At 48.3% G+C, this 72,089-nt stretch overlaps 1 protein-coding gene and 1 non-coding gene across 2 annotated transcripts; both read left to right on the forward strand.

The window, feature by feature from the left end:
* The first annotated feature begins 5,489 nt into the window (after positions 1 to 5,489).
* On the forward strand, positions 5,490 to 57,729 carry CALCRL (calcitonin receptor like receptor). Its single transcript, XM_089662607.1, has 10 exons — positions 5,490 to 5,598; positions 15,817 to 15,929; positions 21,773 to 21,864; positions 25,708 to 25,834; positions 29,589 to 29,742; positions 39,723 to 39,783; positions 39,875 to 39,941; positions 49,301 to 49,519; positions 52,742 to 52,783; positions 56,725 to 57,729. Exons 1-10 carry the CDS (start codon positions 5,541 to 5,543, stop codon positions 56,944 to 56,946), a joined length of 1,155 nt encoding a protein of 384 aa, XP_089518733.1. The 5' UTR covers positions 5,490 to 5,540; the 3' UTR covers positions 56,947 to 57,729.
* On the forward strand, positions 41,958 to 42,050 carry LOC149435492 (Z30 small nucleolar RNA). Its single transcript, XR_016308474.1, has one exon. It is a non-coding gene; the product is annotated as a Z30 small nucleolar RNA (small nucleolar RNA).
* Positions 57,730 to 72,089: the final 14,360 nt, after the last annotated feature.

Consider the following 72,089-nt stretch of genomic DNA (forward strand, 5'->3'; position numbering starts at 1 on the left):
GAGACTGCTAGACATCCCTGCTATTAAAGGCCCCTCCACAAATCAGAGCTCCCTCTACCGGCTGCTGGGGCCCGGGGCCGTCCGGCACACACCAAAGGGCCACAGGCTGGGCTCCAGGACACCACTCACTGCACTGTGTATTCTGCTGGTGAAGGATGGGAGTCCAGCCTGGAGTCCCCCGGAGAGGCCGGCATGGTCAGTTTGTATTACAGAGCAGGAAGTGGCGCTCTCCTCCACCCGCGCAGATGTTTCCTGTGTTTCATATGCAGAGACAGTGGGGGGGGGAGTGATGGGACGAGGCAGGGGCCACATCAGGGGTTCCATATATACAGGGGGCCACACCAGGGGTTCCATATATACAGGGGGCCACACAACTGCCCCCCCTCCTCTTCCTATATCTGGATGTACACTGTAAGAAGAACACAAGGGGCGCACACAGAGCTCAGGAACTGAGACCCCCCCCCCCCCAGGATCAGGAACTGTCATCATGTACAGTGACCCCCCCCAGGATCAGGAACTGTCATCATGTACAGTGACCCCCCCCCCCAGGATCAGGAACTGTCATCATGTACAGTGACCCCCCCAGGATCAGGAACTGTCATCATGTACAGTGACCCCCCCTCCAGGATCAGGAACTGTCATCATGTACAGTGACCCCCCCCCAGGATCAGGAACCGTCATCATGTACAGTGACACCCCCCCCCCCAGGATCAGGAACTGTCATCATGTACAGTGTCGTCCCCCCCTCCCCTCCCCCCCCAGGATCAGGAACTGTCATCATGTACAGTGACCCCCCCCAGGATCAGGAACTGTCATCATGTACAGTGTCGTCCTCCCCCGCTCCAGGATCAGTGACCCCCCGTCATCATGTGCAGAGGAGACTGAGGAAATGCTTCCTCCTCATGCTACAAAGTTACAATGTACAGTCTGATCACTGGGGAGGGGAGGGGACTGAGGAAATGACTCCTCCTTCTTCTACAAAGTTACAATGTACAGTCTGATCACTGGGGGAGGGGAGACTGAGGAAACGACCCCTCCCCCTTCTACAAAGTTACATTGTATAGTCTGATCATTGGGGGAGGGGAACTATGGAAATGTACTGCTTTTCCTGAGTATTATGTGAAAGAACACATCCCTGGCATCCCTTTAGATATGCATGCTGCTCCCTCTGCTAGCCACTGGGTGGTGTAGACTATAGCTGTGCAATCTGCAGACCAGTGGCTTGATTACACTGTTAGAGAGAAAAATGGAGCAAACAATCAGCAGATTGCACAGCTAAAACCTGGTACCACGCCGAAGAGGTGCAAGCACACACAAGAGATGTTGGTGGGGCGATCTCCCCCGCTATGTGCTATTGTATTTTGACAAGGGGGACTCCCCTGTCCCCCCACACCCACCCCATCCCTCCCACCAGCGGATTAAACAAAAAAAAAAACAGACAAATTGCCATACCAACAGAAGAGATGTTGGCGCAGTGATCTCTCCCCCCGTGATACAGAATACACTGATCAGAGCTCACAGCCATTGGCTGCAAGAGCTTATCAGATGCGGGATTTCCAGCTTATCCCTTCAACCAGCTTCTGCTGGACAGACTGATGTACACACGGGGAACGTCGCTCAACTCAGCATCTGCAGCACCCAGTGGCCAGCAGTGAGGAGCATGCATGTCTAAAAGGATGCTGGGAATGTGTTCTTCCAAAATTGCGCAAGAGGAATTCTTCCCACTGACCCCCAATGTAAGGGACATTCTTCCCCACTGATCACCAATGTAAGGGACATTCTTCCCACTGATCACCAATGTAAGGGACATTCTTCCCACTGATCCCCAATGTAAGGGACATTCTTCCCACCGACCCCCAATGTAAGGGACATTCTTCCCACTGACCCCCAATGTAAGGGACATTCTTCCCACTGACCCCCAATGTAAGGGACATTCTTCCCACCGACCCCCAATGTAAAGGACATTCTTCCCACTGACCACCAATGTAAGGGACATTCTTCCCACCGACCCCCAATGTAAAGGACATTCTTCCCACTGACCACCAATGTAAGGGACATTCTTCCACCGACCCCCAATGTAAGGGACATTCTTCCCACTGACCACCAATGTAAGGGACATTCTTCCCACCGACCCCCAATGTAAGGGACATTCTTCCCACTGACCCCCAATGTAAGGGACATTCTTCCCACTGATCCCCAATATAAGGGACATTCTTCCCACTGACCCCCAATGTAAGGGACATTCTTCCCACTGACCACCAATGTAAGGGACATTCTTCCCACTGACCCCAATGTAAGGGACATTCTTCCCACTGACCACCAATGTAAGGGACATTCTTCCCACTGACCACCAATGTAAGGGACATTCTTCCGACTGACCACCAATGTAAGGGACATTCTTCCCACTGACCCCCAATGTAAGGGACATTCTTCCCACTGACCCCCAATGTAAGGGACATTCTTCCCACTGACCACCAATGTAAGGGACATTCTTCCCACTGACCCCCATGTAAGGGACATTCTTCCCACTGATCACCAACGTAAGGGACATTCTTCCCACTGATCCCCAATGTAAGGGACATTCTTCCGACTGACCACCAACGTAAGGGACATTCTTCCCACTGACCCCCAATGTAAGGGACATTCTTCCCACTGATCACCAACGTAAGGGACATTCTTCCCACTGATCCCCAATGTAAGGGGACATTCTTCCGACTGACCACCAACGTAAGGACATTCTTCCCACTGACCCCAATGTAAGGGACATTCTTCCCACTGATCTCCCATGTAAGGGACATTCTTCCCACTGACCCCCAATGTAAGGGACATTCTTCCCACTGACCCCCAATGTAAGGGACATTCTTCCCACTGATCCCCAATGTAAGGGACATTCTTCCCACTGACCCCCCAATGTAAGGGACATTCTTCCCACTGACCCCCCATGTAAGGGACATTCTTCTCACTGACCCCCCATGTAAGAGGCTCTCTGTTATCTGGTCATTATTTCTAGTTTCATGTAGCGATTATGACTGATGAACATGTTGTTGTGTAGAGCAGCTCCGGGTATGAAGTCCTCCATGAATGCCTCTTCTTATGTCTCAGCTTCCTTCTGATGTTCTGTGATTTGTCGGTACAATTAGTTCCATAAGATCTGAAAGGTATATAAATATATTTAAAGGGTTCTTCCACGTTGGAGGGTGTTCAGTATATCAGCTGGGCTTGCCGTGTGACTGGGGGGGAAGATCGCTCCGAGGGGGGTTAAGCAGCTCGATGTTCCCGCTCGGCGCTGTGGAAGACGTATAATTGGTATTTTTCATGCGAGGCTGACAAGGCTCTGATTATATTCCGGCTCCGTCTTCCGCTGTTTGTCACGTATGGCTTGGGAAAAGCCTGCTAATAAGCATGTGTCATGTGGCAGCTGCACGGCTACGACTGGTGGGACGTGTTGTGGTGATGGGGCTCGGAGAACACTGACAAGTATGTTGTCCCCAATGAGGAGGTTGAGATGACAGAGTACCAATGTCAGCTGTGATGCGAGGTGCCTGGCAGATCCGAACAGACATAGTCATGCCTAACGTGAGGGCGGCTATGTCATTGTAATGCTGAAGGATGTCCAGAATGGGCCACCATAGCCTCCTGAAGATGTCCAGAATGGACCACCATAGCCTCCTGAAGATGTCCAGAATGGGCCACCATAGCCTTCTGAAGATGTCCAGAATGGGCCACCGTAGTCTCCTGAAGATGTCCAGAATGGGCCACCGTAGCCTCCTGAAGATGTCCAGAATGGGCCACCGTAGCCTCCTGAAGATGTCCAGAATGGGCCACCGTAGCCTCTTGAAGATGTCCACAATAGGCCACCTTAGCCTCCTGAAGATGTCCACAATGGGCCACCGTAGCCGCCTGAAGATGTCCTAAATACGTCCGTTCTTACCCAGAGACACCACCAGGTTACTCATCCAGTCACCGGTTCTCTCGACTATTGCAACCTTGTCCTTATTGGCCAACCTATCCCCACTTCAGTCTATCATGGATGCCGCCAGTAGACTTATCCACCTTACCATCCACTTAGTGTCCTCCACCCCTCTCTGCTGATCCCTCCACTGGCCTCCACTCAGTGTCCTCCACCCCTCTCTGCCTAACCTTCCACTGGCCTCCACTCAATGTTCACTACTTCTCTCTGCCAATCCCTCCACTGGCCTTTACTCAGTACCCTCCATTCTCTCTGCTGATCCTTTCACTGGCCTCTACTCAGTGTCCTCCACTCCTCTCTGCTGATCCCTCCACTGGCTTCCACTCAGTGTTCATCACCTCTCTCTGCTGATCCCTCCACTGACCTCCACTTAGTGTCTTCCACCCCTCTCTGCTGATCCCTCCACTGGCCTCTACTCAGTGCTCCAGACCTCTCTCTGCCGATACCTCCACTGGCCTCCACTCAGTGTCTTCCACCCCTCTCTGCCAATCCCTCCACTGGCCTCCACTCAGTGTTCACTCTTTGCTGATCCCTCCACTGGCTTCCACTCAGTGTCCACTACCTGCCGATCCCACCACTGGCTTCTGAATGCCCAACAAATAAAACTCAATATACCAACGACATACAGTACAAGGTCATCTACAACTCTGCCCCGAGCTACATCACCCGCCTTGTCTCAAAATATCACCCAAATCTTCGACCCTCCCATGACCTCCTACTCTCTAGCTCCCTCTTCACCTCCTCCGATGCTCACCTCCAGGACTTCTCCAGAGCTCCTCCCATTCTCTGGAACTCTTTACCCTAATTTTCATCCTAAGACCTACTGCCTTCTGGCTCCTTCACCACCTACTCCCATACTCACCTCCAGAAATTTTCAAGAGCCTCTCCTATCCACTGGAACTCCCTACCCCTAATTTCAGGCCCAAGACCTCCTGCTCTCTAGCTCCCTCATCAGCTTCTCCCACGCTTATCTGCCAGGACTATTTTAGAGCCCCTGCCAGCCTTCGGAACTCCTTACTCCAATTTCTGCCACAAGACCTCCTGCTCCGTAGCACTCTGACCACCTCCCCCCATGCTCACCTCCAGGTCTTCTGTAGAGCCTTTCCCTTATTTTGGAAACCCTTACCTCAATTTTGTGTCCCAAGACCCTTTGCTTCCTCATCATCTCCTCCCATGATCATATGCTGGACTTCCCCAAAGTCTATCCTTTCCTCTGGAACTCCCTAACCCCCATCTGTCCAACTATCTCTTACTCTTGATCCCTGAAAACTCATCTCTTCAGGGAAGCGTACAACACCTCCACCCAACAACTGTACCTTTACTTTCTCCATCAGTTGATTCCCCCCCACAGTCATTAGCTTTTGTATCACATTTTAGATTGTAAGCTCTCAGGAGCAGGGCTGTCCTAACCCTCGTGTGTTGAACTGTAATGTATCCGTCCCGACTCTCCTTCCATTGTTAAACGCTGTTCAAACTGTATGTAATAATGGCAACAATTGTTATATTTCCACCTGCAGGTCGGTATTGTAACAGGACGTGGGACGGCTGGCTATGTTGGGGCGACACGCGTATGGGAGAAATCTCCGAGCAGCGCTGTCCAGACTACTTCCAGGACTTTGACCCCACTGGTAAGTACTAGGACTGAAATCAACAATATTAACCACATGCCGCCCAGCCCATGTATAAATATGGCGGCAGGGCGGCACGGGCAGGCAAAACCACGTTTTAAAATGTGTGTTTTGTAAACAGGTAGGGGGCGCGCGAGAGGCGCGCCGCCGCCCTACCTGTTCCGCCGATCACAGCCGCGGATGTCAGTCGCCGGGTCACAGCCAGTCCGTACCGGCTATCTCCCGGCGATCGGTGGCAATCAGTGACAGAGAGCAGAGCTGCAGTAGCTGTGCTTTCTGTCACTTCCCTGACAGCTCGAGGACAAGCTGATCGGGACAGAAGAGTTTCTCTCTCCCGATCAGCGTGTCTCCATCCAGTACACACCCCCGCCCCGCCCCCTAGTAAAACACTCCCCTCACACAGATAACCCTTTCCTGAAAAATAAAGTTAACCCCTTCCTCCCCAGTGCCATTAGTACAGTGTCAGTGTTTTTTTTTGCACTGATCACTGTATTGGTGTCAATGGGGATGTCAGTGACCCCAAGTCAGTACCCCCCAATGTCAGAATGTCCGCCGCAGTCCCGCCATAAGTCGCTGATCGCCGCCATAAGTCGCTGATCGCCGCCATTATTAGTATAAAAAAAACCTAAAAATCCCAGTATCTTTCCCGCCATTTGTAAACGCTATAACTTTCACGTAAACCAATTAATTTACACGTATTGGGTTTTTTTTTTACGCAAAGACATGTCGCAGAATGCATTTTGGCAGAAATTTATGACTAAATTTGATTTTACATTTTTTTTTTACTGGACATGTTTTATAGCAAAAAGTCCAAAATATTGTTTTTTTTCCTCAAAATTGTCAGCCTTTTTTTTTAAAGCACAAAAAATAAAAACCGCACAGGCGACCAAATACCACCAAAAGAAAGCTCAGTTTCTGGGGAAAAAAAGGATGTAAATGTCATTTATGTACCGCATTGCATGACCGCGCAATTGTCCGTTAAACTAGCACAGCGCTGTATAGCAGAAAAATGGTGTAAATTGCAGTATCTCTCCCATAGTTTGTAGACGCTATAACTTCACACAAAGCAATCAATATACACTTATTGGGATTTGTTTTACCAAAAACATGGAGCAGAATACATTTTGGCCTAAATTTATAACCAACTTTGAGTTTACTATATATTTTTTATAGCTGAAAGTAAAAAATATAATTTTTCTTCAAAATTTTTGCCCTTTTTTTGTTTATAACGTGAAAAATAAAAAGCGCACAGATGATCAAATTACACCGAAAGAAAGCTCTATTTGTGTGAAAAAAAGGACGTAAATTTCGTTTGGGTGCAGCGTTGCATGACCGCGCAATTATCAGTTGAATTTGTGCAGCGCCGAGTAGCAAAAAGAGGCGTGGTCATTAAGGGGGGTAAATCCTCAGGAGGGCGAGGGGTTAAATGGAAGCTATGTATCGGCTTCCCATGTTTAGTCGTTATAATTGATACTTTCTTAAATCGATCTTTTACATTTTTTTCTTTCACTATTTTTTAAGTAAAAACCCATATCTAAACCCACGGCTCCACTCCAGATTTTCTGGGGACCCCAGCCCCTCTCCACTCTCGGGCAGAAGTAAAAAAATAGAAGCCACGCTCCAAAGCTTAGCTCTTCTTTCTGAGTTTAAATTGTCAAAAAAAAAAGACTGCATACATTGATGTCTCCGCCTGAATCGTGGTCGGGCTTGAGTAAGTATTGGGAGGGGGAGGTGCATACTGAAGGTTTTTTGACCTTCATGCATAGAATGCGTGAAGAACAAAGAAAGGCACGAGCACCCAACGGGCTACCTCTACAAAAATAATTTTGACTCATAAAATTGATTCAGTCAATAAATGAGAGATTTGTAGAGGTAGCCTATTGGGTGTTCATGTAGAGAAGAGAGGCGGCAGCGCCACTGTAAGTGTAGACGGTTACAATCAGGCAGATTTCATGGTAAAATTGCACTCACATAGGTAGGTAACAGGTAGGTGTGTCAAGTGATGGAGGTCCAGTGGGAGCATCAGGTCCTATGTCCGCGCTCTGGGTGTTTTCCCGCCGCTCCGGTGGTGTCCAGGGCTCGGGGAGTAGCAGAGGGGCGCAGGGAGGCTCACAGAGATGATGTCACCGCATGGACCGGGTTTCCAAGATGGCGCGCGTTCGGAGCATGCTCACTCCTTCGTCAGGCCGAGTGCAATTTTACCATGAAATCTGCCGGATTGTAACCGTCTACACTTAGAGTGGCGCTGGCGTCTCTTCTCTACCTGCATTAGGAGGATCTACAAGCTCTCGGAGCCGGCTGCCTCCTCGGACAAGTCCATACAACTACAAGCCCCCCACTACAGATGGACTTGGACACCACCTCCACATGGACCCTCTACTAACCCCCATTGCTGATGGCCCATCCCCAAACGCACGCAGGGTAGATGTGTCTTACCGCTCCCTCCCCCCACTCACCTATTGGGTATTCACACTTTTTCTTTCTTTGTTGTCTATGCGGGTTTTTGGTTACACCCTTCCCAATCATTATGGCGGCACCTCTCTGATGCAGGGACTGACTGACAAGTCATGCGGCCCCCGGGGATCATGGGGCTAAAGTGTCCGAACTGGAAGGGGGTGAAAGTGTCCGGACTGGAAGGGGGTGAAAGTGTCCGGACTGGAAGGGGGTGAAAGTGTCCGGACTGGAAGGGGGGGAAGCGTCCGGACTGAAAGGGGGGGAAAGCGTCCGGACTGGAAGGGGGGAAAGCGTCCGGACTGGAAGGGGGGAAAGCGTCCAGACTGGAAGGGGGGGAAAGCGTCCGGACTGGAAGGGGGGAAAGCGTCCGGACTGGAAGGGGGGAAAGCGTCCGGACTGGAAGGGGGGTAAGCGTCCGGACTGGAAGGGGGTGAAAGTGTCCGGACTGGAAGGGGGGAAAGTGTCCGGACTGGAAGGGGGTGAAAGTGTCCGGACTGGAAGGGGGTGAAAGTGTCCGGACTGGAAGGGGGGGAAAGTGTCCGGACTGAAAGGGGGGGAAAGCGTCTGGACTGAAAGGGGGGAAAGCGTCCGGACTGGAAGGGGGGAAAGCATCCGGACTGGAAGGGGGGAAAGCGTCCAGACTGGAAGGGGGGAAAGCGTCCGGACTGGAAGGGGGGAAAGCGTCCGGACTGGAAGGGGGGTAAGTGTCCGGACTGGAAGGGGGTGAAAGTGTCCGGACTGGAAGGGGGGAAAGTGTCCGGACTGGAAGGGGGGGAAGTGTCCGGACTGGAAGGGGGTGAAAGCGTCCGGACTGGAAGGGGGGGAAAGCGTCCGGACTGGAAGGGGGGGAAAGCGTCCGGACTGGAAGGGGGGGAAAGCGTCCAGACTGGAAGGGGGGGAAAGTGTCCGGACTGGAAGGGGGGGAAGCGTCCGGACTGGAAGGGGGGGAAAGCGTCCGGACTGGAAGGGGGGGGAAAGCGTCTGGACTGGAAGGGGGGGAAAGCGTCCGGACTGGAAGGGGGGAAAAGCGTCCGGACTGGAAGGGGGGGAAAGCGTCCGGACTGGAAGGGGGGGAAAGCGTCCGGACTGGAAGGGGGGGAAAGCGTCAGACTGGAAGGGGGGGAAAGTGTCCGGACTGGAAGGGGGGAAGCGTCCGGACTGGAAGGGGGGGAAAGCGTCCGGACTGGAAGGGGGGGGAAAGCGTCTGGACTGGAAGGGGGGAAAGTGTCCGGACTGGAAGGGGGGAAAGTGTCCGGACTGGAAGGGGGGGAAAGCGTCCGGACTGGAAGGGGGGAAAGCGTCCGGACTGGAAGGGGGGAAAGCGTCCGGACTGAAAGGGGGGGAAAGTGTCCGGACTGGAAGGGGGGAAAGCGTCCAGACTGGAAGGGGGGAAAGCGTCCGGACTGAAAGGGGGGGAAAGTGTCCAGACTGGAAGGGGGGTGAAAGTGTCCGGACTGAAGGGGGGGAAGTGTCCGGACTGGAAGTGGGTGAAAGTGTCCGGACTGGAAGGAGGGGGAAGTGTCCGGACTGGAAGGGGGGAAGTGTCCGGACTGGAAGTGGTCAAGCAATGTTAAAGTCATCACTGAATATACAGGCTCATAGGAGAAATGTAAAAATTGCACCATGGTGGGGGGGGGGTGTACAGGGGGGGAGGATCTGAACTGGGTTTAGAAAAGATGCGCCCATGTGGTAAACAACAAAACCTCTACCTGTGGTTTTCCTCCCACACTCCGCGGGGGGGGGGGGGTTGGGTTGTGGTCACCGCTGGGCACGCTCTGCTTCATCCTCCTTACTGATATGGGGAAGTGAAAGTGACCACAAATCCCTCAACAATGAACCCCCCCCCCCCCTTACGTGTTGTATGCAAACTATACGCTGCGATCTAAGCATTGATGCAAACACCATGAGAACACGAACGACGAGTGAAGCAAAAAGAGCAACAACAAGAGTACACAGTAATTACATGCCACGGCAGGAAAGTGCAAAGTCCTTTACCCCCGGTTCACGTCTCCGCGATTTTCGCATCCATTTGAATGGACTCCCGTGCCCCGCAGGGAAGAAGTCCCGGCACTTCTTCGGAGAACGCAGCTAAGGTTCCCAGTACGGTTGCGTTTTCCAGTGCGGCCGGTGCGCCATTAGAATTAATAACACCCGCCCGCCGGTCCGCATTCCTCTGTGCAGATTTTTGTGCGGATCCTCAGCGGCACCACCCGCACAGATGTGAACCGAGCCTTAAGGCCCAACTCCGGGCCCACTAAATGTATTTTATATTTTTTTTTTCTTTTTTCTGGACGCCTTGATCACACTATGGGGTCCAATTATACAACATTGCGCAAATGTTAGAAACGTGTGAAAGATGAACAGAGTTTCACTGTATGTTTTCTAATAGATCAATTCCGTATCATCATCTCCATCTAGTGGACAGGAATGTGGTATTGTTTTCTGAAATAATTCGGTGAGAATATAGACCACGGTTTTTTTTTCGCTACGTGGCCGAGTTTAGTACAGGCGCACCTCGGTTTACGAATGCCTCGGTGAATGTGATCATGTAAAATCCATTGAAAATAGCGCCTCGGTTTACAAATTTTTTTCGCAATACAAAGTGTATGTCGTGCCGGTTTTTGAATGTAATTACCGGCTTTTTTTTTTCTTCACTATAACTCACAGAATTAGCTGTCACTTTCCCTGGAGATAAAGGATACTTTGTTTCTTTTATCTCTAGAAACAAACTAAAAGGAAATATTGTTTATTTTATCTCGGGATAGAAAGTAAAAGGAAAATTTTGTTTCTTTTAGCTGGGGGGAAAGTGACAGCTGACTCTCTGAGCTATAGTGAAGGGAAATAAAAGCCAGTAATTACATTGAAAAACCAGCACTGACCTATAGTGACAGCGACTTTTTTTTTTTACTTTTTTCTGACCTCCGGAATGGATTAATTGGTTTTCAGTGCATTCCTATGGGAAACTGCGTTTCGGTTTACGAATTTTTCGCAATACGAAACTTAAAATATACACATTTTTTTTCCTCTACGTGGCCAAGTTTAACTTGTTGCCGACCGCAGATAGCCGAATGACGGCTGCATATGACGTCCCCCCAGAACGCGCTCTCCTGCACGCCCCAGGGGGCGCGCACCCGGCGATCTCCGTGATCGCTGTGTCCTACGGACACAGCTGATCACGTGATGTGGTAAAAGGCCGATCACAGCGCCCTTTTACCACCTGATCAGCGGTGTCCAATGACACGCTGATCACAGGGAAATGCAAGTGCCGGTTCTCGGCTGCACTTTCCTCACGCTGTCAGATCGTGAGGAAAGTACTGCCGAGAACCGGCAGTTGTCAGAGCGGGGATCGGCACCGATCATCAGGGCACTGATGATCAGTGCCCTGATGATCGGTGCCCAGCAGTGCCACCCGCAAGTTCCGCCCACCTGTGCCCAGCAGTGCGCCCACTAGCTCCGCCCACCTGTGCCCAGCAGATCACCCACCTGTGCCCAGCAGTGCACCCACCTGTGCCACTCTGCAATGTCACACACCTGTGCCTAGAAGTGCCACCTACCTGTGCCCAGCAGTGCCACCCACCTGTGCCCACCAGTGCCACCCACCTGTGCCCACCCACCAGTGCTGCCCACCAGTGCCACCCACCAGTGCAGCCCAGCAGTGCTGCCAGTCAGTGCCACCAGTCAGTGCCCAGCGGTTGTGCCAGTCAGTGCCGCCAGTCAGTGCCCAGCAGTGATGCCAGTCAGTTCCGTCTATCAGTACCCATCATCAGTGCCGCCTATCAGTGCTGCATATTAGTGCCGCCTATCCGTGACACCTCATTAGTGCCGCCTATCCGTGACACCTCATTAGTGCCGCCTATCCGTGACACCTCATTAGTACTGCCTATCAGTGCCCTTTAGTGCTGCCTATCAGTGCCCATCAGTGCCGCCTATCAGTGCCCATCAGTGCTGCCTCATCAACGCACATCAGTGAAGGAGAAAAATTACCTGTTTAAAAAATTTTATAATAGAAACAAAGAAACTTTTTTTTTTTTTTTCAAATTTTTGGCAACTTTTTATTTATAGCGCATTTATAAATATCACCAAAAGAAAGCTCTATTTGTGAGAAAAAAATGATCAAAATTTCATATGGGTACAATGTTGCATGACCGCGCAATTGTCAATCAAAGTGCGGCAGCGCTGAAAGCTGAAAATTGGCCTGGTAAATAAGGGGGTATAAGTGCCCGGTAGGCGAGGGGTTAATACAGATGTACCTCGGTTTATGGACGCCTCGGTTAATGTAATTTTTGGTTTACGTATGAAAATCGATTGAAAATAACGCCTCGGTTCATGAGTTTTTTACAAAAAATTTTTTGCAATACGAAGTGTATGTCAGTGCCTTCACTATCGCTCACAGAATTAGCCGTCACTTTTCCCGGAGCTAAAGGAAACTTTGTTTCTTTTATCTTAGGAAACAAACTAAAAAGGAAACATTGTTTCTTTTATCTCAGGGAATAAAACTAAAAGGAAACATTGTTTCTTTTATCTTGGGAAACAAACTAAAAAGGAAACATTGTTTCTTTTATCTCAGGGAATTAAACTAAAAAGAAACATTGTTTCTTTAATCTCGGGGAAATAAACTAAAAAGGAAACATTGTTTCTTTTATCTCGGGAAACAAACTAAAAGGAAACATTGTTTCTTTTATCTCAGGGAAACAACCTAAAAGGAAACATTGTTTCTTTTATCCCAGGAAACAAACTAAAAGGAAACATTGTTTCTTTAATCTCAGGGAAATAAACTAAAAGGAAACATTGATTCTTTTATCCTGGGAAACAAACTAAAAGGAAACATTGTTTCTTTTATCCCGGGAAACAAACTAAAAGGAAACATTGTTTCTTTTATCCCAGGAAACAAACTAAAAGGAAACATTGTTTCTTTTATCCCAGGAAACAAACTAAAAGGAAGTATTGTTTCTTTTTAGCTGGGGGGGGGAAATGACAGTTGATTCTCTGAGCTATAGTGAAGGGGATAAAAATCTGGTAACTACATTTAAAAATCGGCACTGATTTATAGTGACAGAGACTTTTTTTTTACTTTTTTCTGACCTCCGGAATGGATGAATTGGTTTTCATTGCATTCCTATGGAAAACCGCATTTCGGTTTTACGAATTTTTCACAATACGAAACGCATTAAATTCATAAACCGAGGTACACCTGTATGTGTCGTGTACAAAAATATCCATTTGTTGGTGGCGTTACGGATCGACTCGTTTTGTGAGCAACTCGCTTTGTCAGGATCCACGCCTTTTGTACATGCAGACCATGTTGTCCCTCATAAAAAACAATTCCCACATAGAGACAAGCCTGAGCAAAAATACACCTGATTCAGCAAAAGAGTTCTTCCCCTGCCACAAAGAGGGGTCTAGTGCCACGAAGAGGGGCCTAGTACCACGAAGAGGGGTCTAGTGTCCAGCACCATGCATAGCCTGCTACATCAACATGTGGTAACACCTCCATGTCGACAGTCCATCCCCATGTATTGCCAGAGTACTAAAAAAATAAAAAGTACCACTGGTCCAGTCCCAGTAAGAAGTCCACGTATCACATTCAGGGGTCAGTATTAGAATAATAAAAAGTACCACTGGTCCAGTCCCAGCAAGAGGTCCACGTATCATGGTCAGGGGTCAGTATTAAAATAATAAAAAAGTACCACTGGTCCAGTCCCAGTAAGAAGTCCACGTATCATGGTCAGGGGTCAGTATTAAAATAATAAAAAAGTACCACTGGTCCAGTTCCAGTAAGAAGTCCACGTATCACGGTCAGGGGTCAGTATTAGAATAATAAAAAGTACCACTGGTCCAGTCCCAGTAAGAAGTCCACGTATCACGGTCAGGGGTCAGTATTAGAATAATAAAAAGTACCACTGGTCCAGTCCCAGTAAGAAGTCCACGTATCACGGTCAGGGGTCAGTATTGGAATAATAAAAAGTACCACTGGTCCAGTCCCAGTAAGAAGTCCACGTATCATGGTCAGGGGTCAGTATTGGAATAATAAAAAGTACCACTGGTCCAGTCCCAGTAAGAAGTCCACGTATCACGGTCAGGGGTCAGTATTGGAATAATAAAAAAGTACCACTGGTCCAGTTCCAGTAAGAAGTCCACGTATCACGGTCAGGGGTCAGTATTAAAATAATAAAAAGTACCACTGGTCCAGTCCCAGTAAGAGGTCCACGTATCATGGTCAGGGGTCAGTATTAGAATAATAAAAAGTACCACTGGTCCAGTCCCAGTAAGAGGTCCACGTATCATGGTCAGGGGTCAGTATTGGAATAATAAAAAGTACCACTGGTCCAGTCCCAGTAAGAAGTCCACGTATCATGGTCAGGGGTCAGTATTGGAATAATAAAAAGTACCACTGGTCCAGTCCCAGTAAGAAGTCCACGTATCATGGTCAGGGGTCAGTATTGGAATAATAAAAAGTACCACTGGTCCAGTCCCAGTAAGAAGTCCACGTATCACGGTCAGGGGTCAGTATTGGAATAATAAAAAAGTACCACTGGTCCAGTTCCAGTAAGAAGTCCACGTATCACGGTCAGGGGTCAGTATTAAAATAATAAAAAGTACCACTGGTCCAGTCCCAGTAAGAGGTCCACGTATCATGGTCAGGGGTCAGTATTGGAATAATAAAAAGTACCACTGGTCCAGTCCCAGTAAGAGGTCCACGTATCATGGTCAGGGGTCAGTATTGGAATAATAAAAAGTACCACTGGTCCAGTCCCAGTAAGAGGTCCACGTATCATGGTCAGGGGTCAGTATTGGAATAATAAAAAGTACCACTGGTCCAGTCCCAGTAAGAAGTCCACGTATCATGGTCAGGGGGTCAGGCTCAGAGACCAGTAGCTATAACAGAGAGAGGCTTCCACCAACCAGCAGGATAGGTATACAAGCTGGGCACCCTGGCGGATGACACGGGCTCACCGGAGGTGTGGGGTCTAAGCACTAACCAGTATTCACAAAAGCTCCTGATGGTGGGGATGGGTTTTGCTGCGTGTTAGTATCAGGTCATGCTCCTCAGGATCGCCCCACCAGGAGGTGAGCAAGCCAGGATCCAGTAGCAGGTATAGCAGGTGGGGTGTCAAGCAGAAGAATAGTCAGTAAATAGGCTAAATGTAATGGGTTGCAGGTTGGGATCAAGCAGAAGCATGGTTGAGGATCAAGCCAAAGGTCAGTAACAAGTGGTTCCAGGTTGGGATCAAGCAGAAGTGTAGTCGAGAAACAAGCCCAAGGTCGGTAACGAGTGGTAGTGAAGATACGGACGGCAGCAAGAGTTAAAGGATCGAGATATTGACTGGAGAGAGCACAATAATATAGCAAGCAGGAAGTGCAAAGGCGTGGCTTAAATAGGAGGTTTATGGGAGGATCAAAGAATTGAAGGTTCACCAGAAATCAGGTTTAAGATTAGAGTCTCCAAGGAATTGTCCAGGAGGCTGTCCAGCATGTCCAGGTGGCTCAGCAAGAACAGATACCACCAGACACCGCAGAGGTCGTAGGTTCAGATCTGGGTCCTGGCACCATGGCTTGCTCTAGGCAGTACATTGGTTATAAAAACACCGACCCCATATACAGTCTGTGGAGGGATTGTATCAGTGCAGCGCGGCCACTTACTGCTTCTTCTTTTTCCTCTTCAGCCCAACGATGGCAGACATTTGTGAAAAGCTGAATGAATGTCACTTTGTTCTTTGTTGTGACATTGTTTCCTTTCTGACATGTAACGTTTATTTCTCCAAGAGAAAGTCACCAAGGAATGCGATGACAAAGGCAACTGGTTCCGGCACCCCGAGAGTAACAGGACGTGGAGCAATTACACCCGATGTAACAAACACACCCACGTCAAGGTGAAGGTAAGGAGACAAGGATCCAACGGGGCGAGCAGAACGAGGGGCGGGCAGGACGGGGGCGGGCAGGACGGGGGGCGGGCAGGACGGGGGGCAAGCAGAACGGGGGGCGGGCAGGACGGGGGGCAAGCAGAACGGGGGTCGGGCAGGACGGGGGGCGGGCAGAACGGGGGGCGGGCAGGACGGGGGGCGAGCAGCTGGACCATGGAGTCCCCCCAGCTGCTCTTAGGAGGAGTATTAGGAAAAGCGCCAACACATCCGTTTTATCATTTGTTTTTTATCCCTTTTTTTAACCATTTTTTAATCCGTTTACATCCGTTTTTTCATCCTTTTTTCTATCTGTTTTTTTCATCTGTTTTTTCATCAGTTTTTTTTATCCTTTTTTTAACCATTCTTCAATTTGTTTACGTCCATTTTTTCATCTGTTTCTTTCATCCGTTTTTTCATCCGTTTTTTCATCCGTTTTTTCATCTGTTTTTTTCATCTGTTTTTAATCCTTTTTTTAACCATTTTTTAATCTGTTTACATCCATTTTTTCATCTGTTTTTTCATCCGTTTTTTCATCTGTTTTTTCGTCTGTTTACATCAGTTTTTTCATGTTTACATCTGTTTTTTCACCGTTTTTTCATCAGTTTTTTCATCTGTTTTCATCCGTTTACATCCATTTTTTCATCGTTTTTTTCATCCGTTTACATCTGTTTTTTTTAATCTGTTTACATCCGTTTTTCATCTGTTTACATGTTTTTTTTAATCTGTTTACATCCGTTTTTTCATCTGTTTTTCATCTGTTTGTCATCCATTTACATCCGTTTTTTTCATCTGTTTACATCTGTTTTTTCTTACGTCTACATCTGTTTTTTCATCTGTTTTTCATCTCTTTTTCATCCATTTACATCTGTTTTTTCATCTGTTTTTTCATCCGTTTACATCAGTTTTTTCATGTTTACATCCGTTTTTCATGCGTTTACATCCATTTTTTCATCTGTTTTTTAATCTGTTTACATCCGGTTTTTCATCTGTTTACATCCATTTTTTCATCTGTTTTTCATCTGTTTTTCATCTGTTTTTCATCCGGTTTTCATCCGTTTACATCTGTTTTTTCATCCCTTTTTTTTACCATTTTTTAATCCATTTACATCCGTTTTTTCATCCTTTTTTCTATCTGTTTTTTTTCATCTGTTTTTTCATCAGTTTTTTTTATCCTTTTTTTAACCATTCTTTAATTTGTTTACGTCCATTTTTTCATCTGTTTCTTTCATCCGTTTTTTCATCCGTTTTTTCATCTGTGTACATCTGTTTTTTTCATCTGTTTTTAATCCTTTTTTTAACCATTTTTTAATCTGTTTACATCCATTTTTTCATCTGTATTTTCATCCGTTTTTTCATCTGTTTTTTCGTCCGTTTACATCAGTTTTTTCATGTTTACATCTGTTTTTTCACCGTTTTTTCATCAGTTTTTTCATCTGTTTTCATCCGTTTACATCCATTTTTTCATCTTTTTTTTTCATCCGTTTACATCTGTTTTTTTTTAATCTGTTTACATCCGTTTTTCATCTGTTTACATGTTTTTTTTAATCTGTTTACATCCGTTTTTTCATCTGTTTTTCATCTGTTTTTCGTCCATTTACATCCGTTTTTTTTCATCTGTTTACATCTGTTTTTTCTTACGTCTACATCTGTTTTTTCATCTGTTTTTTCATCTCTTTTTCATCCATTTACATCTGTTTTTTCATCCGTTTACATCCGTTTTTTTCATGTTTACATCCGTTTTTTCATGCGTTTACATCCATTTTTTCATCTGTTTTTTAATCTGTTTTTCATCCGGTTTTCATCCGTTTACATCTGTTTTTTCATCCCTTTTTTTTACCATTTTTTAATCCATTTACATCCGTTTTTTCATCCTTTTTTCTATCTGTTTTTTTCATCTGTTTTTTCATCAGTTTTTTTTATCCTTTTTTTAACCATTCTTTAATTTGTTTACGTCCATTTTTTCATCTGTTTCTTTCATCCGTTTTTTCATCTGTGTACATCTGTTTTTTTCATCTGTTTTTAATCCTTTTTTTAACCATTTTTTAATCTGTTTACATCCATTTTTTCATCTGTTTTTTCATCCATTTTTTCATCTGTTTTTTCATCCGTTTACATCAGTTTTTTCATGTTTACATCTGTTTTTTCACCGTTTTTTCATCAGTTTTTTCATCTGTTTTCATCCGTTTACATCCATTTTTTCATCTGTTTTTTTCATCCATTTACATCTGTTTTTTTAATCTGTTTACATCCGTTTTTCATCTGTTTACATGTTTTTTTTAATCTGTTTACATCCGTTTTTTCATCTGTTTTTCATCCATTTACATCCGTTTTTTTCATCTGTTTACATCTGTTTTTTCTTACGTCTACATCTGTTTTTTCATCTCTTTTTCATCCATTTACATCTGTTTTTTCATCTGTTTTTTCATCCGTTTACATCAGTTTTTTCATGTTTACATCCGTTTTTCATGCGTTTACATCCATTTTTTCATCTGTTTTTTAATCTGTTTACATCCGTTTTTTCATCTGTTTACATCTGGTTTTTCATCTGTTTACATCCTTTTTTTCATCTGTTTTTCATCTGTTTTTCATCCGGTTTTCATCCGTTTACATCTGTTTTTTCTTACGTTTACATCTGTTTTTTCATCTCTTTTTACATCTCTTTTTCATCCATTTACATCCGTTTTTTCATTCATTTTTATCCATTTACATTGCTTTACATCCGTTTTCATCCGTCTACATCCGTTCTTGATCCATCTACATCCGTTTTTCATCCGTTTACAATGTTCACGGAGGCGGACATTATGGATGTAAAAAGATGTTAATAGAAATACATGGGGGTCTGTTATTCATCCGTAAACGGACAGATGAAAAACGGACCTCCGGAACGTCCGGGTGAAGGAGGCCTTCTAGATGTGCCGCTCCTGTAGGGAGCACAGAAGTGGAGGAATCTATAGACAGGAGATGTGTTCCCTATGGAGGGTTGTAGTCATTGCAATATATCGGTCATGGTGTGTGCGATCGCTCGTGCTTTGGGGGTTATTTACTAAAACTGAACGGTGTAAAATCTGTGCAGCTCCACATAGGAACCAACCAGCTTCCAGGTTTTATTGTCAAAGCTTCATGGAACAAGCTGAAGGTAGAAGCTGATTGGCTCCCATGTACAGCTGCACCAGATCCTGAGTACTCCAGTTTTAGTCATCTCCCCCAATGTGTTCTCTGCAGTATGTCAGACGCATGGCTGACCATCCACCAAGGGTAACCAAGTACTTCCTACAGACACATCTCGGGGATTTGTCTTCTTTTACTTTCTCTGGTATTGAAAGAGTTAACATGTCAGAGAGTGGAGGTGACCTGTCAGAGAGCGGAGGGGTCTGTCAGAGAGCGGAGGGGCCTGTCAGACAGTGGAGGTGACCTGTCAGAGAGTGGAGGTGACCTGTCAGAGAGTGGAGGTGACCTGTCAGAGAGTGGAGGTGACCTGTCAGAGAGTGGAGGGGCCTGTCAGAGAGTGGAGGGGCCTGTCAGAGAGTGAAGGGGCCTGTCAGAGAGTGGAGGTGACCTGTCAGAGAGCGGAGGTGACCTGTCAGAGAGCGAAGGGTCCTGTCAGAGAGCGAAGGGTCCTGTCAGAGAGCGAAGGGTCCTGTCAGAGAGCGGAGGGGCCTGTCAGAGAGCGGAGGGGCCTGTCAGAGAGGGAAGGGGCCTGTCAGAGAGCGAAGGGGCCTGTCCGAGAGCGGAGGGGCCTGTCAGAGAGCGGAGGGGCCTGTCAGAGAGCGGAGGTGACCTGTCAGAGAGCGGAGGGGCCTGTCAGAGAGCGGAGGGGCCTGTCAGAGAGGGGAGGGGCCTGTCAGACAGTGGAGGGGCCTGTCAGAGAGCGGAGGGGACATGTCAGAGAGCGGAGGGGCCTGTCAGAGAGCGGAGGGGCCTGTCAGAGAGTGGAGGTGACCTGACAGAGAGTGGAGAGGCCTGTCAGAGAGCAGATGTGACCTATCAGAGAGCGGAGGGGCCTGTCAGAGAGCGGAGGGGACATGTCAGAGAGTGGAGGTGACCTGTCAGAGAGTGGAGGGGTCTGTCAGAGAGTGGAGGTGACCTGTCAGAGAGTGGAGGGGCCTGTCAGAGAGTGGAGGGGCCTGTCAGAGAGTGGAGGGGCCTGTCAGAGAGTGGAGGTGACCTGTCAGAGAGTGGAGGGACCTGTCGGAGTGGAGGTAACATGTCAGAGAGTGGAGGGGCCTGTCAGAGAGTGGAGGTGACCTGACAGAGAGTGGAGAGGCCTGTCAGAGAGCAGATGTGACCTATCAGAGAGCGGAGGGGCCTGTCAGAGAGTGGAGGGGCCTGTCAGAGAGTGGAGGGGCCTGTCAGAGAGTGGAGGGGCCTGTCAGAGAGTGGAGGTGACCTGTCAGAGAGTGGAGGGACCTGTCGGAGTGGAGGTAACATGTCAGAGAGTGGAGGGGCCTGTCAGAGAGTGGAGGTGACCTGACAGAGAGTGGAGAGGCCTGTCAGAGAGCAGATGTGACCTATCAGAGAGCGGAGGGGCCTGTCAGAGAGCGGAGGGGCCTGTCAGAGAGTGGAGGGGCCTGTCAGAGAGCTGAGGGGCCTGTCAGAGAGCGGAGGTGACCTGTCAGAGAGCGGAGGGACCTGTCAGAGAGTGGAGGTGACCTGTCAGGGAGTGGATGGGCCTGTCAGAGAGTGGAGGGGCCTGTCAGAGAGTGGAGGGGTCTGTCAGAGAGTGGAGGGGCCTGTCAGAGAGCGGAGAGGCCTGTCAGAGAGTGGAGGGGCCTGTCAGAGAGTGGAGGGGTCTGTCAGAGAGTGGAGGTGACCTGTCAGAGAGCGTAGGTGACCTGTCAGAGAGCGTAGGTGACCTGTAAGAGAGCGGAGGGGCCTGTCAGAGAGTGGAGGGGCCTGTCAGAGAGTGGAGGGGTCTGTCAGAGAGTGGAGGTGACCTGTCAGAGAGCGTAGGTGACCTGTAAGAGAGCGGAGGGGCCTGTCAGAGAGTGGAGGGGCCTGTCAGAGAGTGGAGGTGACCTGTCAGAGAGCGGAGGGGCCTGTCAGAGAGTGGAGGGGTCTGTCAGAGAGTGGAGGGGCCTGTCAGAGAGTGGAGGGGCCTGTCAGAGAGCGGAGGGGCCTGTCAGAGAGTGGAGGGGTCTGTCAGAGAGTGGAGGGGCCTGTCAGAGAGCGGAGAGGCCTGTCAGAGAGCGGAGGGGTCTGTCAGAGAGTGGAGGTGACCTGTCAGAGAGTGGAGGGGTCTGTCAGAGAGCGGAGGTGACCTGTCAGAGAGCGTAGGTGACCTGTCAGGGAGTGGAGGTGACCTGTCAGGGAGTGGAGGGGACCTGTCAGGGAGTGGAGGGGCCTGTCAGAGAGTGGAGGGGCCTGTCAGAGAGTGGAGGGGCCTGTCAGAGAGTGGAGGGGTCTGTCAGAGAGTGGAGGGGCCTGTCAGAGAGCGGAGAGGCCTGTCAGAGAGCGGAGGGGTCTGTCAGAGAGTGGAGGTGACCTGTCAGAGAGTGGAGGGGTCTGTCAGAGAGCGGAGGTGACCTGTCAGAGAGCGGAGGGGTCTGTCAGAGAGCGGAGGGGTCTGTCAGAGAGTGGAGGTGACCTGTCAGAGAGCGGAGGGGTCTGTCAGAGAGTGGAGGTGACCTGTCAGAGAGCGGAGGGGTCTGTCAGAGAGCGGAGGGGCCTGTCAGAGAGCGGAGGGGCCTGTCAGAGAGCGGAGGGGTCTGTCAGAGAGCGGAGGGGCAGGAAGATTTGAGGTTTTCTTGCCGCTTGTATCAGCTTTGGTCTTTAGGCTCCTGAACGATCGTGTGATTTTCTTTTTCTCTATTATTTTATAGACGGCTCTTAATTTGTATTATCTGACTATCATTGGACAAGGATTGTCGATTGCCTCGTTATTAATATCACTGGGAATCTTTTTTTATTTCAAGTAAGTCGTTTTTTGTTTTCCTTTTAAGATAATATATTTGCAGAAACAGTACAAAATGTAAACCTGCCCCAGGGAGCTGGGTGGCCAATAATTGCCTTTCTGACCCCTAAGAAAGCCTTTCTCAGCTTTTTGGTAACATTGGATTGTTGATGTCTCGCAGCTTCATGGTTGAAATTTCCCCGCCTCCTCCCAACTTTCTTGCCTTCTGGTTGGCTGCCACATGTGTTGGGTGAGCTCACTAGCCAATGATAAGGAGGGGGGGGGAGAAGGAGCCAGGAAGCTGGGTGGCCAATTATTGCCTTTCTGGCCCGTAGGAAAGCCTTTCTCAGCTTTTTTGGTAACATTGGATTGTTGATGTCTCACAGCTTCATGGTCGAAATTTTCATGCCTCCTTCCAACTTTCTCGCCTTCTGGTTGGCTGCCACATGTGGTGGGTGAGCTCACTAGCCAATAAGAAAAGGTGAGGGGGAGGAAGGAACCAGGAAACTGGGTGGCCAATAATTGCCTTTCTGACCCCTTTCTCAGCTTTTTTGTAACATTGGATTGTTGATGTCTCGCAGCTTCATGGTCAAAATTTCATGCCTCCGCCAAACTTTCTTGGTTGGCTGCCACATGTGGTGGGTGGGTTCACTAGCCAATGACAAGGGGTGGGGGGGAAGGAGCCAGGAAGCTGGGTGGCCAATAATTGCCTTTCTGACCCCTAAGAAAGCCTTTCTCAGCTTTTTTGTAACATTGGATTGCTGACGTCTCTCAGCTACATGGTCGAAATTTTCATGCCTCCTCCAAACTTTCTTGTCTTCTGGTTGGCTGCCACATGTGGTGGGTGGGTTCACTAGCCAATGACAAGGGGTGGGGGGGGGGGGGGAAGGAGCCAGGAAGCTGGGTTGCCAATAATTGCCATTCTGACCCCTAAGAAAGCCTTTCTCAGCTTTTTTGTAGCACAGAGGACCCTCTGTAATAATTTTCGGTTCTCAGGGACCCCTGCTAATACATTCCCTCTCTACAGCTCAGGGAGCATTGGCATGAACAAATAAAGAACGGGAGATATTTAAATTATTTGACACCCAGGGCTGCTCTTCATTACAGAATAATAAATGTAGGAAACAAATAATAATAATGGGCAAAAAAGAAATGCCGCAAACGGTAGGATCCCCTCACATTGGTGGTTTGTGGAAAATTGACCCTTTACATTGCTGTCCAGTGAAACGCTTTCTTACATTGGTGGTCAATGACGAGGCTCCCTTACTTAAGGGGTTAGTGGAAAAGGTTCAGATTGGTAGTCAGTTGGAGAAGAGCCCCCCTTACATTGGTGATCATTGGGAGAGGGGCCCTATGCATTGGTGGTCAATGAAGGGCTACCCTTCTTTAAGGATCAGTGGGGAAGGTCCCTTTTAGATTGTTGATCACTGGGGGAAAGAGCCCTTATATTGATAATTATTGGGAAAGGGATCCCCTTACATTGGTGGTCCACCACCCACATTGGTGGTCAATGAAGACCTCCCTTGCTTTAGGGGTCAGTGGGGAAGGGCCATTTAGATTAGTGGTCAGTAGGAGAAGTCACCTACACTGGTGTACATTGGGAGAGGGATCCCCTTACATTAGTGGTCAATGAAGAGCGATCTTATTTTAGGGGTCAATGAAGAAGGGACCCCTTAGATTGATGGTCAGTTCAAGAAGAACCCCTTACATTGGTGGTCAATAGGAGAGGGCCTCCATCTCATTAATGGTCAATGAGGAGCTATCCTACTTTAGGGGTCAATGGAGAAAGGTCCCCTTAGATTGGTGGTCCGTGGGAGAAGGGCCCCTTAAATTGGTGATCATTGGAAGAGGGGCTCCCTTACACTGGTGAATGAAGAGCTTCCTTACTTTAGGGGTCAGTGGATAAGGGCCCCCTTACATTGGTAGTCAATGAAAACTACCTTACTTTAGGAGTCAGTGGAAAAGGGCCCCCTTAAGTTGGTTGTCACTAGGAGAAGAACCCCCTTACATTGGTGATCATTGGGAGAGCCCCATTTACACTGGTTGTCAATGAAGAACACACTTTAGAGGTCAGTGGAAGAAGCCCCCCTTAGATTGTTGGTCAGAGGTAGAAGATCTCCCTTACATTGGTGATCATTGAGAGAGGGTCCCCGTACATTGTTGGTCAATGAAGAGCACCCTTAAGGGGTCAGTGGAGGAGGGCCCCCTTAGATTGTTGGTCAGTGGTAGAAGGACTCCCTTACATTGGTGATCATTGGGACGGGGGCTGTCTTATATTGGTGAATGAAGAAATACCTTACTTTAGAGATCAGTGGATAAGGGCCCCCTTGCATTGGTGGTCAATGAAAAGTTACCTTACTTTAGGGGTCAGTGAAGAAAGGCCCCCTTAGATTGGTGGTCAATGAGAGAAGGGCCCCTTAAATTGGTGATCATTGTAAGAGGGGCTCTCTTACATTGGTGAATGAAGAACTACCTTATTTTAGGAGCCAGTGGATAAGGGCCCCCTTACATTAGTGGTCAGTGAAAAGCTACCTTACTTTAGGGGTTAGTGGTGAAGCACCCCATTCAGTTGGCGTTCAGTAGGAGACAAACCCCCTTACATTGATGATCACTGGGAGAGGCCCCCCCCTTACATTGGTGGTCAATAAACAGCACCCTTTGGAGGTCAGTGGAGGATGGTCTTCTTAGATTGTTGGTCAGTGGTTGAAAGACTCCCTTACATTTGTAATCACTGGGAGAGGGCCCCCCCCCTTACATTGGTGGTCAATGAAGAACACCGTTTAGAGGTCAGTGGAGGAAGCCCCCCTTAGACTATTGGTCAATGGTAGAAGGACTCCCTTACATTGGTGATCATTGGGAGAGGGCCCCCTTAAATTGGTGGTCAATGAAGAACACCATTTAGAGGTCTGTGCAGGAAGCCCCCCTTAGACTGTTGGTCAATGGTAGAAGGAATACCTTACATTGGTGATCATTGGGAGAGCGCCCCCTTACATTGGTGGTCAATGAAGAACACCGTTTAGAGGTGAGTGGAGGAAGCCCCCCTTAGACTGTTGGTCAATGGTAGAAGGACTCCCTTACATTGGTGATCATTGGGAGAGCGCCCCCTTACATTGGTGGTCAATGAAGAACACCGTTTAGAGGTCTGTGCAGGAAGCCCTCCTTAGATTGTTGGTCAATGGTAGAAGGACACCCTTACATTGGTGATCATTGGAAGAGGGCCCCCTTACATTGGTGGTCAATGAAGAACACCATTTAGAGGTCTGTGCAGGAAGCCCCCCTTAGATTGTTGGTCAATGGTAGAAGGACTCCCTTACATTGGTGATCATTGGGAGAGGGCCCCCTTACATTGGTGGTCAATGAAGAACACCATTTAAAGGTCTGTGCAGGAAGCCCCCCTTAGATTGTTGGTCAATGGTAGAAGGACTCCCTTACATTGGTGATCATTGGGAGAGGGCCCCCTTACATTGGTGGTCAATGAAGAACACCATTTAGAGGTGAGTGGAGGAAGCCCCCCTTAGACTGTTGGTCAATGGTAGAAGGACTCCCTTACATTGGTGATCATTGGGAGAGGGCCCCCCTACATTGGTGGTCAATGAAGAACACCATTTAGAGGTCAGTGGAGGAAGCCCCCCTTAGATTGTTGGTCAATGGTAGAAGGACTCCCTTACATTGGTGATCATTGGGAGAGGGCCCTTAAGGGGTCAGTGGAGGAGGGCCCCCTTGGATTGTTGGTCAGTAGTAGGAGGACTCCCTTACACTGGTGACCATTAGGAGAGGAAGCCTGGGCCATCACCGTAGATGTAGATGAGGTATGCCATCTGATGTCTCCTTCACAATATTTGCAATTTGCTCTTCTTTCTCCAGAAATTTAAGCTGCCAGAGGATCACCCTTCACAAAAATCTTTTTATGTCCTTCGTGTGCAATTCCATCGTCACCATTATTTCGCTGACAGCTGTGGCCAACAACCAGACTTTAGTTGCCACCAACCCGGTAGGTCGGATCATTCTTATTCATCTATCCGATAATTCGAAGTAAAGTTCCATATTCTGTTGTTTTCCATGACGAGTGTATTATAGAAAGACTGCTACTCCGGGCATGAACTCGTTTCACCTCTTCAGACTGGGCGTACCGGCCACGTCCAAACAACCAAACAGGTTAAAACCAAAATGAATGAATTAAAACCAGGGAGATGATGTCCTAGAATGGCCAAGTCAGCATCCAGATCTCAATGAAGACTGATCCCCATACAAGCTGAAAGCTGGAGCAATTTTGAAAAGAATAATGGGGGGGAGGGGAAGAGGAAACGTGTCCAGATGTGCAGAGCTGATAGGGAACAATCCTTACAGACTCAAGGCTGAGATTGCTTCCTGTTGGCCGTAGGGCAGGGCCGTGGATAAGGGCGTACCACCGGTCCTCCTGTATGGGGCCCAGGCCAGCAGGGGGGCCCAGGCAGCGGGTGAATCGGATGTGTGCATGGATGGCGATCGGCACTGGGGGGGCAATTACTAGAATTGATCCCCTATATGGCTCTCTCTACAGCAGCTGAAAGCCGGAATCTTCTCTTCTTCCTCTCAATGGATTTCAGTTGCTGCAGTGAGAACCATACAGGGGATCGGTTCCAGTAATTGCCCCCCCCCCCCCTTCTTGGTGCGCCTATCACCCTCCCTGTGCACCATATGTTTCCCCCTGCTGCTTAGGCCTTCCTGAGTGCCCCCCACCACCGCAGTGCTGCCGGTTTCCCTCCTTCCCACCAGCAGCTACAAGCACACAATAGGATCCTTTAGGATGGAGAGTAGAGGGAGGGTTCGGTAAATATGTCACATTTACCATCCCTTTCCTTTCCTGAATGAACACAATGACTGATCGGTACCAGGGGCGGACTGACAACTCATGGGGCCCCCGGGCAATAGGGGATCATGGGGCCCCTGTGTCCTCATCCACACCCAAAAAAGCCTATGAAAAAGCCAATGAAAGGTACCAGGGGCATTTCATGGGGCCCCCTACTGACCCCGGGCCCTCGGGCAGTGCCCGAGTGCTGGAATGGTCAGTTTGCCCCTGATCGGTACTGATCACTCACTCAAACTGAAGCATAGTGTGGGGTTTTTTTTTGGGGGGGGCTAACGGGTTGGATGTATGGGGCTCTATGGTTTCTAACAGCAGCTCTACCATAGGGCAAGAAGGTAGTTGAAGACAGATATTCCTCCATGTTCCCCATTAACTCGTTGGGCGCCAAGTGTGCATTACATAAGAGTCTTACCCCGGGGTTGGTTCTTCTGGGCTAGACTGGGCACCTGTAACAGGATCACTCTACTTCACATACATGGGGTACCTTTACTCTCCTGCCGTTTCCATCAATGCTCTGGGACAAGGCCGCCCTCAGGAAATACTCGTCCTCGGGGCGGGTCTCTACTCATAGAGGTGAACGTACTCCATGTACACTTGTACTACAACTGTTTTCCAGTTACTCTCGGGTCCTCGTAGAAATGTACATTTTCCAGCTGTACAATTAGGTGTGGCCATGCCGAACTCCAATCACAGCTACCTGTTCGGTGTCTTCCTACGACCGGTCCCAGTAGCCACATGGAACTCCGCCGCGCACATAGCGCTGGCTCCAATGTGCGCTTGACTTGAACTCATGAACTTCCGTAGCTCTCTACAGGATGGGAACCTCAGCAGTCCCACTCTAGTTGCTATAGGGGACGGAAAGCGGCGTAGGGAGTGCCGAAAACATCTCCCTCACAGCCAGAGGCAACTCCACCTATAACAGGTACACGTTTCCAAATTGCTGACTGTACCTTCGTTGCCCATGGCAACCACAGGTATAACTCGTAGTAGGACGACTCTTTACGTGCTGGTTCTTCGTACCCCATGCGCTTGTGACCCAAACCTTAGACCAGGGATGCTCAACCTTCTGAAGAGCCGGGGCCACTTAAGTGATTTGGTAACCAGTCATGGGCCTCAATGAAATGGTTTAGAACTTAGAATTTTTTATTTTGAATGGCATAGTGAACGTTTTCCTCCTGCAGCCGCCGAATGCTGGCGGGAGGGAGAGGAGGAGAAGCCAGCTTTGTTACAAGTTGCAGGAGGAAAATGGAAAGGATCAGTTCCTGTATATGCCGCCCCCTGCTGCCCGAAGTGTAAAACAGAATTTCTTCTTCCTCTTCCCTCTTTCCTCTTCCCTCTTTCCTCTTCCCTCTTCCCTCTTCCCTCTTTCCTCTTTCCTCTTCCCTCTTTCCTCTTTCCTCTTCCCTCTTCCCTCTTCCCTCTTCCCTCTTTCCTCTTTCCTCTTTCCTCTTCCCTATTTCCTCTTCCCTCTTCCCCCTTTCCTCTTCCCTCTTTCCTCTTCCCTCTTCCCTCTTTCCTCTTTCCTCTTCCCTCTTTCGTCTTTCCTCTTCCCTCTTCCCTCTTTCCTCTTCCCCCTTTTCTCTTCCCTCTTTCCTCTTCCCTCTTTCCTCTTCCCTCTTCCCTCTTCCCTCTTTCCTCTTCCCCCTTTCCTCTTCCCTCTTTCCTCTTCCCCCTTTCCTCTTTCCTCTTTCCTCTTTCCTCTTTCCCCTTTCCCCTTTCCCCTTTCCTCTTTCCTCTTTCCTCTTTCCTCTTCCCTCTTCCCTCTTTCCTCTTTCCTCTTTCCTCTTCCCTCTTTCCTCTTTCCTCTTCCCTATTTCCTCTTCCCTCTTTCCTCTTCCCTCTTCCCCCTTTCCTCTTCCCTCTTTCCTCTTCCCTCTTTCCTCTTCCCTCTTTCGTCTTTCCTCTTCCCTCTTCCCTCTTTCCTCTTCCCCCTTTTCTCTTCCCTCTTTCCTCTTCCCTCTTTCCTCTTCCCTCTTTCCTCTTCCCTCTTTCCTCTTCCCTCTTTCCTCTTCCCCCTTTCCTCTTCCCTCTTTCCTCTTCCCCCTTTCCTCTTTCCTCTTCCCTCTTTCCTCTTCCCCCTTTCCTCTTTCCTCTTTCCTCTTTCCCCTTTCCTCTTCCCTCTTCCCCCTTTCCTCTTCCCTCTTTCCTCTTCCCTCTTCCCTCTTTCCTCTTTCCTCTTCCCTCTTTCCTCTTCCCTCTTTCCTCTTCCCCCTTTTCTCTTCCCTCTTTCCTCTTCCCTCTTTCCTCTTCCCTCTTCCCTCTTTCCTCTTCCCTCTTTTCTCTTCCCTCTTTCCTCTTCCCCCTTTCCTCTTCCCTCTTTCCTCTTCCCTCTTTCCTCTTCCCTCTTTCCTCTTCCCCCTTTCCTCTTCCCTCTTTCCTCTTCCCCCTTCCCTCTTTCCTCTTTCCTCTTTCCCCTTTCCCCTTTCCCCTTTCCCCTTTCCTCTTTCCTCTTTCCTCTTCCCTCTTTCCTCTTCCCTCTTCCTCTTCTTCCTCTTCTTCCTCTTCCTCCTCTTCCTCTTCCTCTTCCTCCTCTTCCTCGTCTTCTTCTTCTTCTCCCATCATTGTAGGGAAAATCGGCCGATCGGCAAAATCGGACGTTTTTTTCCAACTTTACCGATAAAAAAACCCTGAAAAATTAACCTACTAACGGTGCGAAAATCGGGCAAATTTTTTTTTCCGGCCGAAAGATCGGCCAATTTTCGACCCGTCTATGGCCTGCATATCTATGTTACTATGTTTGCGTTCTGCTGTGTGTGCTCCTTCAAGACGAATGTTCTCCCCGCTTAGTTTTGCCGTACCAATTATCCATTCTCTGCCCGGCCGTCCCGTAGCCGCCGTATTCTGCTTGTGCTCTTTGTCTGTACTAATACCCTTTAACTGTCACTTATTGTGATGGCAGGTGAGCTGCAAGATCTCCCAGTTCATCCACTTCTATCTGATGGGATGCAATTACTTCTGGATGCTGTGTGAAGGGATCTACCTCCATACACTCATAGTGGTGGCCGTGTTTGCCGAGAAGCAGCACCTGATCTGGTATTACCTACTAGGATGGGGTAAGACGTTCCGACGTTCCTTTGTTGTCCGTTTTATGACACGTGAAGATGATGATGATGATGAATTGCCCGGCTGGTTTATACATCATTTTATTTATCTTTTATTTGGGAGTCATGACAGGTTAAATGGGGGCATTTGGAGGACCTGCTGTGTGTCCATGGGGGGGGGGGGGATTTCCTCTTATTTTCTACTCCCTGTGACCACCTGTCATCAGAACAGGAGGGGGGAGGGAGGTTCCTCAATGATCTATGTAATTGGGCAGCTATGTGGCCAATGAGGTTCAATGTTGATAAATGTAAGGTTGGGGCTAAGATATGCATGCATTAAACATACTGGGGGGTACAACTGGGTGGGTCAATGGTGGAGAAGGATCTGAGGGTCTGAGGGGGTCAATGGCGGAGAAGGATTTGGAGGGGTCAATGGTGGAGAAGGATCTGGGGGGTCAATGGTGGAGAGGGATCTGGGGGGGTCAATGGTGGAGAAGGATCTGGGGGGGTCAATGGTGGAGAAGGATCTGGGGGGTCAATGGTGAAGGATCTGGGGGGTCAATGGTGGAGAAGGATCTGGGGGGTCAATGGTGGAGAAGGATCTGGGGGGGTCAATGGAGGAGAAGGATCTGGGGGGTCAATGGTGGAGAAGGATTTGGAGGGGTCAATGGTGGAGAGGGATCTGGGGGGGTCAATGATGGAGAAGGATCTGGGGGTGTCAATGGTGGAGAAGGATCTGGGGGGGTCAATGGAGGAGAAGGATCTGGGGGGGTCAATAGTGAAGGATCTGGGGGGGTCAATGGTGAAGGATCTGGGGGGGTCAATGGTGAAGGATCTGGGGGGATCAATGGTGGAGAAGGATCTGGGGGGGGTCAATAGTGAAGGATCTGCGGGGTCAATGGTAAAGGATCTGGGGGGGTCAATGGTGAAGGATCTGGGGGGATCAATGGTGGAGAAGGATCTGGGGGGTCAATGGTGAAGGATCTGGGGGGTCAATGGTGGAGAAAGATCTGGGGGGTCAATGGTGGAGAAGGATCTGGGGGGGTCAATGGAGGAGAAGGATCTGGGGGGGGGTCAATAGTGAAGGATCTGGGGGGGTCAATGGTGAAGGATCTGGGGGGGTCAATGGTGAAGGATCTGGGGGGATCAATGGTGGAGAAGGATCTGGGGGGGGGTCAATAGTGAAGGATCTGTGGGGTCAATGGTAAAGGATCTGGGGGGGTCAATGGTGAAGAATCTGGGGGGATCAATGGTGGAGAAGGATCTGGGGGGGTCAGTGGTGGATAAGGATCTGGGGGGTCAATGCTGAAGGATCTGGGGGGGGTCAATGGTGAAGGATCTGGGGCGGTCAATGGTGGACAAGGATCTTGGGGGGTCAATGGTGAAGGATCTAGGGTTTCTGGTAGATCACAAGCTTAATAATGGCAGCAATGCCAAGTTGCGGGTTCTACAGTGAGCAAAATCCTCTCTTGTATTAGGAGAGGTATAGACTCCAGAGAGAGAGATATCCTCCCCCCCCTCCCCCCGGGTACAAATCATTAGTAAGACCTCATCTGGAATATGCAGTTCAGTTTTGGGCTCCAATTCACAAAAAGAACATTGGGGAACTGGAGAAAGAACAGAGAAGGGCAACCAAACTGATATGAGGCATGGAGGAGATCATCTATGAGGAGAGATTAGAGGAACTGAATGTATTCTCTACTGAGAAGAGGAGATTAAGGGGGGATATGATCTCCATGTATAATACATAAGGGGGATATGATCTCCATGTATAATACATAAGGGGGGATATGATCTCCATGTATAATACATAAGGGGGGATATGATCTCCATGTATAATACATAAGGGGGGATATGAACTCCATGTATAATACATAAGGGGGGGATATGATCTCCATGTATAATACATAAGGGGGGATATGATCTCCATGTATAATACATAAGGGGGGATATGATCTCCATGTATAATACATAAGGGGGGGATATGATCTCCACGTATAATACATGAGGGGGGATATGATCTCCACGTATAATACATAAGGGGGGATATGATCTCCACGTATAATACATAAGGGGGGATATGATCTCCATGTATAATACATAAGGGGGGATATGATCTCCATGTATAATACATAAGGGGGGATATGATCTCCATGTATAATACATAAGGGGGGATATGATCTCCGTGTATAATACATAAGGGGGGATATGATCTCCGTGTATAATACATAAGGGGGGATATGGTCTCCATGTATAATACATAAGGGGGGGTATGATCATCATGTATAATACATAAGGGGGGAGATGATCTCCATGTATAATACATAAGGGGGGATATGATCTCCATGTATAATACATAAGGGGGGGATATGATCACCATGTATAATACATAAGGGGGGGTATGATCATCATGTATAATACATAAGGGGGGGTATGATCTCCATGTATAATACATAAGGGGGGGTATGATCATCATGTATAATACATAAGGGGGGGTATGATCTCCATGTATAATACATAAGGGGGGGTATGATCTCCATGTATAACACATAAGGGGGGATATGATCTCCATGTATAATACATAAGGGGGGATATGATCTCCATGTATAATACATAAGGGGGGGGGGATATGATCTCCATGTATAATACATAAGGGGGGGATATGATCTCCATGTATAATACATAAGGGGGGATATGATCTCCATGTATAATACATAAGGGGGGGATATGATCTCCATGTATAATACATAAGGGGGGATATGATCTTCATGTATAATACATAAGGGGGATATGATCTCCATGTATAATACATAAGGGGGGATATGATCTCCATGTATAATACATAAGGGGGATATGATCTCCATGTATAATACATAAGGGGGGATATGATCTCCATGTATAATACATAAGGGGGGATATGATCTCCATGTATAATACATAAGGGGGTATATGATCTCCATGTATAATACATAAGGGGGGATATGATCTCCATGTATAATACATAAGGGGGGGGATATGATCTCCATGTATAATACATAAGGGGGGGATATGATCTCCATGTATAATACATAAGGGGGATATGATCTCCATGTATAATACATAAGGGGGGATATGATCTCCATGTATAATACATAAGGGGGGATATGATCTCCATGTATAATACATAAGGGGGGGATATGATCTCCATGTATAATACATAAGGGGGGATATGATCACCATGTATAATACATAAGGAGGGATATGATCTCCATGTATAATACATAAGGGGGGGACATGATCTCCATGTATAATACATAAGGGGGATATGATCTCCATGTATAATACATAAGGGGGGGGATATGATCTCCATGTATAATACATAAGGGGGGATATTCACATCCATGTGATCTGATTCTGCACATCGCACCGCTTTTTGCTGACTGATTTCGGGGTGTTGTTAACATACACACCGCAGCGGTTCGCATGAACGGGGTGCGATTGTGATGGCGTGCGGAATTCGTACAGAAAACGCTGCAAATTCCGCACCTCATCAGTGTGAACCCGGGTTCAATGTATAACCCTAGGTCAGTGATGGCGAACCTTTGTGATCCCGAGTGCCCAAACTGCAACCCAAAACCAACTTATTTCTTTCAAAGTGCCAACACTGCAATGAAACCTGAATATCGAGCTTTTGGTTTAGAAAAAACAACTCGTACAGTAGTGCAAACTAATTAACAGTACAGGGATGACCAGAGACTGCGGACACAGTACAGGGGATGATCAGAGACTGCGGACACAGTACAGGGGATGATCAGAGACTGCGGACATAGTACAGGGATGACCAGAGACTGCGGACACAGTACAGTGATGACCAGAGACTGCGGACAGTACAGGAGATGACCAGAGACTGCGGACACAGTACAGGAGATGACCAGAGACTGCGGACACAGTACAGGAGATGACCAGAGACTGCGGACACAGTACAGGAGATGACCAGAGACTGCGGACGCAGTACAGGAGATGACCAGAGACTGCGGACAGTACAGGAGATGACCAGAGACTGCGGACAGTACAGGAGATGACCAGAGACTGCGGACACAGTACAGGGATGACCAGAGACTGCGGAAAGTACAGGAGATGACCAGAGACTGCGGACAGTTACAGGGATGACCAGAGACTGCGGACATAGTACAGGGATGACCAGTGACTGCGGACAGTACAGGGATGACCAGAGACTGCGGACACAGTACAGGGATGACCAGAGACTGCGGACACAGTACAGGGATGACCAGAGACTGCGGACACAGTACAGTGATGACCAGAGACTGCGGACAGTACAGGAGATGACCAGAGACTGCGGACACAGTACAGGAGATGACCAGAGACTGCGGACACAGTACAGGAGATGACCAGAGACTGCAGACACAGTACAGGAGATGACCAGAGACTGCGAACAGTACAGGAGATGACCAGAGACTGCAGACAGTACAGGAGATGACCAGAGACTGCGGACAGTACAGGGATGACCAGAGACTGCGGACACAGTACAGGGATGACCAGAGACTGCGGACACAGTACAGGAGATGACCAGAGACTGCGGACCCAGTACAGGAGATGACCAGAGACTGCAGACACAGTACAGGGATGACCAGTGACTGCGGACAGTACAGGGATGACCAGAGACTGCGGAAAGTACAGGAGATGACCAGAGACTGCGGACAGTACAGGGATGACCAGAGACTGCGGACACAGTACAGGAGATGACCAGAGACTGCGGACACAGTACAGGAGATGACCAGAGACTGCGGACACAGTACAGGAGATGACCAGAGACTGCGGACATAGTACAGGAGATGACCAGAGACTGCGGACACAGTACAGGAGATGACCAGAGACTGCGGACATAGTACAGGAGATGACCAGAGACTGCGGACATAGTACAGGAGATGACCAGAGACTGCGGACATACTACAGGGGATGACCAGAGACTGCAGACACAGTACAGGAGATGATCAGAGACTGCGGACATAGTACAGGAGATGACCAGAGACTGCGGACACAGTACAGGAGATGACCAGAGACTGCAGACACAGTACAGGAGATGACCAGAGACTGCAGACAGCACAGGAGATGACCAGAGACTGCGGACAGTACAGGAGATGACCAGAGACTGCGGACATCACAGGGAGGACCAGAGACTGCGGACAGTACAGATGACTGCTGACCTTTGGGGAGGGAGGGGGAGCGGGTACCTGAATTTGACAGGTACCCGCTCTTACTTCCGCAGAGTTTTTTTTTTATCTTACCTGTTCCTCTATCCAGCCGCGCGCTGTCTTCCCGGCTTCTGTAGTGTGGGCGCTCGTCGGACAGCCGGATGCCCAGTGCGCATGCGCGAGAAGCGCTGCGCTTTGTGATTGGTCTGGCGGCTTCTGGGATCTGTCATGTGTCCCAGGTACCGCCTTACCATTCACAAAGAGCACTGCTTCTTGTGCATGCGCACTTGGGACCCGGCTGTCACGCACACTACAGCCGGGAAGACAGCGCGCCGCTGGATTCTCTTGGCGTGCCCACAGATAAGGCTCGGCGTGCCACGGGTTCGCCATCACTGCCCTAGGTGCTACTAAACAGTAAAACAAACAAAAAACCCATTGCTGATCAGATGCCTCCTATGTAAAGGCGCCCCCTACCATGCAGAACAGGCATTGCAACTGAGCCCCCCCTGCGGTCATGTGACCCAGGGGTGGACTGACAACTCATGGGGCCCCCCGGGCAATAGGGGATCATGGGGCCCCTGTGTCCTTGCCCAAACTCAAAAAAGCTTATGAAAAAGGTACCAGGGGCATCTCATGGGGCCCCTTACTGACCCCGGGCCCTCGGGCAGTGCCCGAGTTTCCAAATGGTCAGTCCGCCCCTGATGTGACCGCTGGATTCCAGCCATTAGAAAGGTATTTGCATTCCCTTCAAGTGTTTCGGATATCAGATCCGTTCTCCGAGCCGACTTCACATTGACAGCTTATGAGTGACGCGTGACGGCGAGCAGCGCTGACGCATTTCTGTCTGGAAGGCACGGCTGTGACTACGGCCCCTTTGGGTGGAATTGCGTGCGCAGCGCTTGTTTTGATGTGTCATTCAGAAGATTTAATAAAGGAGATCTCGGAGGACTGACGCGCGTGATGCCGCCGCTCTTTGTTTCTTACAGAAGATAGCCGTCTGTTTTGGAAACGTTAGACATGTTGACAAAACCAATGAGCGGTCACGCTTCGTCCTCGTAAATCAGAAGGCGAGTTGGTGGAAAATGATGTTTTATTCCTTTTGGTCCAACTATCGTGGGGGGGGCGGGGGGGAGGGGGGGGTTGGACTTTTCCAGTATATTTGATGATAAAGAAAATGTAGCTGTTGCTTGTGCTTAACCTCCCTGGTGGTAATTCTGAGTGTGGCTCGGGGTTCATTTACAGTACCAAAAGCCCTACGATCCCCCGATCCTTACCTTGTCCTGCGATCCCCCGATCCTTACCTTGTCCTGCGATCCCCCCGATCCTTACCTTGTCCTGCGATCCCCCAATCCTTACCTTGTCCTGCGATCCCCCGATCCTTACCTTGTCCTGCAATCCCCCGATCCTTACCTTGTCCTGCCATCCCCCGATCCTTACCTTGTCCTGCCATCCCCCGATCCTTACCTTGTCCTGCGATCCCCCGATCCTTACCTTGTCCTGTGATCCCCCCATCCTTACCTTGTCCTGCGATCCCCCGATCCTTACCTTGTCCTGCGATCCCCCGATCCTTACTTTGTCCTGCGATCCCCCGATCCTTACCTTGTCCTGCGATCCCCCGATCCTTACCTTGTCCTGCCATCCCCCGATCCTTACCTTGTCCTGCGATCCCCCGATCCTTACCTTGTCCTGCGATCCCCCGATCCTTACCTTGTCCTGCCATCCCCCGATCCTTACCTTGTCCTGCCATCCCCCGATCCTTACCTTGTCCTGCCATCCCCCGATCCTTACCTTGTCCTGCGATCCCCCGATCCTTACCTTGTCCTGCGATCCCCCGATCCTTACCTTGTCCTGCAATCCCCCGATCCTTACCTTGTCCTGCGATCCCCCAATCCTTACCTTGTCCTGCGATCCTTACCTTGTCCTGCGATCCCCCGATCCTTACCTTGTCCTGCAATCCCCCGATCCTTACCTTGTCCTGCCATCCCCCGATCCTTACCTTGTCCTGCGATCCCCCGATCCTTACCTTGTCCTGCAATCCCCCGATCCTTACCTTGTCCTGCGATCCCCCAATCCTTACCTTGTCCTGCAATCCTTACCTTGTCCTGCGATCCCCCGATCCTTACCTTGTCCTGCAATCCCCCGATCCTTACCTTGTCCTGCGATCCCCCGATCCTTACCTTGTCCTGCCATCCCCTGATCCTTACCTTGTCCTGCCATCCCCCGATCCTTACCTTGTCCTGCCATCCCCCGATCCTTACCTTGTCCTGCCATCCCCCGATCCTTACCTTGTCCTGCGATCCCCCGATCCTTACCTTGTCCTGCGATCCCCCGATCCTTACCTTGTCCTGCGATCCCCGATCCTTACCTTGTCCTGCCATCCCCCGATCCTTACCTTGTCCTGCCATCCCCCGATCCTTACCTTGTCCTGCCATCCCCCGATCCTTACCTTGTCCTGCCATCCCCCGATCCTTACCTTGTCCTGCCATCCCCCGATCCTTACCTTGTCCTACCATCCCCCGATCCTTACCTTGTCCTGCCATCCCCCGATCCTTACCTTGTCCTGCCATCCCCCGATCCTTACCTTGTCCTGCGATCCCCCAATCCTTACCTTGTCCTGCCATCCCCCGATCCTTACCTTGTCCTGCCATCCCCCGATGTCCTTCCGCTGTGTCCTCCGGCCGATGCCGGCATCAGTCTTCTAGGTTCCCTTCCCTGCGAGCGTCAGGACACAGGGGGGCAGAACCAGTGGGAGATTCAAAAAAGTAAAAACATGATGCTGATGGGAATCCTGATGTAAGGGGGGGGGGGGCTCTGATGGAGACCCTGATGTAAGGGGGAAACTGATGGAGACTCTGATATAAGGGGAAACTTTGATGGGGACCCTGATGTGTGAGGGACTCTGATGGGGACCCTGATGTGTGAGGGGCTCTGATGGGGACCCTAATGTAAGGGGGACTCTGATCAAGACTCTGATGTAAGGGAGACTCTGATGGGAATCCTGATGTAAAGGGGGGAAGTCCCCATTAGAGTCCCTCATAACATCAAGGTGCCTATCAGAGTTCCCCCTTTCACGAGAGCTCCTCACACACTTACAAGTGGAGAATGGATTAAACACATGATTGGTTGGTGGGATGCCAGCGGTTGTAGCAACCAGCAACAGTACAATGACAGCGCTGATGACTGGGGTGAGGGGAAGCTTTTGGATGTTGGGGAGAAACGGAGACCATTGGCTGATCTGAAGACCTGTGTGTGGCCTATGAGAGAGGCCACTGACCCTAGCTGTTGGCCGTATAAAATATTGCAGAGGGTTGGATTTGGCCCACAGGCCGTAGCTTGGAGACCCCTGTTTTATCTCAAGGACCAAGATGGCATTGGCCTCCTGGTCCTCTCAGTTTCTACTCTCAGTTCGGGAAGGGGTTCTTATGTATGGGTAGCTGAGCTGTAGGACCCAGAGAGGAGAGATCTTCTGAAGGTGTCAGATCATGGAATTGGCCTCATTCTTAGTAGGATACTATCATGTACTCAATTCAACAGCTCTCAAAAGGAAGCATTACACTATTTTTTAATGAGAGCTGAGTTTTTTGGGGGGTTTTTTAAAGTGTTTTTATTAAAGTGTAATAATGGGGTAATTAATGGTAAATTCTAATGGTCTGGAGTTGTAAGTGGGCTACGCCAAGGCTCTGTCCTGGGACCAATTCTGTCTAACTTGTTCATAAATGATATAGAGGTGGGTATGAAACCTCACGGCTATAACGTCACTGCAGGACATAGACATTTCAGGGAACGATGATATAATATAAGGACCTCAGTTACGTGGGCTGAAGGACCTCAGTTATGGAGAATGGAAGACCTCAGTTTTGGACCTCCGTTATGTGGGCTGAAGGACCTCAGTTATGGGAGATGGAGGACCTCAGTTATGGGGGATGGAGGACCTCAGTATTTGACTCCAGTTGTTGGGACTGGAAGACCTCTGTTACATGGGCTGGTGTAACTCAGTTATAGGGGATGGACGAACTTAGTTTTGGGGGCTGAAGGTCCTCAGTTTTGGGGGCTGGAGGATCTCATTTGAGTGGGCTGGAGGACCTCAGTTATATGATTTGGAGGAGCTTAGTTATAGGGGATAGAGGACCTCAGTTATGGGGGCTGGAGGATCTCAGTTGAGTGGGCTGGAAGACCTCAGTTATGGGGACTGAAGGACCTCAGTTATGGGGGAGGGAGGACCTCAGTATTGGACCTCAGTTTTGTGAGCTGGAGTAGCTCAGTTGTAGGGGATGGAGGACTTCAGTTATGGGGGTTGAAGAATTTATGTTATGTGGGATGGATGACCTCAGTTTTGGACTTCAGTTAGGTGGGATGAGGACCTCAGTTAGGTGGACTGGAGGAACTCAGTTATGGGGGATGGAGAACCTCAGTTATGAGGAACTGCAAACATTAAACTCATTCTCCCTGGAGAAGAGACACATAAAGTGGAAAGAAAGGCAAACTTTTTTTGTAAGGTTTCTTTTTGCCAATTGTGTCCAATTGGACTTTCTGTCCCATTACCAAAACAGGAAGGAAAATCCTTCTAAAGTGAGGGAATCCCCAGACATCATCAGGGTCACCAGAACTAGTATCCCTATTGGAAAATATCTCCACTATTTCAGTTCTGGGGAACAACCCAAAATTTGGGATTTTATTTTACATTTACTTTCATTGAAAACGGTAAACAGGACACGTCGGTTATTCGGGAACTGACTAGACTTGGCTTACTTACCTAAAAAGAGGTTCTTCTTTATACCATATCCATTCCTTTTCTCCCAGGGTTCCCTCTGATTCCAGCATGCATACACGCAGTGGCAAGAATTTTTTATTATAACGACAAGTAAGTGAAAAATACATTTTTATGTGTTTGAAGTCATTGAATCTCACTGTTAGCATACAAGATGCCATCTAACCTTCCCTTTTCTGTTTAGCTGCTGGATAAGTTCCGACACTCACTTGCTTTATATTATTCATGGACCCATTTGTGCGGCTTTATTGGTATGTATTCCTATGTATTCCACTTCTCTGCACTTTATATAGAGTATAAAAGAGCATCCTTGTGTGCAATGAGTCAAAGATGTAACATACCAGTTGGTAATATAACGGGTCAACATGTAGAAAGATATGTTATGTTCTGCTGAAAGTGAACCTGTGAGATGATTTTGCTTCCCAGAATAAAGCAATGATCTCTTTAGGACATTCACTTCCAGGTATCGGGTCAAATCCTTGGACCAGTCTTTCTAACCTTCGATTCGGAGAAACCTCAGAGCTCCTCCAGACGTTGCTAGTGGTTCTCTAAGCAAATAGCAATCTCTGCCTCTTAGATAAGTAACCAAAGACACTGATTATCTTTGTGGCCAACTATAAGAGACATTTTCCCACTGACTCCCAATGTAAGAGACATTTTTCCCACTGATCACCAATGTAAGGGACATTCTTCCCACTGATCCCCAATGTAAGAGACATTCTTCCCACTGATCACCAATGTAAGGGACATTCTTCCCACTGACCACCAATGTAAGGGGCATTCTTCCCACTGACCCCCAATGTAAGGGACATTCTTCCCACTGATCCCCAATGTAAGGAACATTCTTCCCACTGACCCCCAATGTAAGGAACATTCTTCCCACTGACCCCCAATGTAAGGGACATTCTTCCCACTGATCACCAATGTAAGGGACATTCTTCCCACTGATCACCAATGTAAGGGACATTCTTCCCACTGACCCCCAATGTAAGGGACATTCTTCCCACTGACCCCCAATGTAAGGGACATTCTTCCCACTGACCACCAATGTAAGGGACATTCTTCCCACCGACCCCAAATGTAAGGGACATTCTTCCCACTGACCACCAATGTAAGGGGCATTCTTCCCACTGATCACCAATGTAAGGTACATTCTTCCCACTGATCACCAATGTAAGGGACATTCTTCCCACTGACCACCAATGTAAGGGACATTCTTCCCACTGATCACCAATGTAAGGTACATTCTTCCCACTGACCTCCAATGTAAGAAGCATTCTTCCCACTGACCACCAATGTAAGGGACATTCTTCCCACTGACCACCAATGTAAGAAGCATTCTTCCCACTGACCACCATTGTAAGGGACATTCTTCCCACTGACCCCCCAATGTAAGGGCCATTCTTCCCACTGACCCCCCAATGTAAGGGGCATTCTTCCCACTGATCACCAATATAAGGGACATTCTTCCCACTGACCTCCAATGTAAGGGGCATTCTTCCCACTGATCACCAATATAAGGGACATTCTTCCCACTGACCCCCAATGTAAGGGACATTCTTCCCACTGACCCCCAATGTAAGGGACATTCTTCCCACTGACCTCCAATGTAAGGTACATTCTTCCCACTGACCCTCAATGTAAGGGACATTCTTCCCACTGACCCCCAATGTAAGGGACATTCTTCCCACTGACCCCCAATGTACAGATCTGCAGACACGCAAATGCCAAGCACTCTACAGAGTGAAACACGACTATGGCCCGTGGGGGCAGGGACTCCTGAGAACACACAGTATTTCCTGAGACTTTGCAGGTTTTCTTCTCATTGGTAAAAACGCATGAGCCAATGAATGCTGAAACTCCTGCGCTGGACGATGAGCTCCACAATGTCAGTAACCCCACATGGGAGTACTTTTTGGGAAGGCAAGCCTTGCTGCCCTCAACGGACCAGGGAAATCCAAAGGAGCTGTGTGCAAAGAAACAAACAGAGGGCGCACGAGCCTAGTGCATTACCATCTAGAAATTAGATATATTGAATAAAAAGTAGTATACTCACAAAAGAATAAAATGAAAGGCACATCACAAAAAAAGACAGCATGGTCCAATCTCCCTAGATGGTGGCTGTTGGGGGACTGTAGGCCTCCAAATGGCTGACGCGTTTCGAGGCAGAACCTCTTCCTCATTGGCCAGTAGAAGGAGGCAGAGTCCAGTATGAATTCTGTGCTAAGGATGATGGAAAGGAATGGGCTCGGTTTATGGGAAGACTCAGCGGTGATGAGTTGGATTTGGTCTGACCTGGTATTGCTGGATGTAAGTCCACATTGACCAGGAAATGATAACTTAATCTTCTCTCTGAGCTGTATACTTTTGTACATCACTAGGATAAATGGAAAGGGTTATCAATAAAGTATAATGACCTCAAAGAAATGTGTTGGTAGAGTGCTGGGTCAAAGGTAAGAGCTGATAGAGCAAATTAAAGCGGAACATAACTCAAAAAGTGAAGTCCCACTGGTTTTCTCCCTCCCCCAACGTGTAACTGAGTTACAGGGGTTTTTTGTGGGGGAAGGAGGGCGAGTACTGATTTTTAATCAGTACTGTAACCAAGATGGCAGCATCGGGTACCCACATTGGTAAGGGTGATTCAGCATCCCTACCCCTCAGGGTTAGACACAAATTCAAAAACCTGTCCCAGACTTCATGGCACCATGGGATAAAAATATATCATCACAAACTTCCACACCTCCAGGTATGTTCTTGAACAATCAACATCTGCCTTCACACATTCCATAGTAGGAAGCCAACTGGATGAGCAACATTAGAGAACAAGTCCTGAGTGTGACCAACTACTACTAGATGCACCTTGACCTGGATGAACAGAAACCTTCACAGACAAGCTGGCCAAACCTGAGAACTGAGGAAGCCTACTGGATGAGCAGCGCAATGTCTTCAACATTAGAGAGCAAGTCCTGAGTGTGGCCAACTAATATTAGATATATCATGACCTGGTTGAACGAGAACCTTCATAGACAAGCTGGCCAATCCTAGGAACTGAGGAGGTCCATTGGATGAGCAGCAAAACATCTTCAACATTAGAAAACAAGTCCTGAGTGTGATCAACTACTACTAGATATACCGTGACTTGGATGAACAGGAACCTTCACAGACAAGCTGGCCAAACCTAGGAACTGAGGAAGCCCACTGGATGAGCAGAAAAATGTCTTCAACATTAGAGAACCAATCCTGAGTGTAACCAACTACTACAAGATATATCATGACCTGTGTGAATGAGAACCTTCACGGACAAGCTGAGCAAACCTAGAAACAGAGGAAGCCCTTTGGATGAGCAGCCAAGCGTCTTCAACTTTAGAGAACAAGTGTTGAATGTGACCAACTGCTACTAGATGTGCCATGACCTGTTTGAATGAGAACCTTCATAGACAAGCTGGCCAAAACTAGGAAATGAGGAAGCCCATTTAATGAGAAATGAAATGTCTTCACCATCAGAAAACTAGTCCTGAATGTGACCAGCTACTATTAGATGTACCATGACCTGGTTAAAAGAGAACCTTCAGAGACAAGCTAGCCAAACCAAGGAACAGAGGAAACCCTTTGGATGAGCAGCGAAACATCTTCAACATTAGAGAACAAGTCCTAAATGTGACCAACTACTATTAAATATACCATGACCTGGTTGAATGAGAACCTTCATAGACAAGCTGGCCAAACCTAGGAACTGGGGAAGCCCATTTAATGAGCAATGAAATGTCTTCACCATCAGAAAACTAGTCCTAAATGTGACCATCTGCTATTAGATGTACCATGACCTGGTTGAAAAAGAATCTTCATAGACAAGCTGGCCAAACCTAGGAACTGAGGAAGCCCTTTGGATGAGCAGCGAAACATCTTCAAAATTAGAGAACAAGTCCTGAGTGTGATCAACTACTGCTAGATATACCGTGACTTGGATGAACAGGAACCTTCACAGACAAGCTGGCCAAACCTAGGAACTGAGGAAGCCCATTGGATGAGCAGAAAAACATCTTCAACATTAGAGAACCAATCCTGAGTCTAACCAACTACTACTAGATATATCATGACCTGTGTGAATGAGAACCTTCACGGACAAGCTAAGCAAACGTAGGAACAGAGGAAGCCCTTTTGATGAGCAGCCAAGCGTCTTCAACTTTAGAGAACAAGTGTTGAAAGTGACCAACTACTACTAGTTGTGTCATGACCTGTTTGAATAAGAACCTTCATAGACAAGCTGGCCAAACCTAGGAAATGAGGAAGCCCATTTAATGAGCAATGAAATGTCTTCACCATCAGAAAACTAGTCCTGAATGTGACCAGCTACTGTCAGGGCTCCCGGGTATGACCAGAGGTGTGTGACTGACGCAGGGAAACGCAGACTTCAGATATGTTATAAACGATGTAATTTATTAACACTAACAATACAAACATAAACGCAGTGAAATACTAAAACATAATACAGTGCAAACAAACCAAACCAAACCACCCACAGATAACAGTACATACAATGCAAGCGTCGTCAGGCAGGCCGGGTCAATATCACTCGGGCAGGTAGGTACAGGGGGAGCAAGCGGAGAATGGTCGGGGTCACAAGCCAGGTTCAGCAGGTAGCGGGCAGCGTGGTACAGAGGGTCAGGCAGAGGAGAATGGTCAGACAAGCCAGGGATCAGGAGCAGGAGAATGGTCAGACAAGCCAGGGATCAGAGCAGGGTCAGCAGAGAATCAGACAGGACCAGGAACAGGAAACAGGGCCCAGGAGAAACACAACACCAAGGCAGAGTCTGCAGGTCTGAATGTCCCTTAAATACACCAGTATAATTAGTTCCAGGTGTTTGACTGGCTGCAAGGTTGAGTCTCTGATTGCTGGGAGCACCCGCTGGCCAGCCCTGGTACTGCAGCTCATAAGGCAGGCGAGTCCCACTATTGCTGGCCAGTCCATTCCTGACAGTACCCCCCCCTCAAGGAGCCGCCTCAGGACGCTCCAAACAGTCCTAGCTGGGCAAAATGTTCCACCGCCCGGGTCTGGTAACTGGCGGGATATCAAAGACTGGCACACCGGGCAGGACTCCGGGCAGAGGCACGTCGGGCTGGACTCCGGGCAGAGGCACATCGGATTACCAGGCGAAGCAGCAGGCAGCGGGCCACCGGGCGGAGCAGCAGGCACCGGGCCCCCAGGCGGAGCAGCAGGCACCGGGCCCCCAGGCGGAGCAGCAGGCACCGGGCCCCCAGGTGGGGCGACGGGCACCGGGCCCCCCGGCGGGGCGACAGGCATCGGGCCCCCAAGCGGAGCGGCAGGCGCCAGGCCCCCAGGAGGGGCGACAGGCATCGGGCCCCCAGGCGGGGCGACAGTCATCAGGCCCCCAGGCGGGGTGACAGTCATCGGGCCCCCAAGAGGAGCGGCGGGCACCGGGCCCCCAGGAGGGGCGACAGGCATCGGGCCCCCAGGCGGGGCGACAGGCATCGGGCCCCCAGGCGGGGCGACAGGCATCGGGCCCCCGGGCGGGGCGACAGGCATCGGGCCCCCCGGCGGGGCGACAGGCATCGGGCCCCCCGGCGGGGCGACAGGCATCGGGCCCCCCGGCGGGGCGACAGGCATCGGGCCCCCAATCGGAGCGGCGGGCGCCGGGCCCCCAGGAGGGGCGACAGGCATCGGGCCCCCAGGCGGGGCGACAGTCATCGGGCCCCCAGGCGGGGCGACAGTCATCGGGCCCCCAAGCGGAGCGGCGGGCACCGGGCCCCCAGGAGGGGCGACAGGCATCGGGCCCCCAGGCGGGGCGACAGGCATCGGGCCCCCAGGCGGGGCGACAGGCATCGGGCCCCCCGGCGGGGCGACAGGCATCGGGCCCCCCGGCGGGGCGACATGCATCGGGCCCCCCGGCGGGGCGACAGGCATCGGGCCCCCCGGCGGGGCGACAGGCTTCGGGCCCCCAAGCGGAGCGGCGGGCGCCGGGCCCCCAGGAGGGGCGACAGGCATCGGGCCCCCAGGAGGGGCGACAGGCATCGGGCCCCCAGGCGGGGCGACAGGCATCGGGCCCCCAGGCGGGGCGACAGGCATCGGGCCCCCCGGCGGGGCGACAGGCATCGGGCCCCCCGGCGGGGCGACAGGCATCGGGCCCCCCGGCGGGGCGACAGGCATCGGGCCCCCCGGCGGGGCGACAGGCATCGGGCCCCCAAGCGGAGCGGCGGGCGCCGGGCCCCCAGGAGGGGCGACAGGCATCGGGCCCCCAGGAGGGGCGACAGGCATCGGGCCCCCAGGCGGAGCGGCGGGTGCCGGACCCCCAGGCGGAGCGACAGGTCTCGGGCCCCCAGGCGGAGCGGCGGGCACCGAGTCACCAGGCACGACAGTGGGCTCCGAGTCAACTGGCAAGACTGCGGGCACCGAGTCAACTGGCAAGACTGCGGGCACCGAGTCGTCTGGCAAGACTGCGGGCACCGAGTCGTCTGGCAAGACTGCGGGCACCGAGTCCACTGGCGGAACAGCGGACTTCGAGTCGTCTGGCAAGACTACGGGCACCGAGTCGTCTGGCAAGACTGCGGGCACCGAGTCGTCTGGCAAGACTGCGGGCACCGAGTCGTCTGGCAAGACTGCGGGCACCGAGTCGTCTGGCGGAACAGTGGGCATCGAGTCGTCTGGCGGAACAGCGGGCATCGAGTCAACTGGCGGAACAGCGGGCACCGAGTTGTCTGGCAAGACTGTGGGCACCGAGTCGTCTGGCAAGACTGCGGGCACCGAGTCGTCTGGCAAGACTGCGGGCACCGAGTTGTCTGGCGGAACAGCGGGCATCGAGTCAACTGGCGGAACAGCAGGCACCGAGTCGTCTGGCAAGACTGCGGGCACCGAATCACCAGGCACGACAGTGGACTCTGACTCAATTGGCACGACAGCGGGCACCGGGTCATCAGGTACCGGATTGTCTGGCTCGACAGCGGGCATCGGGTCACCAGGTATGACAGCGGGCACTGGGTCACCAGGCATCAGGTCATTTGGCTTGCCAGCGGGCACCGCGTCATCTGGCAAGGCAGTGGGCACCGGGTCACCAGGCATTGGATCGTCTGGCTCGACAGCGGGCATCGGGTCACCAGGCATCAGGTCATTTAGCTCGCCAGCGGGCACTGCGTCATCTGGCAAGGCAGTGGGCACCGAGTCACCAGGCACGACAGCGGGCACCGGGTCATCAGGCCTAATAGGATCGTCAGGCTGGATCAGTTCATCATGCTGGGTAAAGGCATCAGGATGAGTACAGGCTTCAGGCCGAGTAGAGGCATCAGGCTGAGTAGAGGATTCAGGCTGAGTAGAGGCTTCAGGCTGAACCACGGAAGGCAGGCTCACCGGTTTGGATACTGGCAGGATGGTATTGGTTGGAAAGAATTTTCGCTTTTTTCTGGTTTTAACTACTGGAGCACTGCAAGTAAACGTAGGTCTGCAAACGAATGGAGCAGCTGGAGACAGAGAAGAGCTGGAGGATGGAACAGGAGAGGGAGCAGTTGCTACAGAGGACTTTTTTACAGGGTTAAAGGCAGGATAGGTGCAGCGAGTGGGAACAGGGGACTGACATGCGGTAGATAGCCAAGTATACTGGGCTGTAACTGGAGGTGCTGTTGGGAATACAGGAGTAGAGCTTTGAGGAAATAGATTAGAAGCAGGACTGGGTCTTTGTAAGCTGACTGAGGCTGGGTGCAACAAGTCTGTCCATGTCTGCAGTATGGGTTGAACAAAGCTGAGCTTACACAAAGCCTGTCTGACCAATGACTGCACTGCGTTTATACAATCTCTTAGTGTCTGTGGTGAACATGCAGAATAACGCTCCAGAAAGTAACCCACATCATCCTCTAATAACCACACCAGGGACTCTACCTGGTCTGCACTAAATGGCGGCAAAAATTCATCCCTGCATTCGGGGGAACCAGATGAAACCAACTCAGCACAAACCTCAATCAATGGCTGCACCTCAGAGAATTCTGTGCCCTGATCTACTAGAACATGAGCGAGCCGTATACATTCTAGCAGTTCATCCCGGGGATACTCCTTCAGAGTCTGATAAGCATACTCCCTGTCATCAAACACTAGCAGATATAAATACACAACCTCATCCAGATCCATCCTTCCCATCAACAAACCAAGATGGCTTCCCTGTGCAGCCACTTCTGGTCAGGTTTGGCCTTGGTGTAATGTCAGGGCTCCCGGGTATGACCAGAGGTGTGTGACTGACGCAGGGAAACGCAGACTTCAGATATGTTATAAACAATATAATTTATTAACACTAACAATACAAACATAAACGCAGTGCAATACTAAACATAATACAGTGCAAACAAACCCAACCAACCACCCACAGATAACAGTACATACAAGCAAGCGTCGTCAGGCAGGCCGGGTCAATATCAATCGGGCAGGTAGGTACAGGGGGAGCAAGCGGAGAATGGTCGGGGTCACAAGCCAGGTTCAGCAGGTAGCGGGCAGCGTGGTACAGAGGGTCAGGCAGAGGAGAATGGTCAGACAAGCCAGGGATCAGAGCAGGGTCAGCAGAGAATCAGACAGGAACAGGAACAGGAAACAGGGCCCAGGAGAAACACAACACCAAGGCAGAGTCTGCAGGTCTGAATGTCCCTTAAATACACCAGTATAATTAGTTCCAGGTGTTTGACTGGCTGCAAGGTTGAGTCTCTGATTGCTGGGAGCACCCGCTGGCCAGCCCTGGTACTGCAGCTCATAAGGCAGGCGAGTCCCACTATTGCTGGCCAGTCCATTCCTGACAGCTACTATTAGATGTACCATGACCTGGTTGAAAGAGAACCTTCACAGACAAGCTAGCCAAACCAAGGAACAGAGGAAACCCTTTGGATGAGCAGCGAAACATCTTCAACATTAGAGAACAAGTCCCAAATGTGACCAACTACTATTAAATATACCATGACCTGGTTGAATGAGAACATTCATAGACAAGCTGGCCAAACCTAGGAACTGAGGAAGCCCATTTAATGAGCAATGAAATGTCTTCACCATCAGAAAACTAGTCCTGAATGTGACCAGCTACTATTAGATGTACCATGACCTGGTTGAAAAAGAATCTTCATAGAAAAGCTGGCCAAACCTAGGAACTGAGGAAGCCCACTGGATGAACAGCAAAATGTTTTCTACTTTAGAAAACAAGTCCTGTGTCTGACCAACTACTACTAGATGTACCATGACCTGGGTGAATGAGAACCTTCACAGACAAGCTGGCCAAACCTGTTACAGCCTGTTGCACCATCTCACTTAGATATTCTAGCAACTGTGTAGCATGAGGACCAACCCATATATTTGTATCCCACCATGGAGGACCTCACACTGCTTGAGGTTTGTTAAACATACAGGACATGTGGTCAGAAAAGCACTTTGCATGATCATGGGCAGCCTGTTCTTCACTGACCAAGCCTAGGAGAGATGGAGTAACCATCACAGAGTCCCACCTCTGTGAGTCCCTCTTGCAGTCCATGTAATCTGATCTCCCTGCTAGTCAGGACAGCTGTAGCAGGCAGATGGCAAATCTATACATTGTTAGTAATCAAGTTTTTGTGTTTTTCTTGTGTTTCATCTAAGGTGAACCTGTTCTTTCTGCTGAACATTGTGCGCGTGTTAATCACAAAACTGAAAGTGACGCATCAGGCAGAATCCAACCTGTACATGAAAGCAGTGCGAGCCACCCTCATCCTCGTGCCTCTTCTTGGAATCCAGTTTGTATTGTTGCCATGGAGACCGGAAGGACACATAGCGGAGGAAATATATGACTATGTCATGCATATTCTCATGAATTACCAGGTACAGCTGATGAAAATGCTCCCGCTTTAGAATAAATGTCGTATTTTGGGGCCGGCCTAGCATTAAAAGGTCACTCCGGTTGCGCTTGATTGAGTTTAAATGCAATGCAAACCATTTTGTGAAATAATGCTGATATATAAAAAATGAAAAAGTAATGTCTCCAGTTGAATATCATTAGGCATCCAAGGTAAGTACATGGACCTGTCTTGCAATTGAACTCTTAATCCCCTGTACAGAAGCACCTTCTGGGAGAGGGTAGGGCAGCACCAGCAGCCAATCAGATTCTGCCACAGTGCACATGTGCTCACAGAACATCAGGGTGAGTGAGCAGCGGTATGACCTCATCAGTCTTCTGCTGTCCCTTCAGTAAAGAGGCCGGGGGAGGGGTGTTCCTGACCAGGCTTCTGATGTGAGGTCAGGTGGCCACTGTAAGATCTATCTATGATCAAGAGGCTCTATCTATGCCACTGGCCTGTGGAATATAATCTAAGTCTTGCCGGCATTGGGGCCCTTGGATGTTTTGTAGGAGCCCTTACACCCAGCTGGGAGTATCTGTAATAAAAAAGGCACAATCTTCTCCTGGCAGAGACCCTTTGTAGGCTCTTCAAGGTGCTCTCACCACCTACGAAGGTCCTGACGCATCCTCTGGAACAGTAGCCCATCTGATTGCCTCAGCTTCGGAGTGAGGTCAGGCGAAAGGTAGCCCACCAGGTTTTGGGCCTCGACCATCAGCAGACAGTAGCAGCACAGCCGTAGACGTATCACGATGCTGCAGCTCACATTGTCCACATTGTCTGCTGCTGTCCCTTCATTGCCCAGTAAAGAGGCTGGGGGGGTTCCTGACCAGGCTGCTGATGTGAGGTAAGGTGGCCACTGTAAAATCTATCTATGATCAAGAGGTCTATGCCACTAGCCTGTGGAATATAATCTAAGTCTTGCTGGCACTGGGGCCCTTGGATGTTTTGTAGGAGCCCTCACACCCAACTGGGAGTATCTGTAATAAAAAAGGCACAATCTTCTCCTGGCAGAGCCCCTTTGTAGGCTCTTCAAGGTGCTCTCACCACCTACGAAGGTCCTGACACATCCTCTGGAACAGTAGCCCATCTGATTGCCTCAGCTTCGGAGTGAGGTCAGGCGAAAGGTAGCCCACCAGGTTTTGGGCCTCGACCATCAGCAGACAGTAGCAGCACAGCCGTAGCAGTATCACGATGCTGCAGCTCACATTGTCCACATTGTCTGCTGCTGTCCCTTCATTGCCCAATAAAGAGGCTGGGGGGGTTCCTGACCAGGCTGCTGATGTGAGGTAAGGTGGCCACTGTAAGATCTATCTATGATCAAGCGGTCTATGCCACTAGCCTGTGGAATATAATCTAAGTCTTGCCGGCATTGGGGCCTTCGGATTACCCCTTGGATTACATGTAGGAGCCCTCATACCCAACTGGGAGTATCTGTAATAAAAAAGGCACAATCTTCTCCTGGCAGAGTCCCTTTGTAAGCTCTTCAAGTTGCTCTCACCGCCTATGAAGGTCCTGACGCATCCTCTGGAACAGTAGCCCATCTGATTGCCTCAGCTTCGGAGTGAGGTCAGGCGATAGGTAGCCCACCAGGTTTTGGGCCTCCACTCTAGCCTTCACCATCAGCAGACAGTAGCAGCACAGCCGTAGCAGTATCGCGATGTTGCAGCTCACATTGTCCACATTGTCTCTGTTGGGCACAGCAGACGGCAACACACTACAGCAGTAGCACAGGAACAGCAACGTGTGGTCTTGGGGTTCTTTTGCACACCCACCCGCACACGCAGCACAACAGCTACACCATTTCATCAGCAGTAAACTCATCCCTAGCAGATCCTCAGCAGCAGCCCCAAGCCTTTGACCCCTGGCAAAATATGCACAACCATGACGTTCTAAGCAGCACATTCCTTGTGTAGGACTCACCCTCTTAAGGGCCGCTAAGTTTGATTAGGTCCCCCTAAACTCTTCATGGCCATGGAACACACATTTTCCACATTTTCACACACAGTCAGTAAAACAGTCCTTGAGCTTGGTTTTGTTGCTTTTATTAAGGGGTTAATAACTTGGATGGGGTCTAGGGGTATATGGGATGCCCAAGGAACTGCAAAACGGAGGTAAAACATCTTAGCAAACTGAACATTGTACAAAAATGTGGATCAGAAAAAAATAGCCGTCTCTTTAAGGAGCACTGAAGTCCCCTTGATGTACCTCCTTAGACCCCAAATGAATCCTTCCTCTTCACTCGGCTGCACTGAGGGTATCCCTAGGAAAGGGATTCCAAGATCTGCCAAGTGAGTAGTCCAGGATGAGGACTAGTTGGGTCTTGCACATGACCGCCCTTTCCTTTTTGCTGGCCCAGAGGGTGTAGAAGTATTCACACTGTCCTGTCTTGTCGGCTTGGTGGGGTTGAAGCTGCTTTCGCTGGGCTGGCTCCTTCCCGGCTGACAGGATGTCCTCCCCAGGAGACTTGGCACAGTGGAGATCCTTCTGTCCAGCAACCAGCCTGTAGATTGGCTCCTCTACCTGGGGCTTCCTCCCAGGCTCCACTCTCCAGCTTCCATCCTTCAGTCCATCTTCCACCCGACTCCCCTGCAGCACAGACTCCGTCCTATTCAAGGGTTGCTCTTGGCCACCTTGTCCAGCCTCCTGCCTGGGGATTGGCCAAGTTCCCGTAAACATGCAAGTCTGGACCTCTACCCCTCCTCTAGAAAGTGTCAGAGGTTTCTGGAAGGGTGGAAGGGCTCCAGAAGCCCTGACCTGTAGAGTCTCCCAGCCTGTCCTGAGGTGAACCTACTACCTCACTCCCAAGCTGACTCATCCCAGGCTTCTACCTAAAAAACAAATTCTATCTTGTCAGCCATGGCAGTCCCTGAACCCTTCACTTCTTAGCTCCAGGCACATGCAGTCCACCTGCACAGGTTATAGATCTTATTCACTTCTCCAGAGCTCCAAAAAGTAGTGGGTAGGATCAACCCTCCAATCACGTTCCTCCTTTCTGCCTCCCTTCACCCTGCAGTGGTCTATTACAGGACAAGGAGGGAAGGAACAATCTGCAGTGGAAACAACATTCTGCTGGGCAGCTTAAAGGGGCCAATCGTGCTCTTCATTGACTGAACTGCATGGAGGTTGTCCATATTTACTGATTTATTGCTAATAATCGTTCATGTCTGTAAATGTATGCATTGATAGAAATCATTCTTTTCTCTAGGGGTTGCTGGTGGCCACTATATTTTGTTTCTTCAATGGAGAGGTAAGTGTATTTTTTATATACAAACCTGGAATTTGCTGTATTTTTAAATATACAATGAAATACTCAGTTACATTGTTACATAGTTAGTCTGGCTGAAAAAAACTACAAAAGTCCATCCAGTTCAACCATAACATAAAAAAATGATAATCCTCCACCCAGGTGATCCAGAGGAATAGGAATTTGGTGCTTTTACAGTAGAGAAGCTTGGTCAGCCCATCTGGCAGCAATGACTTCACGTCGCCTCTTAGAACTAGGAGCACACACCTTTGCACACTCCTTGCTGTTAGACCCTATTGTTACTGACCGCTCCGGGTCTGAACTAAAGAACCTATAGATGTGGTGCCCAGTCATGTGATCACCACACATTCGTCACTTAAAGTGTTACTAAACCCAGGACCCTTCATTCACTATATCCGCTCTCCCTAGACCCCGCATTCACTATATCCGCTCTCCCTAGACCCCGCATTCACTATATCCGCTCTCCCTAGACCCCGCATTCACTATATCCGCTCTCCCCGGACCCCGCATTCACTATATCCGCTCTCCCCGGACCCCGCATTCACTATATCCGCTCTCCCCGGACCCCGCATTCACTATATCCGCTCTCCCCGGACCCCGCATTCCCTATATCCGCTCTCCCCGGACCACACATTCACTATATACGCTCTCCCCGGACCCTTCATTCACTATATCCGCTCTCCCTAGACCCCGCATTCACTATATCCGCTCTCCCCGGACCCCGCATTCACTATATCCACTCTCCCCGGACCCTTCATTCACTATATCCGCTCTCCCCGGACCCAGCATTCACTATATCCGCTCTCCCCGGACCCTTCATTCACTATATCCGCTCTCCCCGGACCCCGCATTCACTATATCCGCTCTCCCCGGACCCCGCATTCACTATATCCGCTCTCCCCGGACCCCGCATTCACTATATCTGCTCTCCCCGGACCCCGCATTCACTATATCCGCTCTCCCTAGACCCCGCATTCACTATATCCGCTCTCCCCGGACCCCGCATTCACTATATCCGCTCTCCCCGAACCCCGCATTCACTATATCCGCTCTCCCCGGACCCCGCATTCACTATATCCGCTCTCCCCGGACCCTTCATTCACTATATCCGCTCTCCCTAGACCCCGCATTCACTATATCCGCTCTCCCCGGACCCTTCATTCACTATATCCTCTCTCCCCGGACCCCGCATTCACTATATCCGCTCTCCCCGGACCCCGCATTCACTATATCCGCTCTCCCCGGACCCCGCATTCCCTATATCCGCTCTCCTCGGACCCTGCATTCACTATATCCGCTCTCCCTAGACCCCGCATTCACTATATCCGCTCTCCCCGGACCCTTCATTCACTATATCCGCTCTCCCTAGACCCCGCATTCACTATATCCGCTCTCCCCGGACCCTTCATTCACTATATCCGCTCTCCCCGGACCCCGCATTCCCTATATCCGCTCTCCCCGGACCCCGCATTCCCTATATCCGCTCTCCTCGGACCCCGCATTCACTATATCCGCTCTCCCCGGACCCCACATTTACTATATCCGCTCTCCCCGGACCCCGCTTTCACTATATCCGCTCTCCCCGGACGGAACCCGCATTCACTATATCCGCTCTCCCCAGACCCCGCATTCACTATATCCGCTCTCCCCAGACCCCGCATTCACTATATCCGCTCTCCCCGGACCCCACATTTACTATATCCGCTCTCCCCGGACCCCGCTTTCACTATATCCGCTCTCCCCGGACGGAACCCGCATTCACTATATCCGCTCTCCCCGGCCCCTCATTCACTATATCCGCTCTCCCCGGACCCCGCATTCACTATATCCGCTCTCCCCTGACCCCGCATTCACTATATCCGCTCTCCCCGGACCCCGCACTCACTATATCCGCTCTCCCCGGACCCCGCATTCACTATATCCGCTCACCTCGGACCCCGCATTCACTATATCCGCTCTCCCCGGACCCCGCATTCACTATATCCGCTCTCCCCGGACCCCGCATTCACTATATCCGCTCTCCCCGGACCCCGCACTCACTATAGCCGCTCTCCCCGGACCCCGCATTCACTATATCTGCTCTCCCCGGACCCCGCATTCACTATATCTGCTCTCCCCGGACCCTGCATTCACTATATCTGCTCTCCCCGGACCCCGCATTCACTATATCCGCTCTCCCCGGACCCCGCATTCACTATATCCGCTCTCCCCGGACCCCACATTCACTATATCCGCTCACCTCGGACCCCGCATTCACTATATCCACTCTCCCCAGACCCCGCATTCACTATATCCGCTCTCCCCGGACCCCGCATTCACTATATCCGCTCTCCCCGGACCCCGCATTCACTATATTCGCCCTCCCCGGACCCCGCATTCACTATATCTGATCTCCCCGGACCCCGCATTCACTATATCTGATCTCCACGGACCCCGCATTCACTATATCCGCTCTCCCCGGACCCTGCATTCACTATATCTGGTCTCCCACAGTACACACAACATTGAAAAGCAATTATTTTAATAAATATAAACTGCTCAATCCCTTTCCTCATCAGCAGAGCACTGGTTACAACTTTTCATTTTGCTCTAGGAGGATGCAGAACCCCTGACCTCTGTCTGGACAGTGTTGATTGGCCCTGTGCTGATCACATGCACTCTCCCATGAAAAAAAAAACTCCCTGGCAATACACACCAAACTGAGCATGTGCATAGTGACTCCACACAATATGACTTATCAGGAGATAAGAAGGGGGGAGGGTACTGTAAGAAGGTGAATGATCAGAGAAGACAGGATCAAACAGCCTTTTTACACAATGCACAGGAATAACCCCTTAGGTCCCACAGTGCTATAACAAGCATGCTTTGCTGCATCTACAGACTGATTGTACTGTTGGGGGTTTAGTAACACTTTAAAGTCATTTTAAAACTACATGTCCATTTAGGACTCCCCGGCCCAAATGCTGTGTGTACTTTTCAAATTTTTGTTTTCCAATTTTTTTTTTTGTTTATAGCGCAAAAAAATAAAACCCCCAGCGGGGAGTAAATACCACCAAAAGAAAGCTCTATTTGTGTGAAAATAATTCTAAAAATTTCATATGGGTACAGTGTTGCATGACCGCGCAATTATCATTCAAAGTGTGACAGCGCTGAAAGCTGAAAATTGGCCTGAACAGGAAGGGGGTGAAAGTGTCTGGTGGGCAAGAAGGGGGTAGAAGTGTCCTGTAGGCAGGAAGGGGGTAGAAGTGCCCTGTAGGCAGGAAGGGGGTAGAAGTGCCCGGTAGGCAGGAAGGGGGTAGAAGTGCCCTGTAGGCAGGAAGGGGGTAGAAGTGCCCGGTAGGCAGGAAGGGGGTAGAAGTGTCCTGTAGGCAGGAAGGGGGTAGAAGTGCCCTGTAGGCAGGAAGGGGGTAGAAGTGCCCGGTAGGCAGGAAGGGGGTAGAAGTGCCCTGTAGGCAGGAAGGGGGTAGAAGTGCCCGGTAGGCAGGAAGGGGGTAGAAGTGCCCTGTAGGCAGGAAGGGGGTAGAAGTGCCCTGTAGGCAGGAAGGGGGTAGAAGTGTCCTGTAGGCAGGAAGGGGGTAGAAGTGCCCGGTAGGTAGGAAGGGGGTAGAAGTGCCCGGTAGGCAGGAAGCGGGTAGAAGTGCCCGGTAGGCAGGAAGGGGGTAGAAGTGTCCGGTAGGCAGGAAGGGGGTAGAAGTGCCCTGTAGGCAGGAAGGGGGTAGAAGTGCCCAGTAGGCCAGAAGCGGGTAGAAGTGCCCGGTAGGCAGGAAGGGGGTAGAAGTGCCCGGTAGGCAGGAAGGGGGTAGAAGTGCCCAGTAGGCGAGGGGTTAAAACCAAAATGTTCTCCTAAGCTTTAGCAGACCATGTACCAACACGAGGAAGCATTGGGTTTTCTTACACGCGGTATGTCTGCTTTTGGTTTTCAGGTTCAAGGTGTTCTGAAAAGACATTGGAACCAGTACAGGATCCAGTTCGGAAATAGCTTTGCCCATTCTGAGGGTCTCCGATCGGCATCCTACACCATATCCTCCATCAGCGAGGCGCAGGGCACCACCTTTACCCATGACTATAACAGCGAGCACACAAACGGGAAGAACTGCCACGACATGGAGAACATGTCCTTCAAACAGGACAAGCCATACATGTGAATCCCGCGTGCCGGCTCGGAGATTGGGTGTCGAGGGGAAACCACTGCGAGGCCTACTACTCATGTTATGTTTGTTTCAGTATTTCATATTTATAGTAAGTTTGTACGCTGCATTAAGTTTATGTTTTGCACTTGTATAGAAGATGAATTCTGCCCAACCAGGAGGATCCGACGGAGAAACGTGTTCACTGCCGACCAGCCCAATATACCAGGTCACTATCTTGGCTATCGGGTTCTAGAAACCATCCAAGGGACAACCCAACCGCCAGTAGATGTCGAAAAAAAGAGAGAAAGAACCAGCGGAACTCAGTTGAAATTCAACCCAGGTGTAACTTTATTGTTTCAGGCAAGTGGACACAAAGTCCCTACCTGGGACCCCCTGCGCTGATGCATTTCACACAAACCTACATTTAGGTGGGGTGCAGAGTCCCAGTGCAACGAGAGAACCAGTACTGAAGTCATGCAGAAACGGTTCACAAATAACCCGATGGCAGGGGCGTATTGACCACAAGGCATTTACCTAGGGCGGCATTTTTCGCTGCCCCCCGGAAGGGATGGAAGAAGGGACACATGCAGCATGGGGACCAGGTGGGATCCAAGAAAGGTTGCGGGCTGCTTGATGGTGTATGTAGAGCCCAACTCCTGTTCCCGGGGATGGCTGGAGTTGTGAAGGTGAGGGTCTTCTCTCTCTCGCCAGTAGCTGGGGAGCGGTGGTAGTGGAAGGCTCTCTTGAGTGGGGGGGATGGGGTGTTGTTGGGCAATGTCAGGCTCTCTTTGTGGGGGAGGGGGGTGTTGGTCAGTGTCAGGGTCTCTCCATGGTGGGGGGTGGAAAGTGTATGGGGGGCGGTGGTAGTGGAAGGCTCTCTTGGGTGGGGTGTTGTTGATCGATATCAGGCTCTCTTTGTGGGGGAGGGGGGTGTTGGTCGGTGTCAGGGTCTCTCCATGGGGGGGGTGGTCAGTGTATGGGATGCGGTGGAAGTGGAAGGCTCTCTTGGGTGGGGGGGCTGGGGTGTTGTTGGTCAATGTCAGGCTCTCTTTGTGGGGGAGAGGGGTGTTGGTCAGTATCAGGGTCTTTCCGTATGGGGGGAGGGAGACGATTTTTGTGTTGCCTAGGGCAGCACGAAACCTAAATACACCATTGCCTGAAGGGTAGGCAACCCAACTGGGAGAGGGGAAGAATGTGGCTTGTGCCCAACCGGAGAAGGTGACCAGAAAAGGTGACCAGAGAAGGTGACCACAGAAGGTGCAAGCCCCACGCTTTCCCTTCTCATCAGAAAACCTTCCCTTCCACTAATACTATCCCTACCAGTCAGGGTAGCTGTCCCTTCTCCACCAACTCCACCATGCCATATCTGGGAGCCGGGGACTTAAATAGGCTCTGCCTGACCCAAGAGGGCTCTCAGAGTCCCATGGGTCATCAGCATCCAATTGGATGCTTCCCCAGTGACCCAGGAAACCATAGATGAACTACAGTAAGTTCCTCCTGACTTCTTCTCCAACTGCCACTGCGGAGAAAGTAGACTGCACCAGCCTACATATGAATAAGCCCAATCTTGGGGAAGGTCCCAAGTGAGGACTTCACTGAGGATTTCTGCTTGTCATCATCAATAAAGTTACAACTGTGTTGCATTTATCAGAGTGCCCCCATCTTTTTCTCTTTTGGATTTTTTTCGAAAATTGAATACTGGTGGGTATTTCATGAGCAGGACAGAGTTTATTTTTGCTCTTTTCTTGGTCATGTCTTCTGCTACGGCTCTCTCCCCACCTGATCTTCATGTGTTGTTCAGCCAGAATGCTGAATAATGCAAAAAACGGGCAACACCCTTATGGATTTCTCCATTTCCAGCCAAGAGCATTGTCTTCATGGGGTTTGTATCTCCTTCCTGGGTCTGAATGGGAAGAATTTCCTGCTACAGGCCTTAAACATACTGGTGGGTCAAAGTGGACCTAGCTTCAGAGATATATCTTTTTTAGAACTTTCACGTCGATGTTCTTCAATGTCCTGTCCCACGGTGGACAAAGTCCACGTCCCATGCTGCGGAAGGATGGCTACAAGGGTGGGCAAAGCACTGAACAGCAAGGATGGATTTTATTGATCGTAGATGGGGCTTCATGAATAGGTTCACTTTGGCTTGCTTTCACTCCAACTGGTCCCCCCCCCCAGGTGGTGGGACAATGGAATGTAAGCCCCTTGGGGGGAAGAGACCTGGGTGAAGAGTACATGGAGGAATCATGAGAGAAGCTGTCCTGTACCATATCACGTGACTACCACGTCCTACATATTTACCATTGTTGGTGGACCCAAGGCTTGATCTCCAAAGTTTGATCTCCGACTACAGGAGGGAGCTTGCTATCATACGAGGTGTCCTCAAGGGCCCTGGACTTGTCCAAACGTCAAATGTAAAGGATGAGAGCATCTTAAGTTTGCAAATGAGTCCAGAAAACTTTACTGATCTTGATTACAAAAAAAAAATAAAAATCAGAAGATAAAACCCAACGCTCGAAGCTCTTCATCAGGGTTCAGTAAGAGGAAGAAGACTTGAATGGGTTCAAGGAAAATTCCAACCAATATTTGTTCTGATATGTACTCTCCTGTTGTGTAGGACCCATTCACGTGGTCAGTTACGTGCGGCCACCGGACTGCAGCACCCAGAATCCGTGGATTCTTGCTGCTTCAATGACCGGGGCACGTGATTAACAGCTGGTCACGTGTAGCCACAATCCGAGCAGATAGCTGCGGTCATGGATGGACGTTCGCGTGTGAACGCAGTTAGCCGCTTGGCACGATGGCCAGACAACAGCCAAGAACGATGGGTGACAACAGTTCAGTTCCTTTCAGCGCAGGTTCAACTTAAGGGCGCATTTCCCACATGGAAGAAAAATATATTTTAAATATATTTTAAATAATTCTTCCCAAATATATTGACATATTTCAAATGCTACAATTTTGGCCGTATTCAGTATATTTCAAAAATTTATTTCAATATATTTGTGAATATATTATTAAAAATAGATTCACAACAACACGCCAAAATATATCTCAAAGTATCATTTAAAAATTATATTTCAAAATCTACGTTTAAATGAGTTTTTTTAGCTGTTCTAAAATATCTGGAAAATATATTTTAAATCATTCTTCCCAAATATATTGACGTATATTTCAAATGCTACAATTTTGTCCGTATTCAATATATTTCAATAAATATATATGTATATATATATATATATATATATTTATTTATTTATACTGCAAGTTGAAATGTGTTTTTATTACAAAATATGTGAAAAATATTTTTAAAAACTACATTTCAAATATGCTGTATGTCTTTAAAAATACAAATCTACATTTTTGGAATGCATTACAAATATATGTAAAAATAGATGGTAAAATAAAAAAAAATGTATTTTTAAAAATATTTTTCATATATTTTGTAATAAAAATGTGTGTGTGTGTGTGAGCGTGCGTGCGTGCGTGCGTGCATGCGCGCGCACAGTGGCTTAGTGCTTAGCACTTCTGCCTTGCAGTAAATGGGTCATGGGTTCAATTCCCCACTATGGCACCTCCTGCATGAAGTTTGCATGTTCTCCCTGTGCTTGCGTGGGTTTCCTCCAGGTGCTCCGGCTTCCTCCCACACTCCAGAGACATGCTGGTAGGTTAAATGGCTCCTGTCTAAATTGTCCTAGTTTCATCCCTGGCCATGTGGGGTCTCCTGCATAGTGGGGGTTGGGGAAAGACCTGGCAACCTACCCTGTAAAATAATTGCTAAGAGAATTCATGGAAAATGTCACTTACAAGTGACGGTCCGTGCAATCACCAAGGGTTGGATACCACTGAATGAATATATATATATAATTTTTTTTATACTAAGTATGGCCGAAATTGTAGCATTTCAAATATGTCAATATATTTGAGAATATTTCAAATATATTTTAACAAATGCATTTACAAATATAAGTAAAAATAGATGTTAAAATGACTTTTTTATATTTAAAAAAAAAATTATTTTTAAAAATATTTTTCATATATTTTGTAATAAAAACACATTTCAAAATGCAGTATATATATATATATATATATATATATATATATATATATATATATATATATATATATATATATATAAATTTTTAAATATATTAAGTATGGCTGAAATTGTAGCGTTTCAAATATATGTCAAGATATTTGAGAAGAATATTTAAAAAAATATTTTTACAAATGAATTTACAAATATATGTAAAATATATGTTAAAATTACTTTTTTATATGTTAAAAAAATCTGAAGAATATAGTTAACAAAATATATATTTAAAAAAATATTTTTGAAATATTTTGTAATAAAAAAGCATTCCAACATGCAGTGTAATATAAATATATATATATATATATATATATATATTGAAATATATTGAATATGGACAAAATTGTAGCATTTCAAATATATGTCAATATATTTGAGAAGAATATTTCAAATATATTTTTCCAAGTGCATTTACAAATATATGTAAAAATATATGTTAAAAAGACTTTTTTATATGTTAAAAAAAATCTGAAGAATATATTTAAAAAAAATATTTTTAAAAAAATATTTTTCAAATATTTTGTAATAAAAATGCATTCCAACATGCATTATTTATATATATATATATATTGAAGTAATATTGAATATGGACAAATGAAGGCAGATTGTGGCTGGTGGGAGGGGCCAGATATGTGATGTGCATAGTTTCCAGAACCGCCGAGACCCAACTCGAACAATTTCTCTTGTGAGCTTTGATGATGAATTGCTCCACAGTATCCGCAGCTACAGAGGTCACCCACATGGAAGATAAATATATTTTAAATATATTTTAAAAATACATTCTTAATATATTCTTCCCAAATATATCGACATATATTTCAAAGACTACAATTTTGGCCGTATTCGTTATATTTCAAAAATATATTTCAATATATTTGTGAATATATTATTAAAAATATATTCAGAGCACACGCTGCAATATATATCAAAGTGTCATTTGGAATGCATTTACAAGTATATTTAAAAATCTACGTTTAAATGCATTTTTTTTTTTAGATGTTCAAAAATATCTGGAAAATATATTTTAAAAAATATATTTTTACATATATGCCTTTGGAAAATATATTTTAATTTACATTTTTGGAATACATGTTAAAATATGTTGTCGTGTAGGCCAAAATATTGTAAATATATGTATGATTTTTTTTTTTAAATATATTGAAAATATATTTCTCTTCCATATGGGCAGATGGCTTGTTTTAAAGAGGAAGGTTTATTTCTTTATCACTGAGGTCAAAGTTTGTGTAGTACTTTTATCCCGTCTTCCTATGTGCTGTGGAGGGCTAGCTATGTGGTTGGAAAGGACAACAACAACCCCCTCCCTCCCTCCACCCACATGAAAGAAAAATATATTTTAAATATATTTTAAAAATACATTCTAAATATATTCTTCCCAAATATATCGACATATATTTCAAAAACTACAATTAAATATATTTATGAATATATTATTAAAAATATATTCAGAACACACGCTGCAATATATATATATCAAAGTGTAATTTTTGGAATGCATTTACAAGTCTATTTAAAAATCTACGTTTAAATGCATTTTTTTTAGAGGTTCAAAAATATCTGGAAAATATATTTAAAAAAATATATTTTTAAATATATGCCTTTGGAAAATATATTTTACTTAGCATTTTTGGAATACATGTTAAATAATATTTGTGTAGGCCAATATATTGTAAATATATGTTGCATGTATAATTTACTAATTTTTTTTTCTAAATATATTGAAAATATATTTTTCTTCCATATGGGCGTGGTCATCCGACGACGCAACTAGCAAGGATACGGCGGCATTGGTAGGCGGTGTTTATTCCTGACTCCAAGCTCTTTTCTTGGCAAGAGGAAAGCAGGGGGATGGGAGGATGACATGGGGCGAGCGTCTCCCTCATGGGAAGTGCTTGGAGGCGGAGACAAGTTGGTTGTCACCTTGCCCGTTGCATTGTCGGACGACTGTGAGGGGAGGAAGGGGCTTCCTGTCCAGCCACCTAGATAGCCTTCCACAGCACGCAGGAAGATGAAACGAAGTACTACATATACCAGCTTCCCTGAGGGGCGGAGCCATGTCATCAAATAGGAAATGACATGCACATGGGGCATTTTTACAGTGGCTGTTTTTGGCTGATACCAATGATGGGGCACTATTCCTCCCCTGACACCAATGATGGGACACTATTCCTCCACCTGACACCAATGATGGGGCACCATTCCTCCCACTGACACCAATGTTGGGGCACTATTCCTCCCACTGACACCAATGATGGAGCACTATTCCTCCCCCTGACACCAATGATGGGACACTATTCCTCCCACTGACACCAATGATAGAGCACTATTCCTCCCCCTGACACCAATGATGGGACACTATTCCTCCCCCTGACACCAATGATGGAGCACTATTCCTCCCACTGATACCAATGATGGAGCACTATTCCTCCCCCTGACACCAATGATGGGACACTATTCCTCCCACTGACACCAATGATGGAGCACTATTCCTCCCCCTGACACCAATGATGGGACACTATTCCTCCCACTGACACCAATGATAGAGCACTATTCCTCCCCCTGACACCAATGATGGGACACTATTCCTCCCACTGATACCAATGATGGGGCACTATTCCTCCCACTGATACCAATGATGGGGCACTATTCCTCCCACTGACACCAATGATGAGGGAACTATTCCTCCCCGACACCAATCATGGAGCACTATTCCTCCCACTGACACTAATGATGGGGCACTATTCCTCCCACTGACACCAATGATGGGGCACTATTCCTCCCACTGATACCAATGATGGGGCACTATTCCTCCCACTGACACCAATGATGGGACACTATTCCTGCAACTGACTCCAGGACATTTTTTCTCCCACTGGCCAAGGTCTGCCCCCCCCCCCCAAAGTCTGAAGGACAGTTAGAAGGTTTGGAGACCCCCGCTTTAGAGCAGCCGCACAGTCTATTTAGTAAAACAACCCCATAAGGTCACCAGGATGAATACCGAGGGGTACCTACAGAAATCCTCCATGATTACCTTCCGGAGGTATAATAGACCAGCTCATCACTCAATGACTTGCTTCAGTGAAGCCGCCCACAGCACCTCCAACGGGGGGAGGGGTGTCCTGGGAAAAGTCCACCTATGAGGTGGTAGGAGCTCCACCCCTAATGGTCAGAGAGCCTAAAAGGGTGTTTTACTAAATAATCAGTAGGAAGAGATCCAATGCGTTTTGGGCAGGGGCGGACTGACAACTCATGGGGCCCCTATGTCCTCGCCCACACTCAAACCACACCCAAAAAAAAGCCTATGAAAGGTACCCAGGGCATCTCATGGGGCCCCCTACTGACCCCGGGCCCTCGGGCAGTGCCCGAGTTCCCAAATGGTTAGTCCGCCCCTGGTTTTGGGGGTTCCTCCACCATCAGGGCTTGACTATTGTATGATCCCAGATATGGCCGGACATATCCTTGCGCAGTGTGGACCACCCAAACCCCTGAAATGTGTTGGATTTCTTCCTTTTGCTTATGGGGAGGGTCACAGACCCGACAAGGGTTCTAAAGCCTCATTGACCTTTTGCCTGGAGTTCCACTTCAAACCACCCTCATCATCTTCATCCTAGAAGACCATGTCTGGCAGGTGGAACCGTCCAAGCCTGGTTTCTGCGGTTTGCCAGGTATTGTGAGGGAACATTTCTGACTTCTTTTGATCGTACCAGGGGCATCTCGAACCCCTGAAATGTGTTGGATTTCTTCCTTTTGCTCATGGGGGGGGGGCAGCACAGACCCTTCAGGGGTTCTAATCCCTCATTGACCTTTTTCCTGGAGTTCCACTTTAAACCCCCCTCCTCATCGTCATCCTACACCATGTCTGGCAGGTGGGACCGTCCAAGTCTGATTTCTGCGGTTTGCCGGGGATCGTGAGGGAACATTTCTGACTTCTTTTGATCGTACAAATTTTGAAATATGTTCAATAGGTTTTATCCAGGAATATTTACATGAAAGAAGGGATTTTTCTTCTATTTGCTTGGCGTTCCGCTCTAATATTTTGGTTGCCGAGAAAGTATTCCTGTGAAATGGGTAGCGTAAAGTAGGCCACTCTTGATGGGATCTCATCTTGGATCATTGGTGAAGTTGGGCTCCATCCACTGACCTCGTTCTAAGAGTGGACATGAAGGAATTTCTGTGATTGGTGGAATTCTGGGAATCAGATTTTCTGTGTTTTTTTTTTGCTTGACTTGTGTGTCACAATGTATCATACGTATGGTTACAGAATCAGCAAAATCTATCTCTGTTTGCCAATTGCAGACCCCCCCACCACCACCACCACCACCATGGGGACATGTGTGGCGTATTCTCCCACAATGGGAATGGCTGGGGTTGTTACTGAGTGGGTGAAGAAGTTTAAAGCAAGCCCCGTGATTATATCGAAGTCGTGAAACTTTCGGGTACATTGCATAGCAGACGCCTCCGGCTGGCTACAATTCCCGTAGTGTTCCTTGGGAAAACTGGAGGAGTTACTTCAGAACTTCCACCACCACCTAGATAAACAAGGCTCTCTCAGCAGGGACCTAATCCTTCTGAGGTCCTTTGTATACTTGAAGTAGACACCTCACACATTATATACCAGCTGTACAACATACTTCTAACGTACACATTTCCTTCTTCACCACCAGGGACTAGATTCGGGAGTTGAGACATCCTTCTTCCAAGGCTTGACTTGGATAGAGCTCATCTGTTAACACATCTATGCGTATTGCTAGTTCACCTAAAGACCTTACCTAAATGGTATGGCTGCCATTTCATCTTCCCCTCTATCTCCAGTCAAACGGTGATCTGGCAGGACCATATTTGATGGTCCTTTCAGATTATTTGGGATTTTGGGGCAAAAGGGGGATCTGGCAGGACCATATTTGGGGGTCCTTTCAGATTATTTGGGCTTTTTGAGCATCAATTTTTCAGATTTATGAGGGTTTGTTTCTATCAATAACCCCAAAGATTCCTCTCCTAGGTTCCATTGCAACAGCACGCGGGAGTGTCTTAAGGTTCTTACTAGCAGCTGGAGTTCTTATCCCCAGATGCCCATTTAATGAGACTGGAAGGGTTTAGCATTCTTCAACAGGCTACTTTCCAGAAACGTGTGGTTACCTGGAGTGCATGGATTAATTACCTACATTCATACATACCTTTGAACAGTAACTAGAGATCGGTAATGCTTCTTCTCCCGAAAATCAATATGGTGGAGTCTTGACAGTTGCCTCATTCTATTCCTCTACTTGACCCATCCCCAAGGTGTTCAGTAGGGTTTGAGGCTGAGGATCTTTGCAGACCACATGAATACCTCAACACCAAACTGGATGAGAAGACCTGGCTCACACTCAGTGTTCCAACTCATCCCCAAGGAGTTCAGTAGCGTTGGGATCAAGGCTCTTTGGAGGTCAAATCATATCTTTATGGACTGCAGACAATCCCAACCACTCTGCTCCAAGCTTTCCACTTCCAATCCACTGTTACCACAAGGTTGGAAGAGTACGATTGTCAAACGGTGGTCTGGCAGGACCATACTTGGGGCATCAATTTTTCAGATTTATAAGGGTTTGTCTCTATCAATAACCCAAAAGATTGCTCTCCTAGGTTCCATTGCAACAGCACGCAGGAGTGTCTTAAGGTTCTTATTAGCAGCTAGAGGTCTTATCCCCAGACGCACATTTAATGAGAATGGAAGGGCTTAGCATTCTTCTACAGGCTACTTTCCAGAAATGTTTGGTCACCTGGAGTGCATGGATTACTTACCTACATTCCGGGCACCTTCATACATACTTTGAACAGTAACAAGAGATTGGTAATGCTTCTTCTCCCTAAAATCAATATGGTGGAGTCTTGATAGTTGCCTCATTCTCTTCCTCTACTTGTCCCATCCCCAAGGTGTTCAGTAGGGTTTGAGGTTGAGGATCTTTGCACACCACATGAGTACCTCAACACCAAACTGGATAAGAAGACTTGGCTAACAATTAGTGTTCCAACTCATCCCCAAGGTGTTCCGTAGGATTGGGATCAAGGCTCTTTGGAGGTCAAATCATGTCTTTATGCACTGCAGACAATCCCAACCACTCTGCTCTAAGCTTTTCACTTCCGATCCACTGTTACCACAAGGTTGGAAGAGTACGATTGTCAAACAGTGATCTGGCAGGACCATACTTGATGGTCCTTTTAGATTATTTGGGCTTTCTGGACATCCATTTCTCATATTTATAAGCGTTCATCTATATCAATAATCCCGAAGATTGCTTTCCTAGGTTCCATTGCAACAGTACGCAGGAGTGTCTTAATGTTCTTAGAAGCAGCTGAGGGTCTGGTCCCCAGACCCTGGGTTACAGAACTTACCCAATGAGTAAGACTGGAGGATATTAGCACTCTTCTACGAGATACTAACTAGAAATCTATGGCCATTTGAAGAGCATTGGTTTACTTGCCTACATTCTTCTCTCTAATGCCAATATGTTGGAGTCTTGATAGTGGGGAAGGGTCCTTCTCCTTTTCTACTACTTGTCCCATCCCAAACGTGTTCAGCAGAGGTTGGGGGTCAGGTATCTCTGCAGACCACTTGAGCACCTCCACACCAAACTGGATAAGACCTGGCTCACAATCAGCAATCAAAAATATTCCCAAAGTGTTCAGTAGGGTTGGGATCAAGGCTCTGTGGAGGTCAAATCATGTCTTTATGAACTGCAAACAATCCCAACCACTCCGCTCCAAGTCTCCCCACTTCTGATCCACTGTTACCACAAGGTTGGAAGAGTACGATTGTCAAATGGTGATCTGGGAGGACCATACTTGGGGCATCAACTTTTCAGATTTATAAGGGTTTGTCTCTATCAATAACCCCAAAGATTGCTCTCCTAGGTTCCATTGCAACAGCACACGGGAGTGTCTTAAGGTTCTGACTAGCAGCTGGAGGTCTTATCCCCAGACGCCCATTTAATAACCACTGTTATCACAAGGTTGGAAGAGAACAAGTGTCCTACCTAACCTCCTCCCCAACTCCCCTCCTCCATCTTATTTCTTTTTTACTAATGTGCTGCTCCTTTTTTCTTTAAGATGGCCATACGCCAGTAGAATTTTCTTCCAAATAGTTTGCTTTGGAAATGTTCCTTCAATTTTTCATTAACGGGGTCAAATCAACAATCATTTTTGACTGTTGTGATGAGGAAAATCGAAAAAAAAGGAAGATGGAAATTTTTCTTGAAGGAACAAAATTCTAACGGTGAATGTGGCTTTCTTGTGGGAAAACTCACGCTTATTGTAATGCACAAGTGCATCTCAAATTTGGACTTAGAATTTGAAATATGGGCATTGGCAGAAACTCTTCTGGATTTTCATACGAAATTTGTCGAGTCCATAATGGTACCATTGAATGCCCTGACTAACGGTTTTTCTGAATTTCTGTAGGAGCAATAGAATGAAATTCTGCTGGCCACATTACTCTCAAAAATGACACGCCAGCCCCTCGGCCATACAATCCCACCTACTTGCTCAATTTCTATATATCTATATATTTTCTTGGAAGATGGCATTAAATTTTTGGATATCATGTTCCTTTGTATCAATAATGTCTAGGTAGAATGTACTGGGCATTATGTGGGCCATCTGATCTTTCACTCTCGTTTGGATCTCATAAACGTTGAAATCTTCACTAGATGGTTCTAGGAGACCAGATCTTGATCTAGTTGTGGGTTCCCGCCCGACTCTTCACCCTCACTAAGAAACAGTAAGTTACAGGAGATAGGAGAGCCCACAGCCCGCCACGATGGTTGGTTACATTTTCCATAAAAGTACTCCTTGGGTTTTCACAGTAAATGCTCTAGGAAGTGGAACCCGTACGTGGCCACCTGATTGTGCAAAATTCACTACATGGACACCTGACCATCGGGCTGCAATTTATGCATAAATAGTGTGAAGATTTTGCTTTTCCTGTGTTTTCCGAAGCTGCACTTTAATATGTTATATTGCAAATTAAGGAAGAAGGCGACAATATATTAATTTTAGCACTGTACAAAGTTTTTTGTTTTTTTTTGAATGTATGTGAATAGAGATCACTGGTCGTGGTGGCGCGTGATCGGCAATTGAAGGCTGCAGATTACCACTGCCAAAAATACCACCACCAACACTGTGCTGTCTCCAGGAAATGTGAAGCAGGCTGACTTTTGTAAAGGGAATACTCTGTTAAATAAAGTGTTATACGCATGCTACTGCTTTGTATTTTGTTTTTGTATGTGCCTCTGTTCCATGTTAATTCCAGCATTCGTAGTGCCAAACTCTGGACATACATGGTTGAAGCACACCATACAGCAAGCTGTCTCCATCAGGGTTCTGTGAAACCCTAGGGTTCCTTCAGAGGTTGCTATAGGTTCCTTGAGTAGTGGCTGATTGATGTCTCACCTGATGGTGCCTGCATACTGTAGTTCCAGGTTTGGAGTCACTGTGCAGGCCATTTGAGGTCCTCCACACCAAACTGGCCAAAGCATCATGAGATTTTGGGGATGTCTGTGAGAATGTGTGCCCATATGTGAAATCAGGAGATGTTGGAAGAGAACACCTGGCTAACCATTGACATTCCATTCCCTGTTATTTCCAGCATTCATAATGCAAAACGCTGGGAGAACAGCTAAATACATGATACATGGTTTAGATACACTGTACAGCAACCTTTTTCAAGCAGGGTTCCTCCAGAGGTTGCTATAGGTTGCTTGAGTAGTGGCTGATTGATCTCTCACCTGATGGTCTGGAGTCACTGTGCAGGCCATTTGAGTTCCTCCACACCAAACTGGCAAAAGCATGATGAGATCTTGGGGATGTCTATGGGAATTTGTGCCCATGTGTAAGATCATGTACTGATGTTGGAAGAGAAGACTTGGCTAACCATCGGCATTCCATTCCCTGTTATTTTCAGTATTCAAAACTCTGGGAAAACAGCTAAATACATGGTTTAGATACACTATACAGCAACCTTTTTCAAGCAGGGTTCCTCCTGAGATTGCTATAGGTTCCTTGAGTAGTGGCTGACCTGATGGTGCCTGCATACTGTAGTTCCAGGTCTGGAGTCACTGTGCTAGCCATTTGAGTTCCTCCACACCAAAGTGGCCAAAGCATGCTGAGATTTTGGGGGTGTCTGTGGGAATGTGTGCCAATATGTGAAATCAGGAGATGTTGGAAGATGGAGATGTGTGAAGAGAAGACTTGGCTAACCATTGACATTCCATTCCCTGTTATTTCCAGCATTCATAATTCAAAACTCTGAGAAAACAGATAAATACGTGGTTTAGATACACTATACAGCAACCTTTTTCAAGCAGGGTTCCTCCAGAGGTTGCTATAGGTTCGTTGAGTAGTGGCTCACCTGATCGTGCCTGCATACTGTAGTTCCAGGTCTGGAGTCACTGTGCAGACCATTTGAGTTCCTCCACACCAAACTGGCAAAAGCACGATGAGATCTTGAGGATGTCTGTGAGAATTTGTGCCCATGTGTGAGATCAGGTACTGATGTTGGAAGGGAAGACTTGGCTCACCATCTGCATTCCATTCCCTGTTATTTCCAGCATTCATAATTCAAAACTCAGGGAAAACAGCTAAATACATGGTTTAGATACACTGTACAGCAACCTTTTTCAAGCAGGGTTCGTCCAGAGGTTGCTATAGGTTCCTTGAGTAGTGGCTGATTGATGTCTCACCTGATGGTGCCTGCATACTGTAGTTCCAGGTCTGGAGTCACTGTGCAGGCCATTTGAGGTCCTCCACACCAAACTGGCCAAAGCATGATGAGATTTTGGGGATGTCTGTGAGAATGTGTGCCCATATGTGAAATCAGGAGATGTTGGAAGAGAAGACCTGGCTAACCATTGACATTCCATTCCCTGTTATTTCCAGCATTCATAATGCAAAACGCTGGGAGAACAGCTAAATACATGGTACATGGTTTAGATACACTGTACAGCAACCTTTTTCAAGCAGGGTTCCTCCAGAGGTTGCTATAGGTTGCTTGAGTAGTGGCTGATTGATCTCTCACCTGATGGTCTGGAGTCACTGTGAAGGCCATTTGAGTTCCTCCACACCAAACTGGCAAAAGCATGATGAGATCTTGGGGATGTCTGTGGGAATTTGTGCCCATGTGTGAGATGAGGTACTGATGTTGGAAGAGAAGACTTGGCTAACCATCGGCATTCCATTCCCTGTTATTTCCAGCATTCAAAACTCTGGGAAAACAGCTAAATACATGGTTTAGATACACTATATAGCAACCTTTTTCAAGCAGAGTTCCTCCTGAGATTGCTATAGGTTCCTTGAGTAGTGGCTCACCTGATGGTGCCTGTATACTGTAGTTCCAGGTCTGGAGTCACTGTGCAAGCCATTTGAGTTCCTCCACACCAAACTGGCCAAAGCATGATGAGATTTTGGGGGTGTCTGTGGGAATGTGTGCCAATATGTGAGATCAGGAGATGTTGGAAGATGGAGATGTTGGAAGAGAAGACCTGGCTAACCATCGGCATTCCATTCCCTGTTATTTCCAGCATTCATAATTCAAAACTCTGAGAAAACAGCTAAATACATGGTTTAGATACACTATAGAGCAACCTTTTTCAAGCAGGGTTCCTCCAGAGGTTGCTATAGCTTCCTTGACTAGTGGCTGTTTGATGTCTCACCTGATGGTCTGGAGTCACTGTGCAGGCCATTTGAGTTCCTCCTCACCAAACTGGACAAAGCATGATGAGATCTTGGGAGTGTCTGTGGGAATTTGTACCCATGTGTGAGATCAGGTACTGATGTTGGAAGAGAAGACTTGGCTAACCATCAGCATTCCATTCCCTGTTATTTCCAGCATTCATAATTCAAAACTCTGAGAAAACAGCTAAACACGTGGTTTAGATACACTATACAGCAACGTTTTTCAAGCAAGGTTCCTCCAGAGGTTGCTATAGGTTCCTTGAGTAGTGGCTGTTTGATGTCTCACCTGATGGTGCCTGCATACTGTAGTTCCAGGTCTGGAGTCACTGTGCAAGCCATT

Source organism: Staurois parvus, unplaced genomic scaffold (genome assembly GCF_062004578.1).
Source record: "Staurois parvus isolate SC_StPar_1 unplaced genomic scaffold, SC_StPar_1.0 ptg001498l, whole genome shotgun sequence".
NCBI lineage: Eukaryota > Metazoa > Chordata > Amphibia > Anura > Ranidae > Staurois > Staurois parvus.

Excerpts from the sequence above, each read along its gene's own strand:
- CALCRL (XM_089662607.1), top strand. The coding sequence starts at position 5,541 with ATGGGAGAAATCTCCGAGCAGCGCTGTCCAGACTACTTCCAGGACTTT. Across the intron at positions 29,743-39,722 it reads GTATTACCTACTAGGATGGG|GGTTCCCTCTGATTCCAGCA; the intron begins GTAAGACGTTCC and ends CTTTTCTCCCAG. Across the intron at positions 49,520-52,741 it reads ATATTCTCATGAATTACCAG|GGGTTGCTGGTGGCCACTAT; the intron begins GTACAGCTGATG and ends TCTTTTCTCTAG.